This window comes from Ictalurus punctatus, chromosome 7, assembly GCF_001660625.3.
Source record: "Ictalurus punctatus breed USDA103 chromosome 7, Coco_2.0, whole genome shotgun sequence".
NCBI lineage: Eukaryota > Metazoa > Chordata > Actinopteri > Siluriformes > Ictaluridae > Ictalurus > Ictalurus punctatus.
This window is the reverse complement of record NC_030422.2, coordinates 9,488,118-9,550,099: the sequence shown is the minus strand read 5'-3', so window position 1 is coordinate 9,550,099 and position 61,982 is coordinate 9,488,118. Positions and strand designations below refer to the sequence as shown.

General features: G+C 40.4%; 5 protein-coding genes across 17 annotated transcripts in view; 4 read left to right on the top strand and 1 right to left on the bottom strand.

The window, feature by feature from the left end:
• zgc:110158 (LisH and SSDP domain-containing protein) overlaps positions 1–12,955 on the top strand; it is a 60,215-nt gene extending 47,260 nt beyond the window's left edge. For 2 of the 6 annotated variants that reach the window (XM_017472241.3, XM_017472244.3), the window contains 11 exons: positions 1,073–1,156; positions 3,062–3,121; positions 4,887–4,953; positions 5,087–5,154; positions 5,284–5,348; positions 5,486–5,531; positions 6,420–6,455; positions 6,864–6,918; positions 7,402–7,472; positions 7,721–7,799; positions 7,911–9,128. In XM_017472241.3, coding sequence (XP_017327730.2) covers positions 1,073–1,156; positions 3,062–3,121; positions 4,887–4,953; positions 5,087–5,154; positions 5,284–5,348; positions 5,486–5,531; positions 6,420–6,455; positions 6,864–6,918; positions 7,402–7,472; positions 7,721–7,799; positions 7,911–8,080 — 801 coding nt within the window. In that variant the 3' untranslated portion in view covers positions 8,081–9,128. Of the gene's footprint in view, positions 1–1,072; positions 1,157–3,061; positions 3,122–4,886; positions 4,954–5,086; positions 5,155–5,283; positions 5,349–5,485; positions 5,532–6,419; positions 6,456–6,863; positions 6,919–7,401; positions 7,473–7,720; positions 7,800–7,910; positions 9,129–9,254; positions 9,357–9,452 lie in introns of those variants that run through there. The other 4 variants (XM_017472243.3, XM_047156671.2, XM_017472242.3 and 1 more) reach the window with 3 other exon arrangements.
• A 2,883-nt stretch (positions 12,956–15,838) lies between these two features.
• Positions 15,839–20,720, top strand: znf622 (zinc finger protein 622). 2 transcript variants are annotated; one of them, XM_017472239.2, is made up of 7 exons: positions 15,839–15,963; positions 16,456–17,043; positions 17,196–17,435; positions 17,795–17,957; positions 18,053–18,168; positions 18,276–18,419; positions 20,128–20,720. In XM_017472239.2, exons 2-7 carry the CDS (start codon positions 16,461–16,463, stop codon positions 20,259–20,261), a joined length of 1,380 nt encoding a protein of 459 aa, XP_017327728.1. In that variant the 5' UTR covers positions 15,839–15,963; positions 16,456–16,460; the 3' UTR covers positions 20,262–20,720. The 2 variants fall into 2 exon arrangements, with proteins under 2 accessions (XP_017327728.1, XP_017327727.1); XM_017472238.2 differs by having other exon boundaries at positions 15,840–15,963; positions 17,193–17,435.
• A 645-nt stretch (positions 20,721–21,365) lies between these two features.
• d2hgdh (D-2-hydroxyglutarate dehydrogenase) lies at positions 21,366–27,355 on the top strand. 5 transcript variants are annotated; one of them, XM_017472347.3, is made up of 11 exons: positions 21,366–21,518; positions 22,391–22,495; positions 22,830–22,997; positions 23,276–23,333; positions 24,501–24,640; positions 24,876–25,081; positions 25,191–25,359; positions 25,561–25,704; positions 25,925–26,067; positions 26,257–26,422; positions 26,500–27,355. In XM_017472347.3, the coding sequence occupies exons 2-11, from the start codon at positions 22,393–22,395 to the stop codon at positions 26,760–26,762; spliced, it is 1,560 nt and encodes a 519-aa protein (XP_017327836.1). In that variant the 5' UTR covers positions 21,366–21,518; positions 22,391–22,392; the 3' UTR covers positions 26,763–27,355. The 5 variants fall into 5 exon arrangements, with proteins under 5 accessions (XP_017327836.1, XP_047012626.1, XP_047012625.1 ...); XM_047156670.2 differs by lacking the exon at positions 21,366–21,518 and adding an exon at positions 21,590–22,013 and having other exon boundaries at positions 24,888–25,081; XM_047156669.2 differs by lacking the exon at positions 21,366–21,518 and adding an exon at positions 21,597–22,013.
• Positions 27,260–36,987, bottom strand: acvr1l (activin A receptor, type 1 like). The gene is made up of 11 exons (XM_017472349.3): positions 36,898–36,987; positions 36,214–36,293; positions 35,354–35,433; positions 34,818–35,069; positions 34,196–34,407; positions 33,910–34,009; positions 32,223–32,369; positions 31,746–32,021; positions 31,400–31,597; positions 29,866–29,996; positions 27,260–29,298 (listed from the first exon to the last, which is right to left on the bottom strand). Exons 3-11 carry the CDS (start codon positions 35,418–35,420, stop codon positions 29,164–29,166), a joined length of 1,518 nt encoding a protein of 505 aa, XP_017327838.1. The 5' UTR covers positions 35,421–35,433; positions 36,214–36,293; positions 36,898–36,987; the 3' UTR covers positions 27,260–29,163.
• otomp (otolith matrix protein) lies at positions 35,942–48,758 on the top strand. Of its 3 annotated transcripts, XM_053681322.1 has the most exons (10): positions 35,942–36,020; positions 36,870–37,042; positions 41,302–41,438; positions 41,807–41,909; positions 42,423–42,608; positions 43,195–43,369; positions 43,498–43,565; positions 45,010–45,194; positions 46,228–46,399; positions 47,667–48,758. In XM_053681322.1, the coding sequence occupies exons 3-10, from the start codon at positions 41,424–41,426 to the stop codon at positions 47,675–47,677; spliced, it is 915 nt and encodes a 304-aa protein (XP_053537297.1). In that variant the 5' UTR covers positions 35,942–36,020; positions 36,870–37,042; positions 41,302–41,423; the 3' UTR covers positions 47,678–48,758. The 3 variants fall into 3 exon arrangements, with proteins under 3 accessions (XP_053537297.1, XP_053537296.1, XP_053537295.1); XM_053681321.1 differs by lacking the exon at positions 35,942–36,020 and having other exon boundaries at positions 36,282–37,042; XM_053681320.1 differs by lacking the exons at positions 35,942–36,020; positions 36,870–37,042 and adding an exon at positions 38,650–38,877.
• Positions 48,759–61,982: the final 13,224 nt, after the last annotated feature.

Here is a 61,982-nt window from a genome sequence, read left to right as displayed (position 1 = left end):
GTTCGGGTTAAGGGTTGTGATGGCAGCTCGAAGTGTGATGTTGACTTTTATTATTTATTTATTTTATTTATTTATTTATAATAAATGTGCTTGATATTTAATTTTTTTTTTTTTTTTTTTTTTTTTTTTTTCTTCTTCCCCATCCCCAATAAAAATGAAGATTTCATGATACTCGCTAGGTTTCTGGCGATCGCGCCAACCCGAGCCGTTTGATTTGCCGCTACCTTGTGTCATCATCCTGTGCATCTCTTTTTCCTTAATCAGTTCTGTGGCTCATTTTCTTCTTTTCGCCTGCTACCTGAAGGATGGCTGCACCAAAAAAAAAAAAAAAAAAAAAAAAAAACCTCAGGCAAAAAAAAAAAAAAAAAAAAAAAAAAAAAAGGGTCCTCATTTTCTTTCTTGACAACAGTGCCCCCAAGTGACTCAGCCTAGCCATTGCGGCGTGTGCATGCAGATACGGTGGGTTTACGAACACGGACGTTGCCGAGCGTCTCCGCAGGTGTGAGAAGAGTGTATGAAAGTGGATTCGGAGCCCAGACTGTCGGTGATGGCGAGTTCTCTCTGGCTGTGGGGGATTCCTGGAAGGCCATATGCTTCTCATTGAGATATCCAACAGGACGTTCGGTTCGGTGTTCACTTCTGCGCTTTAGAGCCGTAGTGTTCAGTTTGGAGGAAAGACCACGTCAAGAAACGCCTGCGTCGTCCGTTGTACATTCATCCTTAGTAACCGCCTGGTCAAGTTCGCGGCGTGTTTTTAAAATTGGGTTTTGTTTTTGCTAGTTTGTTTACGTCTTATGGGATCGCCGAACTTGAGTACCCCTTGCTGTTCACCCTTCCACGCCCGCTCCGGGTTCAAATCCGAAGATAGATACAGAAACGTTGTACTTTGTTGACTACGAACGTCCGTCAAACTCTTGCAAGTTACGATGTAACTTCATTACAGCAGATTCTACCTCGTAGTGCGAGAGAGAGAGAGAGAGTGTGTGTGTTTGTGTGTGTGTCGGCGGAGCAGCAGCAGGCCTCGGCAGCACGCCCCCCGTTTCATGTCTCACCTGCCTCTTCTCTCTTAAAGGGCCCTCCCGGGTCGCAGCCGTCTCCCCACGCACAGCCTCCCCCACACAACCCCAGCAACCCCATGATGGGACCCCACGGCCAGGTAAGACACACGCGCACACACACTTTCCCTCTCTCCTTCTCTTGCTCTCTGTCTCCCTCTCACTTTCTCTCTCTCTCTCACACACACACCTTTTCACACACACTCTATTGAACCGTCCCTATGAAGGCACATGAAACGAATTCATTGATTAATCGCAAATCCCACACCGCCCCTAAAACCCGAGCGCTTACCAATCAAAACGTTGTCGGATGAGCAAGTTTTATTATTATTGTTGTTGTTATCGTTATTTTATTTTGCGCCACTCGGCTTTCGACCTCTCTTCGCTCCTCTTCCTCCCTCCGTCTCCGCGTGCGTTTCGCGTTGCTCCTCCGGCGGCCCACACCTTACCAGCGTCTCCATGCCCAGAGTCCGCGCCCCCTAGAGCGGGATGAATTATTCACGGTCCTCCCCGCTGCTGGAAAGGCTTCTCCGCTCCCACCCACCATCAATAGTGCATTAATATTGCACAGCCCGGTGCTGTAGAATGCCCACACACACACACACACACACACTCTCACTCACTCAAGTCTCTAAAGGAACAGTCAGACGAGAAGTCAGATCTTTTTTTAGAATTGCGCTGGAGCTGGAGAGAAACGTCTGCCAGTTAGTATGATGTCACTCGAATGGCAAAAAAAAAAGAAAATAAATCAGATTTCCATAAAACTAGTTTGGATTAGAGAGTTTCAGGACGCAGTGGAGGGGCGTGTGTCGTGGGCTGTTTTGTTTGTTTGTTTGTTTTTGTTTGTTTGTACCACTGCAGTTCTTAAAAAATGTAAACGTTGCACCATTACAATAAGGGCGTATTAATTCGAACGACTTGAATTGAAACTTTCACCGATTATATTACAGATGTTCCTTTCTGTCACGATGGCTTACAGAGGGATTTTTAAAAATTCTTTTAATCTTTAAGAGCCCCCCCCCCCCCCCCCCCCAGCCCACACACACACACACACACACACACACAAATCCTAATTGTCTCTTAGCATCATCGCTTTTGCTGTGATTTTGCTGCGTCGGCATCATGCTAATTGGTGGGCGTCAGCTTTCACGGCTTGTCAAAACTTGTCTTGGATAATTGGCTGCACACGAGTGGAAAATATCGATTTGTTTTGTTTTGTTTTGTTTTGTTTTGGTTGAACACTTTTTTTTTTTTTTTTCTGTTCTTCCCCCCCTTTAAGAAGCGTAGCTGCTTGTGCTTGTACAATGGTGCGGGGAAGTGGGGGGGTGGAGGACGGAAAAAACAGCTGTAGAAATTTCCAAATCAACACACACACATAAATACACGGTTACACATCCTCACTTTGTCCTGCCTGACTCTTGTCACTGGTACACACACACACACACACACACACACACACACACACGTTCCAGCCTGTATGGCTGTCTTTCTCTCTACATTTTGACCTCATCGAGCCTGGAGCTCTTAGCCAGAGTCCCGGACCACACTCCTGTTCTGTCTCTTGTCCAGCCGGTTTCGGATATCGGAACGAGCCTGTTGTGGTCGTGGTGTGCGGTCTGATTACGACCCGTCTGTATATAAAATCTCAACATGGTGTGGTCAATATCAGACTGAAAAGTGTGTGTGTGTGTGTGTGGTGAGTGAGTGAATTTGGAACGTGAGAGAGAGCAGCAGTCAGAAGGCTGGATGTCTTATTTATATGTCGCATTTGGTGCCATCCCCATTGTCGCTCAGTGCATCTGCCTGCCCGCATTCCACCTGCTCCAGCTGGCCTCGCTGCCGCCATTCATTTAGCCGCACCTTTTTTATTTTGCTCCCTGTCGCCGTAGACAGCCGCTCTGTACTAACGACGAGGGGGAAAAAAAAAACAATAAGAGCAACAACAACAAAAAAAAAAAAACACAACAACCCATGCTCTCTGTTTTGTTTTCTGTGTTTGTCCATAGCCTTTCATGTCTCCACGGTACCCGGGTGGACCTCGGCCGTCCCTCCGCATGCCAAACCAGGTAATGGACTGCACCAGTTCTGTTTGCACGTGTAGACGATATTGATAAAGAAAACTCGCTCCCCAATGCGATGCTCAAGGGAACCAGTGATGAAATATTCTCAAACGGACAATAACGGGGTCTCGAGGCCGGCGTTTACGTAGTTACGTATCCAGAACAGAAAGTCAATAAGAGTTAACAAACTTTTATTTTATTATTATTATTATTATTATTATTATTATTATTATAATAATTTCCATTCAGTTAAACCTTCTTGTCAGTGGCTTGGCAGGTTGATTTTTTTTGATTGTTTGTTTGTTTTTGTTTTTTTTGGTGCGCTTGACAGACATAACATAGAGAAATAATGAACAGAAGTATTAAAGCTTTACAGGATGTCAGTCTCGCAGAATGTCAGCTCAATATTTCAACCCGTCATCGGTTAAAATTCAAACTTTGTGAATAATTGACAGGTAATCTCACCGCGTTTACTAAACACGGAAATAAGCGTGCTGCCAGTGTAAAAAACAAAACAAAGCAAAGTGTTGCGTATCGGTCTCAAATAAGCTTAAATCCCATGCGAAACGCAAGGTTTCCTGATGGCTTTCTCTGTTGTAGCAGGGTAATGGAGTTGTGCTGAACATTATACTGATTATACATGATGCTGAACAAGGGCGGCTTGGTGGTTAAGGCGCTGGGTTACTGATCGGAAGGTCGGGGGTTCAAGCCCCAGCACTGCCAAGCTGCCACTGTTGGGCCCTTGAGCAAGGCCCTTAACCCGCTCTGCTCCAGGGGCGCTGTATCATGGCTGACCCTGCGCTCTGACCCCAACTTCCTGACACACTGGGGTATGCGAAGAAAACAGTTTCACTGTGCATGTGTATATGTGATTAATAAAGACTCATTTTCATTAGCATTATTGGATATTGGTATTAGTGTTCTCTCTCTTTTGTCCCAAGACCTGTGTATCAGACCATCCACGAGAGTAGAAACATCCTGATACACACGTCCCAGCATGCACACCAAGATATAGATTTGGTCTCTGGATTCGATCGTAATCTTAAAACGCACCGCCTTTTGGCGATGTGTTTTTTTCTCACCGATTTTGTGAGAAACCGAATAGGACTAATAAATACATATCGTGTTGCAAGCCAGACCTCAGACATATCGCTACTAGAGAGCCTGATGGATTTCAGGCCAATAAACTTCAGAAAAAGCAACCTATTAACCCCCCCCCCCCCCCCCCCCCCCCCCCCCATTCGTTTTCAGACCAGTCACTTGCTCCAAATGAGAACAAAAAATCTTTGCGTTCTGATAGAAATGAGTGTGGAGAGAGCGTATTCTGAAGCTTTGTGGCCAGAAAAATGTACAACAAACACGAGGCACTCCGTGACCAGTGGGTGGGCGGTGCTTCCGAGACTGAGACTCAACGGATCCGTCGTCCAATAAGAATACCACAACTCGTATAAAGTCAGATTTACCCCTACAGCAGGTCCGCTTGTTAGACGTCAAGGCACGGGTCTTGTTGGTCCCATAGATCTTCCACATTCTTGAGAGTACGAGATGTTTGTTTGTTTGTTTGTTTGTCTTATTAATGACCGCACGTGATGGAACTACGACACCGTGTGCTTTGTATCATGTGACCACGAGTCGTCTTGGTTTACTGTGATAAGTCAAAGCAGGTTTTACGTGAATTCACAACAGCCCCACGTTCACACTCGGCTCGTCTTTTGGGTTTTCACTGTTCCGTATTTCCCTTTTTGATATGTTTGGGTTTTTTTGTCCTCAGCCTCCTGTCGGGGTTCCTGGGTCACAGCCACTCTTGCCAAACAATCTGGACCCAACCAGACCACAAGGTATTAGTCTAGACGAGCCACACACAAAGCCAGAACCCACAAAATGATCAGCGTGTTGATTTTGTTTTGAATCAGATTAAAGCATACTTAGTTTTTTTTTTTTTTTTTTTCCCTCACCCCCCCGGTCATTCAGGACACCCTAGCATGGGTGGCCCGATGAGAATGAATCCACCTAGAGGGATGGGCAGCATGGGTCCTCAGGTATGTCTTGAATACCCCATTACGCTATCAGATATGAAAGCTTTTAACTCACGGCGACTCTTCTGTTGCTCAAGTGATCGCTGCAAGTTTCTGTCTCTTAATAAAGATTAAACTTTCACCTTTTCGTAGAACTACGGTGCAATGAGGCCACCTCCAAACTCTCTGGGTGGGCCAGGCATGCCAGGAATGAACATGTGAGTAGCAACCGCAAGCCTCCATCATCGTCATCAGCGTCATCGCTTTGGGCAAAACACATGTCAGACAAGCTAGTTTATGGTGTGGGTCGCTTTAGTCTTTTCTCCTCCCACTCATCTGTCTGTTGTTCTCTCAGGGGTCCAGGAGGACGGGGTCCCTGGCCGAATCCCAACACTAACTCGGTAAGTCTGACCATCCCCCACAATGCATTTGTATTTATGTAGCACCCTTTTTATGACGGGAGGTGATTCACTTTGTCTAATGAGCCAAAGCGATGGATGCAAGTTAAACAAATTTGAATGTGATTTGCTTCAACTCTAGTTAAAAAATTTAACGCGATTCACTTTGAGTGAACCACAGTGATACTCTTCATCTTGTATACCAAAGTAATTCACTTCAAGTCCAGTAAAACAAAGTTCACAGTGATTCACTTCAAGTGAACCAAAGTGATTCACTTCATCAAGTCCAGTAAAACAAAGTTCAAAAACGATTCTCGTCAAGTGAACCAAAGTGATTCACTTCATCATGTATACCAATCATTCACTTCAAGTCTAATAAAACAGTGTGCAAATTGATCCACGTCATCAGGTGCACCAAACTGATGGTCAGTCGAGCTAAACAAGATAATTTGTGTCATCAAGCGACCCAAAGTGCACCATTTCAGGTGAATCAAAGTGACTCGTGTCATCAAACCATCCAAAGCGATTCATGTGTTCATGCAAACTAAAAATGATAGACGTCGTCGGGTGATCCAGAGTGATTCACATGATCAGGTGAATTAAGGCGGTCATGTCAAGTGATTCGTGTCTTTAAGGGAAACAAAATGGTCCATGTCATAAAGTGAAGCAAAGTGATTCATGTCATGTAGTGAACCAAAGTGACTAATGTCGTGAAGCGAAGCAAAGCGATTCACTTAATGAGTCAGTCACTTAAAAGTGGTTCACTCTGTCAAGTCTAGTAATATAAAGCTAAAGTGATTCGTTTCATCAAGTCTAGTAAAACAAACCAAATGTAATTATTTTTTAAAGATTCCACCCATCTGTGGTTTTCCTCCCTTTTTTCCCTCACAGATAGCGTACTCCTCCTCATCTCCGGGCAACTACGTGGTAAGTAACAGACACACGCCACCATCGTGGGCCTGTAGTGCCAACTCTGTCCCTCTCCACACGAACACTAGTTAATGATTTCCTCTGGAAGCAAAAAGTATGCCTAAGCACATATTTAACTCTCTAAACATATTGATTTTTAAAAATAATCTTTTTTAAAAAAAAAAAAATCTTTTCTCGAGCAATTACTATATTCTTCTGTTTAGCTCCGGGCCTTGTATTTGGACAAGCAGAATATGTGGGCATTAATCATACTGCCATAATGTCTCCCCTGTGTCTACTGCAACTTTGTTTAAAATTTCTCCTCCGGCATTTCTGGAGCTGAGAATAGCGTTATATGGCGTTCCTAAAAATGAGATCCGTGTGTGTGTGTTTGCGTGTGTGTGTGTGCGTGCTCATCTTCCTCAGGGTCCTCCAGGGGGAGGTGGTCCTCCAGGAACTCCCATCATGCCAAGTCCAGGAGGTGTGTAAAAATCAACAGTTATACACACATTCACACACTCCTGCGATCAGCGGAATCTGATCATCTCCCAGTCGCACCGAATGATGCTCGGTGCTTCCCGCTCGCCCTCTGTCTCGGCAGCCAATGTCAGTGCAAGGTTGCTGCATTGCCTTTGTAGCTCAGCACAGAGAGTGGGGGAAAAACACACACACACTCACAGTGTACAACATTTCCTCCCATCCCCCATTCAGAGTGATGTAATCCTAACCCACTGCCTGGGATCGGACATTATGGCCATCTTCACTGCCTTGTGAATGTTTAAAGAAGCACAGCGGGCATCAAGCTGCGCTTTGGCTGAGCTTCATATCGATCAGTTATTATATAAGCGAGACTATATTGGGTGGGATTGACCTGTGGGATGAGTTCATAAATGCGATAGATTTTTTAAAAATGTATTTATTTTTTTCCCTCAAAACTGATCTTTGACTTGTCTTTCTTGCGCAGATTCGACGAACTCGAGCGAAAACATATACACAATGATGAACCCCATCGGCCCCGGAGGCAACAGACCCAACGTGAGTGCTCTCGCTGAAACTGTGGACTGAGGGGTTGCTTTGGATTTAACACACGTTTAGCTTCAAGCGTTTGATCGGCTGAGCTCGATTATCCGATTGAATTTAATTGAATTTCCCTCGCACGGCAACGGCACAACGCTTTTTAAACAATTTTCCGCTAACGAAGCCGTCTTCTTGAGTGAAGCCGTTCCAGGAGTATCCCTGCAGCAGGTGGCCGGCTGCCTAAACGTACGTTTGTGTGTTCGCAGTTCCCGATGGGCCCGGGCCCTGACGGTCCGATGGGAGGGATGGGCTCCATGGAGCCTCATCATATGAACGGATCATTAGGTGAGCGTGCTACCATGGCGTCATCCAGCACATCTGACCCTCACTTGTTGTATTAAAGCTCCCCCTGTTGGTCGTCTTGTCTCATTCTGAACTTTTTTTTTTTATTTGTAGGGTCCGGTGACATGGATGGGTTGCCAAAGGTGAATAACTTTAAAAACCTTTCGTTAACACATAAATTCATACATGCTGGGCATCCGAGACAGAAACATCTTCACGACCGGTCATTATCTCGGGTATCACGACGGGGGAGACCTCCATTTTTCTTTTGTAAACGTGATTAGAGTACATTCTAAAAAAAAAAAAAAGGAAGAAAGAGTAAAGAAAGAATGAGTTGGAAAGGAGGAAGGAAGAATAATGATAATGATTTCATAAGCATTTTATTGGAGTTATGATGTTGGCAGGTCTAAATTGCTGGGAGGAAAGATGAACGAAAGGAAGAAGGCAGTGAGGAAAGAGTGAAGCAATAATAAAGAAATATAATATGTTGTTGGAGTATCTAGGCAACAAAATAGGAAGAAAGGAGGAAATGGGATGAAGGAGAAAACCCTCTCTTGAAAAAGGATCTACAAAAGAAATTTCATATATAAATTTTTTTTAATCTAAAAAGTCTATTTGGATACGCTCTAAATTGTTGGAAAGGAAGGAGGAAAGAACGGAGTTGCCTTTTTTTTTTTTTTTTTTTTTTTACATTTTTTCACATTTTTATTTTATTATTATTTTTTTTAGATAGAGTATATTGGCAATTCTGAAACGGTTGGAAGGAGGAAAGGATAAAAGAAAGACACGATGGCAACTTGAAATTAGCTTGGAGGAATGAATGAATGAATGAATGCCTTTTATCGTCACTATACACATGTACAATGAAATTAAGAGCCACTCCTTTTTCCGTGCCAACATGTACATAAAATAAACAAGAAGAATAAACAAGATAAATAAACGAGATATTGGGGCGGAGGGGGGAGGTCCTATGAGATGCACAGTTTTGAGACACTATATACATATGCTGTGGACTCAGTACATGTATGTGTTTAGAATGGTAATAGCTTTTGGGAAAAAACTATTCTTAAATCTATTAGTCCTTGTTTTGATGCACCTGTAACGTCTCCCTGAGGGCAACAGGTTGAACGGATCAAAGCCAGGGTGAGAGCTGTCCTTAATAATGGTTTTAGCCTCTGCTGAGGAAAGATGAACAAACTGAGGATGAAAGAAAGAAAAACGTTAAATAAGAGTATACTCGCAACTCTAAACTGGCCGAAAGAAAGAAAGAAGGATGCAGGAAGGAAGAAACTTGATGGATGTTACTGAAGGGAGTATATTGGAGTAAACCGGTATAAACCGGATGTTAACGCTCCAGGTGTAAACGAGTGAGTGATGCACCACCACGACTCTTGACCAGGACGATGTGCTGCATGTCTCTGAAAAACGTCTCGGGCTTTTCTCTCCCCCTCCTCATAGAACTCGCCCAGCAACATGGCAGGCATGAATAACCCGCCGGGCACACCGCGAGACGACGGCGAGATGGGCGGCAACTTCCTCAACCCGTTCCAAAGCGAAAGTGTGAGTAGCTGAAGACGCATAACACACAGATCCTGTAATAATACCACGACCGTCCTGTATCCGTCTTCTCACATATCTTTTCCCTTCTCGTTCCAGTATTCACCCAACATGACGATGAGCGTGTGATTTTCTTTTATTCTTTTTCTTTTTTTCTCCCTCCCCTTTCCTTTTTTATTATTATTATTATTATTATTATTATTATTATTATTGTTATTATTATTTCCTTTTATTTTCCTTCCATTTGTTCCTTTTGACAACACACCCCACGCCTCGTAGAACTTTGGGCCAAGCCGCGCATCTTCACGGGACGCCGCTCGAAGCACGGGACTCGCTCCAAAATGGACACCGGTGACAGGAATCAGCCCCCGAGCTACAGGAAGAGCCTGCTGACTGCCTCGCTCTGCCTTCCTGTCTGGCTCAGGACACTGAAAGAAGGGGCTTTAAGAAGGCACGCATATATATATATATATATATATATATATATATATATATATATATATATATATATATATATATACACATATACACCCCCCACCACATTCGCACTCACACACGCATAAGCGAAAGGACAGACTGATGGACAGGAACGTGAACGTGTTTTTGGCTCAGCTCTTTTTAACTCACTCCATCTTCTTCTCTTTCTTTCTTTTCTTTCTCGTTCCTTTTTAACGTGCTAGATTTCACTCTGGGGACGTGTTGACGACCCCCACCTTGTTTTTTTGTTTGTTTGTAAGTTTTTTTTGTTTTTTTTTTTGCTTCCCCATCCATTTTAACGTGTACATTTTAAAACACTCATGAAGATGTGACGGGCTATGAACGTTTTCCATTATTTCTGTGTATGTATTGTATTATTAATAATTATTGTTCTTTTTTTATTTTTATTTTGTATTAATATTGTAATGATTGATAAGGGTATTTTTTTTTTTCTTTTTTTTTTTTTCTTTCCTCAGAAGGGCACATTTGTATCTCAGTAACCATGAAATCGTCAGAGTAAGCACATATTCGTCACGATACCCAGTGGAAACTCTATGATTTATTATTGTTATTATTTTTGTGAATTAGTTGATGTTTTATTCTAATGTTGTTTGGGGGGAAAATTTCGAGCTTGGAGTAACTTAATTTTTTTTTTTTTTTTTTTTTATAACCCTACCCCCACCCCCACCACCACCACCATGGCTTTGCGTGACTTTTTAATCTCCTTTACGTAATGTAGCGATTTGAAAGAAAGCTCCACCCCCCGGGCGTCGAGCGTTTCTGATAGTAAACTTCACTCCATGACCGATCTCTTTGCTGTTGCTGTGTTATTATGCCCTCTGTCCAGACGCTCTCTGAACAATTAGAAAGCCAACAGCAGTTTGTGGCCTGTGTCATGATGTCACCGATTGAAGAAGAAGAAGAAAAAAGAAGGATCTTCACTCCTAAGGCGAAAATCCTGTTGTTTGTTTGTTTTTTGTTTTTTAATTGTGGTACTTTTTTTTTTGTTTGTTTTATTTACGTTTTGCTCACGTTTTATTTATTCTCCCCACCCTTTCCCGACCCTCCTTCATGTGTGTATGTCTTGCAACATGCAGCTTGCTTCAGGACATTGTAAACATGTAAATAATGCCAGTCTAAAGATACCTCCTGCTGAATGGACCCCTGTCCCGCCTGCATGTTCCTGAAACAGGGCGTCTCGGGAAATGGTGGTGGAGGTGGAGGTGGGTGGGGAAACGGACGTCAGACGTCGAGACACGCTGTTCTCATTTATGACGGACTGATGGAAAAGGAGCATCAGTGGCAGCGCCCTCGGCTGACCAGACACGCGTCGTCTTCAGCACCTCGAGTGCCGTTGAGGTGCCGCGTCTACGTCTGTTCCCAAGACGAGTGGAGGAAAAAATCTTGAACGCCACTTGTCGGGTTTTGTTTTGTTTTGTTTTGTTTTGTTTTGTTTTTTGTTTTGTTGGATACGAATGAAGACTACCTAGAGACAAGACACCTAAACGCAGAGTCCTATAACACGGAGGTCCATCTTTCATCTTTAACTCCCGTTGAAGCGTACTGATCAGGATTCATCAATGTTTTTGTTGTTATTGTTGTCGTTTTTAATACTTGTTGAACAGTTTTGGGCTTCATTCTAGATGTTTCCCATCATCCACCACTGCTATTTCATTTATTAATTAAGAGTTTCCAAACGCTCTAACCTGCCCCCGTACTCGAATCGCACCGCCTTGTACATGACGTCACCTCTTTATTTGATTTTTTTTTTTCTTCTTTTTTTTTTCCCCCCCCCGTCCTCTTCCCGTCCCCTTTCTCGATCATTTTGCTTCTTGTAAATACTGTAAAATGCATTTTGATATCATTGACATGTTTTTTGATATTCCAGTCCTGACAAATGAACACAGCACTGGAGGGAGGGAAAGAGGGGGGAGGAAAAAAAAAAAGGTGTAAAGGTGTGAAGAAACCCACCTTTCCAGCTGAAGCTCTGAAAACTTCTACACGATCAGTGAAAAAGCAAAGAACTCATCCTGTTGCACTGATTAATCCACAGATGAACGATGAGAGGCGGTTCTGTAGCAGTCCTAACACACTCCTGTTTCAACCTTGACCGAGTGCTCAGGATCCCTTTTTATTTATTTTTATTTTTTTATTTTTGTTTTGTTTTTTGGTTTTCACATCCCCCAGACAGACACAGACAGACAGACAGACAGACACAGACAGGCAGGGCGGCCGTACTTGTGCACTTTTCCAGAAAAATGATTGAACAAATCAGAAACGTCAAGGGACCAGAGATACAAACAGACTTTGTGATGAAGGATTTTTATCTATTTAAAATAAAATTTTAAAAAAGTTAAAAAAAAATAAAAATAAATAAAAACGCTTTAAAAAAAAACAAAAAAGAAAAAAAACGGGAGGAGGTATTTCCTTTGCATTCTGAGATATTTTCTAGGGTCAAATCCCAAATTGGACACTACTCGCGGTGTGAGGTAGCTGTTCTACCCCCGACACCCCCCCCCCCCCCCCCCCCCCCCCCCGTGTAGTGCACTTACCCAGGGAGTAGGGAGCAGTTTGGGATTCAGCCAGTGTCTTCGCCCTGTTTTCCGTACAAAGTCTGTCCCACCGGCCATCTCTGTACTACTGTTGTGACTCTGTATAATAATGTAACATTAAGGAGAAATGGAAGGGAGCTTCGTCGTTCCTCTGATTTTTTTTTTTATTTTTCTTTCCCCGTTTGTTCATTTTTTTTGGTTTGTTTTTGGTGTCCCCGTCCCCCCGAGAAACGGAACAAGCAGTATTGAGTATGAAGCAGCGACCTCCTTCGATTTTTGTTTCGGATTTCACGTTAGACTAGACTGGCTCCTTGTCTTCTAGGGACTTTTTTCTGTGTCTCGTGTAGTTAATGTTTCTTTCTATTGTAAAAATTTCTTTAGACTGAAAAGGACAAAAAAAAAATCACCAAACAAAAAAAGTCGTTTACTTAAAAAAAAATGGAGAAAAAAAATGCATCAATAATAAATGTAATTCTTTTCTTTTTTTCCATGGAGTCGTCACTTATTTTTGCTCGTGTCCCTTCGTTGTAGATACAAATTTAAGACTAATAAAAAATAACGTAATCCCTTTTACCAAGGCCTCCTTCTTCGCCTGATTTCTCTGTGTGTCCTAACTCGGAATCATTCGCCGGATTGGATAAAACCTTAAATCTTTAACTGGATGGATAAAGACTGTGTGATGGATACTGTTCTCCACATCCTTACATCGGTGCTCTCTTGCTTAACATCCGGGTTGGTGTCTTGAAAGGTGGTTCCGAGACGGACATTTATTAAAGGCGCACGGTTGAGCGCGAGCGTTCGGGTTTCATCTGCTCAGAGCTGAGTTTCCCAAAAGCCATCACAAAGTGAAGATCATCTTAACTGAGAGAGAGAGAGTTCAGTGTGATGGTCGCTCTACCATTTAAGGATGATCTTTAATGAACACGGTCGAGTTTCCCAAAAGCATTGCAGCACCAAGTCAAAATCCAGTTGATTTGCCGGAATGTTAAGGTTATTTATTTATTTATTTATTTATTTATTTATTTATTTATAAACCGAGCACTATTAATGCGTGATCTCTTCGCATCTATTGTTTTTTCCCCCTGCTACCAAGATTAGGATTTGACTTGCAATGTTGCAGATCTGCAACGTTTTAACTTCATTTTGAAATTGTCCGTCAAACATTGCAGCTGATCTCGGAATCCGATTCCAAATAAAAAGTCTGCGCTCTGCGTGTAGGATGACCGAGCTCGACTCGAAAGCCAAATGTCTGTTTCAAATATGCAAGCTGTAGGAAATTCCGTTTCGGCTTTTCACGCTTATACGTTTGAACACCTCGTGTCCCAAAGATTTGAATGTGGAAATTGGTTTTGTAAATTATTTTTTTTTCAAGAGATTGAGCATAAATTTGATTTAATATTCAGATTGGTGGAGGGGAGATCGAGAAAGAATCTAATTTACTTGGACGGTGGGAGTTAGGTGTTAATAAAATCCTCGCGTACTGAATTCTATTGTCACCGGCGTGATGCATTTGGGAAATGAGAGGTGAGTGCCATTTATTGACCAACACCACAGCATGTGTATGGAGATAACCAGTGAACACTGAGTTTAATGGTGGTTATGGAATAAGAAAAAAAATAAAAAATACAGTCGCTGCAACAGAAGATAGAGAAGAGAAAGACGTCTACGTTGCAGTGGGTATTTATTTATTGGAAACGATGTCCTGTCTTGACATTGGTGCACATGCATGTAAGAAGTTGTCCCTCCAGGATTGCGCAATAGCAGAAGTGAACGCCAAATCAAAGAAAAAACTGCAGTATGCGAAGGAGCTTGCAATTTTCGAAAATTACAAAATCGCAGGTTTGGGCCAAGACGCGTCATGTGACGTCCCCAAAACTGGCATTCTTAGATTCACGTGCGTCGATCATGAATACAGCTAACAAGTCTCATTTACCAACCGGCTTCACTGTGAAACACCGTGCAAAACTCAAAAACACTCAAAATTTCACAAACAAAGTCACAGCCAAATCAATCATTTGTACGGACTGATAAGATAGGAGTCGAGGTGAGTCTCGGAAGGCGTGAACTCCAGGGTGTCCCAAAAGTCTCTGTATATAGGTGAAATTAACACTTTTTAAATTTTATTTATTTATTTATTTATTTATTTTCGCAAAAATGTCTTCCAGAATAAGAATGTGAAGAACGTGTCATAATCATTCTCATGGCTGGATCAGGAAGCTGTCGCGATGGACTTTTAACAGGAAACACGGCGAGCACATCTCTCTTTCACTCGCACACGACACTGTTGCCAAACTTATTAACAAATTCAAAAAATCTGGAAGCGTTGTGGACCGATCGAGAAGTGGACGTCCAAGAACATCCACTGACGAGGGAACGATCGACGTGGCGCTGGCAAACATAGTCCCCCAGTGTATGGAGACTTTTGGGACACGCTTTAGAACCGTGGTTATGTTTGTAACCTTAAAATGTCCACCGTTATGGATTTGCCGGTCTGAAATGAACAGCAGCAATGTTACTCTTGACATAAAGCATTATTGAAACATTGTAACACATCTTGAGTGGAAAAACTATCAGGAAATTATTTTTTGTAAACTTTACTGTGGTGAGGCAGTGGGTAAAGTCTCCGGTTCGAACCTTAACTCGGGTTACCGTCTGCGTGGAGTTTTTCAAGTTCTACCCATGTCCTTGTCTGGTTTCCTCTGGGTTCTCCAGTTTTCTCCCACTGTGCATTATAAATATAAATTGACCTTATATGTAATGTGTGTGTGTGTGTGTGTGGTGCCCTGTCCTGTCCAGGGGTGGGGAGGTGAATTCTCTCACCTTGTGCCCAGTGTCGAATGAATATGTAAAAATAACCATAACAATAAATTACTTAAATATATATATATATATATATATATATATATATATATATATATTTTAAATACACGTAATCCCGGTTATACCTTAATTTTTGTCGGCACAGCCCAGTCTAAATAGTGTATTTTAAACCTGAAAACTTAATTCAGGTTTAAATGAATACTAGATTAATTTGTCGTGTCTGAATAAAATGTTTTGAAAGTTGTTTAGGTATTTTGTAGCGCACCTTCAGACTGTTTTGGATCGCTGGAAACAGTCAAATTTAATTATTAACATAATACTTGGACAAAATCATAATTTAAAAGTCCTTTTTAAATATATATATAACCCATGTAACCCATGTTGTGTGGCACATATTTCAACTTCAACCTATATGGTGAAGTTTCCAGGTTTCAGAAACTACTTAGGGATTCGTTACATTGATAGAGTTGATTAATATTTGTTGATTAATTAATATAAACGCTTACTCATGGGAGGAAATGTGTATATATAATATATTATATATTATATGTTTATCTTGACTGCTTTACAATACATCGAAACTCTATTTTTGGCCTGTCAGGATTTACCACAAGATGGCGACATAAGCTCAAATCGCGCGTTATTCCGGAGTTTCATTTCCGGTTCAAAGGTAACAGTTGCTTTTCTCTTGTCATGTAAGAACGTGGGTTTAACTCGAGGAAAGAAGGCTATTTCATAAACAGTGGATAACTGGAACCTAGGTGAGACGGGATTTAATCCTAAATATAAATAAATGAATATATATATTTATTGGATATGTTTATCATATACACCGTCTCTGTTGTGTTTTACTTAAAATTTCACCACATTGAACGGTTGTGGTTCCGTTTGGAAGTAATTGTGTGCTGGTATAGTAAAATAATCAACGACAGGGTGATGTGAATAGAAGTAAGATGTCCTACATATGTTCTATATAGGAACACAAAACAGGAAATATGGGCTTCTGTGTCGTGTCGTGTACTCTAACTTCAAAGATTCAAAGAAATGCAAGTGGATCCCAGTGACTCAACCCATTTTGAAAAAAAAAACAAGCTTGACAGTATGTAATGCTTAAAAAAATGACTCAAGTTGTTTAGAATTACTTTAAAAAAAAAAACGAATAAACCTCAGACTGAGCCCAGTCTGACCCTTGTTTGAGGAGATAATCACATGGGATATACAAATAAAACTGTTGCTCTTGTGTCTCTGGGCAGCCGTGATGTCTTCATACACATGTATCAGCTGCCGCGTGCAGTTCGCCGACGCTGACATGCAGCGTGCGCACTACAAGACTGACTGGCACCGCTACAACCTGAAGCGCAAGGTAGCCAACATGCCACCAGTCACCGCCGAGAACTTCCAGGAGCGTGTGCTGGCCCAGCGGGCGGCCGCCGAACAGCAGCTGGAAGACGCGCACAGCCTCTCCACCTGCACCACCTGCAACAAGAAGTTCTCCAGTGGCAACGCCTACAACAACCACCTGCAGTCGCACAAGCACCAGCAAGCTGAGAAGAAAGCCGTGGCCGTTGCCCAGGAGGCGGTGCAGCGCATGAACGAGAAGAACCTGGAGAAAGGAGCCGAGCTGGACAAGGATGCTCAGAATGAGGCGATTCAGAAAGCCATGAGGGATGGGCTGAGGCCAAAGCAGAAGCACACCCACTCGGAAACCACGCCCACAGACAGGCAATTCAGGAAGAGGCCGGATAAAGCGCCGAGGCTGGAGTGGTTTGAGCGGCAAGCCAAGATGATCGTTGCTGACGACGGAGAGGAAGAGGACGACGATGACGATGCAGCGGCTGAAGGTGAGTGATTCTTTGTTTAAAAAAAAAAAAAAAAAAAAATCCAAAACAAACAATTCAAACTACCAAATGTGGAAAGGTTCAAGGGGGTGAATACTTATGCAGCACTGTGACAGCAACGGATTCAAAATACGTACTAACAACTTTTCCAGAAGAATGGGAGGACGTTGATGACGATGATGAGATGGAGGCTGATGAAGAGGAGCAGATGGATGAGGACAGCGTGGCCACGCCCGCTCCTGCTCCAGGGTCCATCCCCGTGACCGACTGCCTGTTCTGTTCGCACCACTCGCACTCTCTGAGCAAAAACGTGGCCCACATGACCAAAGAGCACAGCTTCTTCATCCCCGACATCGAGTACCTGGTTGACCTGAGAGGACTCCTCGCATACCTGGGTGAGTCTGATTGGGCAGGTGTCAATTAATGTTCTATAACAGCACCTCTGATAGTCACAGAATGTAGTAGCGTTATCGTTACTATAGTAACAGCTTACGCAGAGGACTGTTTATGGAAGGAGTCTCCAGTGTTGGCACTTTGTAACAGTTTCTCACCACAGGAAAGTCCTCACGGTTTCATGTTAATGGGTTTCATGTTAACGGGTTAATGTTTGTTTGTTTGTTTGTTTGTTTGAAGGAATTAGACTAGTGTTCCGACTAGCCTTTATTCACTGATGTCCATATTAGCATATTTACATTCGAAGCTTTCTCCTCAGTAACTTTTTTTTTTTTTTTTCCAACCGCCCCCCCCCCCACAGGCGAGAAGGTGGGTTTCGGCAAAGTGTGTTTATGGTGTAACGAAAAAGGCAAGTCGTTCTACTCGACCGAAGCGGTGCAGGCGCACATGAGCGACAAGAGCCACTGCAAACTCTACACCGACGGAGACTCGGCACTCGAGTTTGCCGATTTCTACGACTTCAGGTAGGTCCGGTTCGCTCGTGTAGTCGAGGTGACTGCGGGTTTAACGCCACCATCCTGTGTAGTGAAGTCGTTATTTTTGCTGTTTAAATGACTAGGAGTAGCTACCCAGACGCTCACGCTGGAACCGACGTAGAAATGATGGACGGAGAGCTTCCCGATGAAAAGATGGTGGAGATTGACGATGACACTTTAGAGCTCACGTTGCCGTCCGGTAGGTACTACATCACTAATTAACACACGGATAAGAAGCTAGAGAGGTTTACTGCAGTACAGTCTGTCCCGCTTGTGTCTGATGCTGGTGTTTTTGCACTGCTGCAGGGGCGAAGATCGGTCACCGCTCACTGATGCGTTACTATAAGCAGCGTTTCGGGACACCGAGGGAGCTGGTACCGATGCACAACCAGCGCGCCGTGGGCCGAGTGCTGAAGCAGTACCGGGCTCTGGGCTGGGCCGGAGAATCTGGTGAGGAACTTTTTATTATTGTTATTATTATTAGGCGCCAAGCACTGAATTCTTCCCTCCCCCTCCCCCACCCCCTCCCCCTCCCCCTCCCCCACCCAGATATTTCTTATTCTTCTCTTAAAGCGTACCTATTATGGTTTTGAAACATGCTTAAATTTGTTTTAGAGCTCTCATACAATAGATTTAGATGCATCCGAGGTCAAAAACACTTTAATGTGCTCATAATTCAAACTGCAGCGTTACCTTTTTTCCCCCCAGTGTCACAAACGACTCGTTAAATGATCCGTTCTGAAGGATTCATTCGAAACTCCTCCTTTCAGAGAGCATTCTCTGCTTTGATTGGTCAGAATGATGTTCCAGTTTGTTGTGATTGGTTTACCCCTGTCGAAAAGGAAACGCCCACTACCATAACGAGTTTCAGCTCCGTCCAAGGAAGACCAGAGGCGGGGCTTTTTGTTACAAACCTACGTAGGTTTGTGCAGGAAGTAAAGTCTGGAATTCGAATCATGGAGAGCAAACCAGAGTTGTGAAAAGACACGAAACTTGTTCAGAAAGTCATGCAAGTTCTCAAAAGCTTTTCGATAGATCCAACTGTTCGACGAAGAGCACGCCCAAACGGACATACGGTTGTATCTCCGCAACGGTTTGGTATATTAAGACAAAACTTGGTAGCTGTCATCAAAAGCATAACCTGAGGACAACTATATAGTTTCATCACTGCGCCACCTAGTGGTCACGAGATATGAAAAATGGTTTATTTTGCTTATAACTTCTGAACACGTTGACCGAAAATCACGAGACTTGCCTCATTAGATTCGGTACAGCATACCGAGTTGAACGGTACACAGTTTTCCCATGTCGGCCTTTTTGAGTGTGTGCCATTTTGAATTGTGTAGTAAAATGCTGTATTTTACTAACACGTTGGCGTATCGTTACGAAAATCGGTAAGTGTCGTCGGCACCAAGCCCTTAAGGTACTCAAGAAGTTTGGAGAGAGTGTTAATGTAATGGAATTTCAAAAAAATTCGAATAGCTTTTGAAAAACTTTGCCTACTGTAATGAGAGTGGTCTTGATTGATTCCGTGAGTCAGGGCGAGAACAGTAATCCCAACTATGCCACAGTCGATCAAGCTTGCTGTCTAATGTTTTGAAATTCGTTGAGAACCTACTTTTTCGAGCTCCTCCTAGACCTTTGACCCGATTTTCACCAAATTCCATTCGGGTCATCTGCAGACCATGCCAGATAAAAGTTTTGTAATGGACCAAACCGTTCTCATTCAACGCATCAACAAAAATGTTGGCATGATGCCAAACTGAATCTGAGGCTGTATCTCTGCAACACTTTGGCATATACATACCAAACTTTGTGTGTGGCATTGTCACCCCACCCTGACCACACCACATCAGTGTGGTGACCGCCACCTATTGGTCAAACATGATAAGCAGTTAAATCAACAATTTATTGTATTTATGACTTTTCAACCATTTTGCTTAAAATCATATACAAATGTCTAAAATGTATCTTTTTTATTTTATTTTATTTGTCATGAACAGTTGGTCTTGATGCTCCCTGCCACGCTTGTTTAGCCTCTTTCATGCTTGGCCCCTTAATTGCTGCTTGCAGCTATATTTATTATTATTATTATTATTATTACTACTTGCTGATATGGCTCTGTATTTCTATATTATGTGTTGTATGTGTGTTTCAGGTAAAGGTTCAGTGGTCCAGCAGCAGAAGGACATGCGGTATGTACAGAGGATGAAGTCTAAGTGGATGTTGAGGACTGGAATGAGCAACAACATGACCAAGCAGGCCCACTTCAGGGCCCAAGTCATGTTCTAAACCTGGCTTAAATGATTGCTTTATTAATTTAGGACTCTAAGAGACACCGTTCCCACTCTGCATGTGGTTCTGTTTAAGGACCTCACGGACTTTACCAAATGAATAACATTGAGGACATTGATGATGTGGATACACAGATGGATAGGATGAGCTTAAAAAAAACAACAAAACACTTAATCTTGCATACTCTTGTTTAACTCTCTCTCTCTCTCTCTCTCTCTATATATATATATATATATATATATATATATATATATATATATATATATATATATATATATATATATATATATGCTAGTTAAAACCCCAGAACGAGTGAGAATTTGACAGGTTTTTATGTAAAAGATATGCTATTGTACTATAAAACACATTACAACTGACTGTAGAGAGAACTGTAATTTTTTTTCTGTACACCAGCTTATAAAATTAAATAAAATATTTTTTGTTGGATGACTTAAACTGTGTAACTGTAATTTTATCCAACTAGCTCCAGGATATAGTAATGGCACCCTGAGTTATATAAACTGGGTTCGTAGTGTAGTTTTAACACTAATTTTTTTTTTCTTAACTAGCGCAATTTTTTTTTTTTTTTTAAATGATTGGCACCGCTCCACACTAAATATCCGGTGAAGCCTCTTTTCTCCTAATTTTCTTCCATTGTGTTTTTTTTTTCTTTTTCCATCTCTCTCTCACTTTTTAACACCAAAAAAGCTTTATATAACGCTAACAAAGTCCTTACTGTGATAAAAAAAATCTTATGTGCAAAAATCGAGTTCCTGGAGTCAATAATTTGTACAGAAAAACCAGTACTTAATAATTATAATAAGTGTGTTTATTATATAAGTATAATAAGGGTGTTTTTTTTGCAAAAAAGGAAAAAAAAAGTTTCTGTTATAGGACGGTAAGTCATCTTTACTAAATGTGTATTGTTTGTGTTATACAATGTTATTGTGCATAAAGTAGGGTCAGTAACTGAACCTTTTTAAGTTGATTATTCTTTTGCAAGTATTTTTTTGGTAATATTTGTGCTATATCATTATGTCTGCTCATTTTAATGAAGGGTACCTACCATGTATTTTGAAGCCGGGCGTTTACTCCAATCCAACAGGTGGCGCTGCTCATTAGTAATAACTGACACTTAGACCACGAAGAAAAGAAAACAAGCAGTCGTGTCATTCAGGCATTTTATAGTTTACGTATCTATCACCTGTTTTATAGCGTGTCGAAATGAATGGATAATTACAGTTAAATCCTACAGTAAGTGACTCGCTTTTAATTCCTCAACAGAAACATTATTTTCCGTTGTGTTCTTCCTGGCTGTTACAGGACGGAATTAGCTAACGTTCATATTTAACTGTTTATAACCGCTGCTGTTGTATTAACTGGCATCTGTATTTAACCATGTTTTGTGCAGCTAAAAAAGCAAGCCTGCCTTCAATAAGGTCGAATTCCAAATGGCTTTGTGCGAAGACAATTATTAACCGCTGGCTACTGTGTTAAGTCCGCCATATTGGAAGGGGCAAGGTTGTAACGCAACGCAAATCTGTAACGAGCTGCGGTTTGTCCCATTTTATCAAACTGTTCTACGTTTATTGTATGATTCCGCAAAGTATGTTGTGCTGGTTTGTCTACTTTATTACTGTGACTTTATCGGAAAATGCGTTTGGCTTGTCAGCCGCCATATTGGAACGGATGAGACTCCCCCCATATTGGAAGGGGCAACGCAAGTCTGTTGAGAGATGCGATGTTCTGGTAATTATAGCTTATTAAACCGTCCTACTGTAGGTATTGTAAAACCATATCACAATAATATGTTGTTTTGTCTACTTTATCAATGTGACTCTATATGGGGGTAATGCACAGGAACCTTTGATTCCAATGTACCCCCGCCATATTGGAAAGGGCGAGATTCGCTAGTATCTCTGTGGAGATGCGGTTCTATGTCCGCCATTTTGGAAGGGACAATATTCGATTGGAGAGATTTCATATTTCAAGTCAGTGAGCTAATCCTAGAACTACACCATACATGGGGCTTTAGTGATATGATATCAGGGCACCCCCAGTGGACACACATAATGCATTAAACGATTGATCAGCTCACAATTTTTTCTTTTTCTTTACCCAAACAGCTATGGCGGTGTTTCAGAGATTTCAGCGGCTCCAGACGCTGCATGTTGCTCCCAGGAGGCTAAAACCACAAACCTGCAACGTGACTGTACACAGAACTGTCACGGGTCAGTCATTAGTGTTAAACACCACAAAACTGGACTGCAGAAAAGCGCTGTGTCTCTTCTTGCAATATTATACAAAGTGCATATGGTTACATCATCATCATCATCCATATATGTATAGATCTAAAAACTACCCATTGTTTGAATAGATAAATCTCCAAAATATCAGAAATTCCTATTGATGTTAACTTTTTGTTAATAAACTATTTACTTGTATTTTCTAATTTTAAGTCACTTTGAATAAAAGTGTCTGTTAAATGAATAAATGTAATGTAAAGGTAACTTATGGGTTTGAATGGCATGTAATAAATAATATTTGATATTGTATTCCTTTTAGAACGGATCCAGCAGCGACATGCACACGATGTTGTCCCAACTCGGCGACCTTTCTCCCGAGTCACATCTGATGACCTCAGTTTCTTCAACGACCTTCTCCCAGGAAGAACCATCACAGACCCGGACATGTTGGAGTCCTGTAATGTCGACTGGCTCAAGACTGTGAAAGGTGAACGGAAAGCTCTTCAGGTGGGCCCTTGGTAACCGTGGTTCTACGAACAACGGATAGGTTCACTGTCATTCAGGACTGGCAAAGCTTCCAGGAAAAGATAGCTATGGTAGTTACGGCAAATAAAACATCACGTGGGCACTTTGTGACTTAGTGGAAGGTCTCAGCATGCAATATGGTATCGTGTCCACAGTTACATATGTATGTGTTGATGAATGCTCAGTGCTTTTATGCAGCTCGATTGTTAAATATAATTGGTCACCTTTTTATATGTGCAGGTAGTAGTGAGGTTCTGTTACGGCCCAAGACAACAGAAGAGGTCTCTCAGATCCTCAGGTAATAAGATATTATTAGTTTATTGTTTTGTTAATGCATGCTAGCTGAAAAGATGTGACTCTCACTGTTAAGTGTATTTAGGGAGACAAGTACCCTATTGTTCTACCTTTTCTTCTTCTTTTGAATAGGGTGTCTATGGCAGCCCATTGAACCATTTGGTAAAAAGTTGTGAAATGTGGCATATGGATTGGGCAGGGTCTGAGGAACATTCTGAAAAAATTTGGGTTGAGTGCTGCCACCGCTCTAGGGCCACCATCGGGTCAAATTTGGAAGTATATTCACGGTCATAACTTTCGACATACATGTCCAAAATGTAAAAAAAAAAAAAAACAGGCATTGATGGATTCCCATAGTTGAGAGAAGTTCAACACATTTCTTCCTAATTAGATTTTCCACCGTCTATGGATTTTGTCAAAAATGTTTTTTTTCGCTACTCCTCTTAGAAATTTCGTCCAATCATCACCAAATTTAGCACAGGTCATCTTCAGAGTAAACTTCAGAAACGCTATCAAAAGACTTTTGAATACTCCAGACAGCTTGTCGGTAATGGGCCAACGAATCTGACGGTGAAGCTGCCAAACAGGAGGTGAGGCTGTATTTCAACAACCACCTTGTACACTGACACACATCATGGTAGGCATTTTCAGGACCACGACCTGAGGCGATGCAACAAATTTTGTGACCGTGCCACTTGCTGGTTAAAAGTTACAATAAAATGCCAGAAATGCTTCCATCCAAGTGCCATTTTAGCTACTCCTCCTCCAAATTTTTTCCTGATGTTTACCAAATTAGGCTCACATCATCATGAGACCTGTCTAGACTTGCAGTGAAGAGTTACGGCTCTGCTTTCCTGCAATTGCTTAGGCAACAATTGAGTGTGTCTGTGCGGCTCACCGAATCTGGTTGCTTGGCCCCCGAAAATGCTGCTTGCAGCTTTAATTACCCATACTGTATTGTTCTGTGCCAGTTTATTAGGTACATCAATGTCTATTCATTTTCATGAATAGACATTACACATGGTGGGTGTTTAAAACTTCTAAGCTGGTTAAGTCCTGACACACATTTTAGTTTTTAATATTTTCACTGAAATGGTTTGATGACTCGCCCATCTGTAAATTGTAATTTTCCTGTATAAATGACCCACTTTCTATGTGGTCTGACCCACAGGTATTGCAACAAGAGGAACCTGGCCGTGAGTCCTCAGGGTGGAAACACGGGGCTGGTGGGAGGAAGCGTTCCCGTGTTCGACGAGATCATCCTCTCCACTGCACTTATGAACCGAGTCCTCACCTTCGACAGCATCTTGGGTAAAAACCTAGTTTTGTTGCTTTAGCAGTATATCAAAAGCAGTCAATAATACAAAAAAAGAGAGAGAAAGACCTGTGATCAATAAAAGTCACAGTAAATAAACCGCTAAGGGTGATGATGATTAGCACTTTAAAGGAATTGTTAATGCTAAAAAGCATATTTCGACTTGCCAAAAAAATGGAGGCGATAAACCAAACCATACGTGTATGTTTCATACTTGTAAACGAATACAAGTTATTTTCACAGGGATTTTGACGTGTCAGGCGGGCTGCGTGTTGGAGAGCCTGTCTCAATACGTGGAAGAGCGCGACTTCATTATGCCTTTGGATCTGGGGGCAAAGGGCAGCTGCCACATCGGGGGCAACGTGTCCACCAATGCGGGCGGGCTTCGCCTACTGCGCTACGGCTCTCTCAGAGGGACAGTCCTGGGCCTGGAAGTGGTACGTGAGAGAGACTGGAACATGCACTTGCTCCATAATGCTAAAAAAAGCGACTGCTATGTTCACACAAAACCTCGTAAAACATTGTCGCACTGTATCCTGTCTCTAGGTGCTGGCTGACGGCAGGGTTTTGGACTGTCTTGCAAAATTACGAAAGGACAACACGGGCTACGATATGAAGCAGCTCTTCATCGGTTCCGAGGGAACGCTTGGGGTGGTCACTGCCGTGTCCATTCTCTGCCCTCGGAAACCCAAATCTGTAAACGTTGCCTTCTTAGGTAGTACGTTTATTCAAAATGGCGGTTGTACGTTCTCGCAATAAAAGCTGCAATTGAAACAAAATGGACATCGAACACAGCAAAGAATATGATCGTACTACCACCTTTTCAAAAAAAAAAAAAATCCTTATCCTGAAGTACCATTTATTGACCACCAGACATCGTTCTCCACCTACTATTTTGTGATTTTGGTTCCTGCAGGCTGCTCGAGCTTCCAGAACCTTCTGGAGACGTTTCAGATTTGCCGCGGGATGCTGGGAGAAATCCTCTCGGCGTTCGAGTTCCTAGATGCGTCATGCATGAGCCTTGTGGAGAAACATCTCAAGCTCACCAACCCCATCGCTGGTAACACGAGTAACACCAACATAATTGTAAAAATGTGTGCGTTTACTTATGCTTACCAGTGTAAGTGTCATCCTAACGTGATGGTCCAAAGAAGTTCCCCATTGGACAACTAGCATCTCCGATCGCTAACCGAGAATAGCTTTCTTACTTCCTGCCTTCTTTCTTTTGTTCATAATGTTAGCAAGGTTTTTAATTTAAGATTTTTACAAATATTTACCAGAGAGCCCTTATTACATCGTCATCGAGACGGCTGGATCTAATGCAGCGCACGACGAGGAGAAACTTCACGACTTCCTAGAGAAGGTCACGGCGTCTTCGCTGGTTGCGGACGGTACTGTTGCGACAGAGGAGGCTAAAATAAAGGTAGCTGATTCTCACAGTTCGAGTGGTTGTAAATGAATTTCAGTAAAGATCTCAAAGGGTCATAAAAATCAAATAGTAAGGAGCTGCTTTTGTGGAAAAATCTAATCACTTGACACCTTCTGACCAACCAGATTGAAGGATTCCAAAGCGCTGGGGTATAAGAGAAAACGCGTGTATGTGTGTCTGCAGGCGCTTTGGTCTATTAGAGAGCGGATCACCGAGGCTCTAAGGCACGACGGATACACGTACAAATACGACGTCTCTCTTCCCCTGGAGAAAATCTACGATCTGGTCACTGACATGAGAGAGCATCTGGGAAACCAAGCGAAGAACGTAGTGGGCTACGGACATGTCGGTACGATCGTGCATCTCAGTTTCTATTGACGCCATTTTCAAACCTTAAAACCGATAGTCTCTGGTGGCTTCTTTCAGGTGACGGCAACCTTCATTTGAATGTCACGTCTCCCTCTAAAGACGAAGCGCTCCTGGCAGCCATTGAGCCGTACGTGTACGAGTGGACGTGGAAGTGGCGGGGAAGCATCAGCGCCGAACACGGCCTCGGGCTCAAGAAGAGAAACTACATCTACTACAGTAAATCCCAGGAAGCCGTACGCCTCATGAGGGACTTCAAGGCCATGCTGGACCCCAAAGGGATTCTCAACCCGTATAAGACACTTCCTGATGACGTTCGCTGACTCGTGGAAACGTTTTCACCTTTTTAATCCTGCGCTGAAATAAAGGTATTTTATCAATCTGAGAACATGTCCTTACACGGGCCTGCTCCTTTCAGTCATTTTATAACCACTCCCTCACACCGCTTGAGTCCACCCCCCTGCTAACATGCTAATGTAACATTTTAGCACTCCTAAGTGCTTGTAACTAAGGAAAAAAAAGGACAGCGACTGCACGCTCTCATAGATCATTCTCATGTTATCATTATAAGCCATGTTTATGGTGTTACATAGCACGCTTGAACCACTTGATCTGGGGGGTGGAGCTTTGTGTACATGGATTAAAATACATTCGAATCATCTTCTGCTCCACCTACTTAACCGTTACAGACTGAATCTTGACAAAATGTGAGAAATATTACCTTTGACATGTCATACTAGCAAAATTATTATTATTATTTTTAAATATTATGAAAATCTTGAGTATTGTACCTTGATTGTCAAATTTTTTTAGTCAACTGTTTTTATTTTATTTTTTTTTGCAGTTTGCACACTGCTAAACTGGTAGATACATTTGCATCGTAGCTGTAGCACAAAATAAACCAAGCACACTTTTTTTAAATTAAAAAAAAAAAAAAAAAAAAAGGATTCAGATTTCCCCAATTGTAATAAAAGGAAGGGGGGAGGCACGTTTAAAGGCGGTTTTAAACCCAGCATGAGATTTTATTGTCACTTATGTAAATACACTGGATTGTGTCTATTTCTCATGAATGAACTTATTTCAATCCATTTAGGCAATAAAGAGAATTATTTTGGTTATTGTGGATAATTTTTTTTGCAGGTAAAATGTGCATAATGAATTAACATCCTTAAAAGAACAACTACAACATTAATTGAACTGTTTTCCGGGGGGGGGGCGAAAGACGTAAACAGGCAAAATATCCATCAGCGAGAGAGTGCGTGCCACCCAAGACAGTTCTAGAGTGTGCTAAATATTCATTTGAGACACAACTAAGGTTTGTCGATTTAAACAAAAAAAAAACAACAAACAATTCCCCCCCTCACACAGGGCCGAGTAGGGTAAGTAAGGTGGATGAAATGAGACGTGCTTTCGGAAATGTGGCGAAACCGAAGCCGGGTTAAGCCACATCATGTCCTACTCTTAGTGTTCCTATCTTTAAATACATTACATTCGGTTACAGTCACAGTTTTCTGAAGTGTAGTGGTAGTCCTACGTCTTTGCCCTGATTCTCACGACAATCCAATCTAACTCTTACATTTTCTGTCTGTTTATAAAGCTAAACTCGTAACTCTGTCTGTCCAAGTTCATAAGTTGCATCGGTAAAACTCGATTCTGCCACATAAAGCTCCGATCGAAAGACAAAGCACTGACACTTTTTGGAGACTCCTTCCTAAAAAAAAAGAGAAATAACACACTTCACTGTATCAACGTTTCAAATAACAGCACTTAAATTAACCGACACCGATCAGAATCAAGAATTCAACAAGGCTGTGGTGTAAAACAAACATTCGATGCAAGCCGTTGAAGAATTAATTACAGCGCTTTATGAGGCGTTAGAACGTGTATGCAGCACTTGTACAAATGATAAGCGCAGTCATGAATAGGGGCTACGCGTGTTTTGAAACACAGCCTGCGTACTGTTCGCAAATTCACGCTGAACCCGGGACGCTTACGTTTAAATATAAATGGAAAGGGGGGGAAAAACTTTTATGCACTGTAAAAAGGTCAAGAGGGAGCACTTGTGTTAAAAGAAAAAACATGAAATAAAAATAAAGCTGCCTAAGAGTGCAAGAGCAATTGAGCAGTGTGCGATTGTCAACTGAGAGTAAGAGAAGACAGAGAGAGAGAGAGGCTGCCACAAGATGCTCAAGCGTTCCAATGGCTTTTATCATGCAGGCACGGGGAAGAAACGATACGATGATGTCACCGCTCCAAGAGGGTGTGAAAAAGCCAGGCCGCCCAAAGAGGCTCGACTGTCAGGATGGAGAAGCGGCTTTTAATCAACTTCTTTCCAAAACGTTGCTCAAGCAGATCGACATGTATCCGGAGTTGCATTTCACGCTCCTCCATGGCGAGATTGTCTTTCCTGTTTAAAAACAAACGCATCTCAGATCTAGGATCAGCTCCCTGATAACCACTCGAGCAAAGGATGGGAGTGAAATCAGTTAAAACCCAGTACAGACAACTTCTCTTGAATGTTTCCTCTTGGATCTCAAAGGAAAAAAACACAGCGAACAAAAAAAGCCCCCACAAAGGCTTGGCTTTTATTCGCAGGAAGCTGGATCAGGAGCGTGAAAGCACCGGGCTCCACAGAACGAACAGGAAAAATGTTTGATGCGTGAGGGAGCTGATCTCAAATCGGGTTCGGAATTTTAAAAAAAATCATCACTCCAAAGGCCGGCCTCAGCAGTCCGGTTTTCCCTTCTCTAACGAGCTGAGGATTTTATCCAGGGTCTTTTTAATGCGCAGCGCAGTCAGTCGGGCCGACGGGTTCTGGTACCAGCACTCCTTCATCAGCTTCACCAGGGCCGAGAGAGTCTTGTGGAGGGGTAACAAAAAAACAAATACACGCACAAGTCAGGAGCTACGTCGCAAATTTGTAACCCTTGCCGTAGTACAAAAGAAAAAAAAAAATCAGTGGAGTCGCATCTGATCCGAGGCGAAGGTCGAGGGAGCGGAGTGTGTTTAACGTGTTCGCGGTTAGACTTTTAAGGAGCTGTCGGATTCCATCCGGCTCCACATTCTTTTTTTTTTTTGTTCTGCGGCAAGGGCTATCACAACAAAAGGGTACCTAGTGAATAGAAAGAATTGTGTACAGGTATAATTAACCCTGTGATTTCGCAATTCTATGCAAATTAGGTACGATTCGGTAAATCCAAATGAATGACTTGAATTTTGTCTCAATCCTACGGCGTTTCTTCAGTTCCCGTATACGGTTTGATGCACAAAATGAAAACACGACAAGCAATACCCGTGGTTTCATCTTCGCCTCTCGTTAAACGTTTACAGACATGATAAAGAGAAATAAAGCCTTTAAGGATGTAGCAGAGATCGTGCGTGCCGCTAGTACGGTTTGATTGCGTGACCGACTAAGCTGGTACGTACCGGATCAGAGAACCAGCGATTGGGGATGAAGGGTCTTTGCTGCTCCACACACACCACTTTGCGCATGTCCTCAAAGCTGGGGTCATTGGGTACCAGGTCATAGAATGGAGGCTTGTAGTCCTCTACAATCCCTGCAGCCAACCACCAGCAAGCACAAAGATACATTTATTTCTTCTTTCAATTTTTTTTTCCTTTTACATCAAAATGTCTGTAGTGGTCTTGGAAGGCCATTCCAGTGTCAGAGTATGTTCTGGACAGAAAACCCTAGTTTTGACCAAAATCAGATTTCTGGCTGTTTTTGGGGGTCTGTTTTTTTGCTGTAGCCCTGCAGAAGCAAACTGGTCTGACTCCACCACCTGGACGTTTGGTTCTACAGTGAAGGGTACTTGCAGAATTCTCTGTCAATTTTGACAGATTTCTGGCAGGTTTTTTTTTTTGGTGATAAGTTACCAAAATGGAGTAGTCTTTATATCCAGGGGGTGGAGCTGAATCTGGATCTTGCTCCTCCTATAAGCCTAACCCTTACAATGCTGTACAACTAGAGCTGCACCGATGTATAAAGGCAATTGTTCACACTGTCGGCCATTGGCCAATAGTTTAGAAACATCTGATGATGAGGGCCGATTATATCCTGTCAATCAAAAGAGGGTGGGGAAACACATCGATTTCGTGCTGTATGTAAAGATGTACGCTCTGTAATCTCTGCACTGCTAAAATTTTACACCGGATGCTGCAGCAGTGAAGTGGGAGTTTCGATGTCGAGTCTAAATTTTTTTTGCCGTGCTGAATTAAAGCGCCAGTGCACTGATGAAAGATCAACAGGAAGATGAGTTGACAAAAAAGTATATAATGCACAGAAAAATACATTTGTAGAGTAGTATATTTCATATCCAGTTAATGTTAATATATAAAAAAAGTTGATATTATATATTACCAGTCACCATTACCATTAGAGTAATGTGTTTTCTGTTTATGAGACTGGTTACTGTGAAACAACTTGTTGAAATGGAGAGAATAAAGTTTTTATTTGCATTTTTCGTTCAGAATTGTGGAATTAATTATTATTGATTTAAAAGAAGGCATAAAAGGCAGAACTATCGGTATCAATATCAGTATTGGCCGATATCACTCTGAATAATCGGTTTTCGATATCGGCTGAAAAATTTACTATCGGTGCAACTCTATGTACAACAGGACATAACAACCCCCAACCGAAAAAAAACTCTACACTTATCCAGCCTGTTACACACTCTGCCCCCTCGACTTTTGGCTCGAACCCGCCCGGGTCTTTAGGTTCTATAGCGAGGCGTACTTGTAGAATTCAGCCTGATGGCTTTACCCAGACTGCCACACAATTATGAACGCTTCAAGACAGTATTAGTGTATAGAATTAGTACTAATAATACAGGTAACAGTTATATAAGGACCGCAAGCAACAGGTTTAAAAAAAAAAAACCAAACAAACATTTTTGGAAACAAACATACAAACATAAAGAAAGATAGAAAGAATGTGTGTGTTTTTGATGGTGCTGACCGTTACTGTAGGTGCGTCGGGCAATCTCCCACAGCACCAAGCCAAACGCCCAGATGTCCACTCTCTTATAGGCATCAAAGCAGTCCATCTGAATTGTCTCATCTAGCACCTCGGGGGCCATGTAGCGCTTGGTGCCCACTTTGGGGTTGTTACCTACGTCGAGCTGATTGTCTGCTTGCGTGTGAGTGACTGCCAGACCTGGGGGGAAAAAAACAAAAGCACAACCAAAGTTTCAGATCATAGTAAAAAAAATAGAAGTAATATTAAACTTAATCTTGCATCAATATATACATCAATAATATTACACTTAATCTTGCATCAATATATACATGAATAATAATAATACCGAGGTCAGCAATGCAGCAGCGCATGTCCTTCTTCACCAGGATATTTTTGCTCTTGAGGTCACGGTGGGCGATGGCCGGCTTGCCCTCTGTGCCCAGGATCTCAGTGTGTAGGTGTACCAGGCCGCTGGCCACCGAGGCGGCCATGTTCAGGGCATCGGCCGCAGACACAGCGGTGCGCTGCAGGTAATCATACAGCGAGCCATGCTCGTGGTAGTGTGTGATCAACCACAGCTGAGTGCTCGAGTTGCGGGACGTCATGTCTGACGCCATGAACCCTGAGAGGAGCAGTCACAATCGGAAGACATTTAAGCTTTCGGATTGGATTCTGCCTTAATTGTAAGTTACACATTCGCAAATTCTTTACGGTACGGAGACCAACACTGTTGAACTTGCGTATACATATACTTTTCATTCACCCAATACAGCAACTGATGGATAGATACAGGGGGAAAAAAATGTGTAGGAGTATGGCTCACCTAATATATTTTCGTGCCGTAACAGAACCGTATTGTAGATTTCTGTTTCCCGAAACCACGACTTCTCGTCCCTGGAGGAGAAAATTTTCACAGCTACGTTCTCTCCCTGCCACTGTCCTCTCCACACCTCTCCATATCGTCCTTTCCCTGGTGGAGGAACGCATCTGTATGGATCCATATCTCCGGACAAGATGTTCAACACAATTTCAATTCATTTCAACCCTAGAACGCACATTCTGCATCGGAAATATAGTTTTTCCCGGTTGCGTCTGCTGCAGGAGCGGCTGAAGAGAAGGGTCTGCTGTCCTTATACGGTACGAAAGCGGCCTCTAGAGGTGAAATGAAGACTATCGCTGACCAAATTTTGTTGTGTTATTTGAAGTGTTTTTTGATGCGTTTTGGATGTCTCTGTTTTTTATTTGGAGAGTTACCTTTTTTGGTTCGGTTTGTATGTGTATCTTTTTATTTCCTTTAATATTTATTAACAGTTAATATACATTACCGGTCAAACGTTTAGACACACTCATTCCTTATTTTTATTTTTGTACATTTTAAAATAATAATAAAGTCATCAAAACTCTGGATAAACACAAACGGAACGATGGGAATTATTTTGTGATAAAAAAAAAAATCCAAAATAATTTAATTTGCACACAAAGTTCCCTTTCAACTCTGGCTAGTCATATTAGCTGATGTTAGAGTTTGACCGATAGTGGATTTCACCACTGGATTTTAGTATCTTCAAAGTAGACACCCTTTTCGCCTAGAATTTCCAGAAATGTGTTCTTGGCATTTTTCTGGATCAATTTCTTGAGGAATCCCCCGAGATGCTTTTTAAACAGTATTAAAGGCGTTCCCACTTACACTGGATTTGTATCAGCTGCTTTCCTGAATATTTCGCTCCGAGTCATCCATTTAGAAAGATTTTTTTTGTAAATAAAATGTTAGTTTTCTAATGAAAGAAATGAATACATTGGCACAACTGATATTTTTGTCTACAGCACCGATTTCACATTTAATCATACACCTTCAGATCAAAAGGTTTTTAAGATCATGAGAAACATTTCAGTGGAGTGTCCACAAACTTTTGTGTGTATTAATTTATATTCATTTAAATACGTACAGTACATTTTCATGGTACGGTCAGTACTGTTTATTTTTGTAGTAAAGTCCAGCAATATTTTAATTTTTCATTCAGTATCACCTGTAAAAACTATCAGTTGATCAACCTGTTATTGGCAGGTAGGTACCGCCTAACTTGGTTATCGGTATCGGTGAAATCCACTATCGGTCAACTTCTAACATCAGCTAATACGAGTAGCCAGATTTGAAAGGGAACTTTGTGTGCAAGGCTATGTTGACACTCAGTCGTTTAGAGTCCTAAAACCATTTTAATCCTATTTAAAATTCACACGTGGTAACATGCATATATCCGGTTCGCTACACTAGAATCAGACACCCTAATGTGCAAACCAGCTCAAAACATACTCTGATATACCCATTCTTGTGGTGCTTCCCGTTTCCAAGAAGGCTGACGCATTTGAAATCGAGCTACTGCATGACATTTCCTTAAAAGTACTAAACTGCTCGAGGAGGAGGGGGTTCTGTTTGTCTAAGATGGATTTCAGACCAGCTGGAAAAGTGGCTTTGACTAGGTAAATAAGGCATGTTCTCTCGGTGGTCTTACCAACGCACTCCACCAGGCTGATCTGGCGCGCTACTGTCCTCTGCACCAGGAACGGCAGGCCTGAGCCGCTGCCTGACGTGCAGGAATGATCCAGCAGGTCCTGTGGGACAGAAAATTCATCCGATGAATTAAAGCAACACAGTATAATGAATACAAACCCCATAAAGGAGTTTTAGCTAACAACACTATTAGGAGTATCACACTCTGGCGTGTCTGGCTGCCTCTGCCTAGAGGTTAACACTTAACAAAATTATTATTATTATTATAGCACCGTCAGAGTGTGTACCGCCAGGGTGCTGTCGCCCACGTTGGAGGCGATGAGGCCGTCGATGGCGCCCTGCTCCGTGTCGAACTCGTGCAGTCGCTCCAGTTGGCGCGGGTGCAGGCGCCGGCACACGGGCACGGCCAGCATGGCGAGCAGCACCAACACACCGAAAGGAACCAGGACCAATAGTACCAGAGTCTCCACACTGTACCGCATGGGTTCTCCTTCTGGATCTGCCCCAGGAAGAGAAAGAATACAGTCATGCCTTTATTATTCTATCAAATTCAATCATTTAAAAAAAAAAAAAAAAAAAAAAAAAATTTTATATATATATAAGTTTCTCCAGCCATAATTATTAAACAATGAGGAAGTACGTAATCATTCAAAGCTTCAACTCAAATGAATGTCGAAACTATTTCAAGAAAAACTATTAATTTTCCCTTAAAAAAAAACATTTTTGACACCTTGATTGTGTGTGACTGGATGTTCCTCCTCCTGTGTCGTTTAAAAAAAATATACATATCACCAACAACATCCTAACACACCACCAAATTCATTCTTCCCCCACCTCCTTTTTCCCCTTTCACGTCACCGTTTCCTACATCGCCTTGTTATAAGTGCGTGACGTCTACACCTTCCTTACTTCTGAGTAACAGCTGAATCAGAGAGTCCACCGAGACGTTGGCGTTGCACATGGGCCGAGCACAGCATTCTACCGCGTGGCTGGCTGAAGGAGAAGTCAAGCAGGTCAGGCTCCTGCTTTCGGGACCGATCAGGCAGCCGCGGTGGAACGAGGGCACGCCGTCTCTGACGGTCACGGAGGAATAGCACTCGTCGCCTTTACACTGCTGTGCCATGCAGTCTCTGCCCACACACACACACTCGATGGAGCCATCTACACACACACACATACACACACATACAGGAAACCAGAATGATGTGAATAATTCTCTACAAACCCCTTCCTGAGAACCTGTGTCTGTATTTTCCCCAGGAGCTAGGTCACATCAAAAAGGTCTCCAAAACAGACCAAAATCAAGAACTAAAATAAATATTGCTCTTCTTTGGATGAATGCGCCCTGCCAAATCTACAACGTGAGGAAAACCACCACTGCCACCAACCAGCAGTCCAAAACGCGGTCTTTACACAGACAGCAAGCAATGTGGAAATGTTTGTACCTTCGGCTAACGTCCGCAGCACCTGGAGCAGCACGAGAAAAAGGACTCGGGTGCAGCGATGACCCATTTGGTTCACTGCACTGAAAAAGAGAGAGAGAGAGACGCGAAGTTAGAGATGATCCGAATTAAGACACTATCTTTAGCCTCTTTCGATTTACGCTGCCATTGGAGCCCAGACCGACCGAGAAATGTCCTCGTAGACGTCTCACACCTGATGTAAACATGTGATGTTTACACCAAATTATATCATCATTATATAACCAGACCGGCTAAGCTTTATGCGTTTTGCTTGGGAGCGCGGCAGTTTAACGCCGGAACGCACGCTAGTTTGAACCCCCCCCCAAAAAATATAACATTTTAAAAATCCTGATCCAGCTTTCGCAAGTGCCTCAGTTCCCGACTTTGTCAGGTCTGGACTTCCAAATGACGAATCTTGGTCTAGCATGTCACTGGGGTTAAAAAAAAAAAAAAAAGACAATAATTTCAGAATTAAAGGTAAGATCGGTGGAGAGAAAACAAGGTCTCTTAAGGTTAATTCATTGGAGCTGAATAAGATTGAGCCTGCCCCCATTTCCACAAAGCTCCACCCACAATACTTACAGCAGCTCATCTAGAGTTATGGTTAGCGAGTTCGGTCACGACATTCGAGCGCAATCCAGATTGTTTGGTAATGTAAACGCAGCTTTTCACTTCCAGGATCAGCATCTTCACCGTCATTCAGATGCATTTTTTTTTTTTTTTAAATTTTGCTCTTTAATGTGATTTTTTAAAAAAGCTTTCCTAGAAATAAAATTATATAGTTATAATGTGAACTTAAACAATAATAATAATAATAATAATAATAATAAATATTTACTTACTTGTACAAATCCTGAGGTGATTCTTAACACTGTCTTTAAACCCTTGCATAGCCAGTCATCTCTCTAGAGTAGACATCTTCCTGAAAACCAGGAAAGAAAGAAAAAAAAACAGGTTTGAGCTGTGTGACTTTATTTTGTCCTCATTTACATTTCAACACTGCTCGTGTTTACTTGGCTAAGGCTGACTAGCTAGCTGTCTATGCTAACAATGTTATGCTAGCTTAGCTGCCTTAAAAACAAACCACGTATATTGTAGTAGTTATGCTTTGCCAGCTGAAACAGTTAAAAATATAAAAATATCATACTACGATATAAACATTTTATATCACTTAGCATTAGCAAAGAAAAACTAAAACCGAGATAAAACAATAAATCCAGTTCGAGCAACGTTAATTAAACCCGTTCCAAATCACTCCCTGCGCACTACGTAGTGCACTACACACTCGTTGTTTCTTCCCTATTTAGTTCACTTATACTCTAAGAAAGTGGTCATTTGGGATCCAGCCACCGTTGCGCCCTAGATAGCAGCTAGGCAACTGCACATTTCGCAGAAACGTACGCGCTTCACGAAACCTCAACTTGCGAAATAAATGTACTCGGAGTTAAAACGCAAATTTTGTGGTCTTTATGTTGTTGTTGTTGTTGTTTTTTAATAGAAAAAATTTGCTGTTACAAGGCTCTTACTTGGCTGTTGGAAACACAGCAGATGGAGCGCCACCCAACCAGTATAAAGCACAGGCTCCCCTACTGACCAGCCGCGGAACTGCAACTTCCCCATTCGCGATGAGCTGTTCATGAACGAGTCGCTTGTTGGAGTCGACTCTTATAGGTGATCATTGAGTGTCGACTCGCATACAGGGACCGTGTTCTTTGACAGAGTCGGTTCTTTGAGCCGAATCTTTTGGGTGGTCTTTGAGAGTCGACTCTCTTGAAGAGTAATTTATACACTAGGAGTTATTAGAACAATTTAAAATAAATGAAATATATATATATATATATATATATATATATATATATATATATATATACATAATTTATTTTATTTATATATATATATATATTTCATTTGTTTTAAATTGTTCTAATAACTCCTAGTGTATAAATTACTCTTCATTACTCTCTCTCTCTCTCTCTCTCTCTCTCTCTATATATATATATATATATATATATATATATGTGTATATATATATATATATATATATATATATATATATATATATATATATATATATATATATATATATATATATGTATGTATGTATGTATGTATGTGTGTATGTGTGTGTGTGTGTATATATGTGTATATATATATATATATATATATATATATATATATATATATATATATATATATATATATATATATATATATATATATAAATGTGGGCATGGGAAATAATCAGTGATTATTTGTGACGTGATTATTTTCCTATGAAAGCATGACCAAGAGTTGTATTCCACTTATACCACAGCAATTTGCCAATAATTACAATTGATCAATTTATTAAACCACAAAGTTTAGAAAATTTGTGTTTTTTGTTTTGTCTTGTTTTGTTTCAGTCTGCAATGTGTAATTACAGCTGAATGTTCTGCTGTATGTATTTATTAACATAATTTAGATGTAATGCTAGGATCATTTGTTGAAATAGACATGCAGTTAGTGTAGTGGAGGTTGCACTAACATTAACACAAGGTATTAATAAAATACAGCTGGAACTAACTGCACTGAAAAATTAGCTGCTTTATGTTTCAGATATGAGTTGGTGTTGACATAGTCAATTGCTCTACATGCTGGCTAAGTTTTATAAAAACATTTTTTTTTAAAGGTTCAGTGATTAATTAGATGCCCAGCATAAGTAATGGTCAAAAAAACTGCATACATTCTAAAAAAAATCTGTCAGGATAAGAAAAAGAAGTGGCGTACTGTTGAAGATATAATATAATATAATATAATATAATATAATATAATATAATATACTCCCCCCGTTTCCCAGTGGTTAAACCCAGCAAAAAAGCAATCTCCTACGACTCGTGTCTCTTTTAATAACTTATTGATTATAAGGTAGGCAACAAGGGAATTAGGAAGTAGATCTGGTATCAAGTGGCCTACATGCCTCTTCAAGCAGCCTTGTTGCATGGACAAAAGAATCTGCTGTGCCTCTCCTCTCTATCGGTACTCTCAATCAAACCTGGCTCACTCCAGAGCCAGACTTTTAATCCCCAGAAGGCTTTAGTGACCATCCACAAAAAGCCATTGTTCCTAGCTTAATTATAACCCCTGCTATGACCTGACTGGGGGAGGTGAAGTGTGCAAAAATGCTGCATGCCTTCGGCTCTCAGAGGATCGAAAGAGAAACACTAGACTTCTAAGTGGAAAATGACCACCCAGTGTTAGCTAATGGAACAGCTCACCTCTTGTCCAGCTACTGCTTCAGCTTTCTGGGTGCTGGGAGAAAGTGGCAATGTGAGCCTTCAGAGCTTTCTCTCCCACTCTTTCTCTCTCTCGCTCTCTCTCTCTCAAAAAAAGCTATGTTACTTCCCACAATACTTCTGCGAGCATTTGAGAGACTCTACTGCTCAAAGGCAAGATGGAGCAAACAGCAGGACGCTTGGTTTTGGCTTTTCTCCTGGTTGCAATAGTCAGTGGGGCCACCATCCAAAGCAGTGAGTAGTCAGTAAATCAGTGCAAATAAGTGTGCATGTCACTTTGGTAAAGATACTTTCATTTTATAGTACGGTAACTACATAATTATTTAACCCCTTAAATAACTGCTAAAAATAATTTTTATGTAATTGTTATGTAATTTGGAACCTATAGGTATGTACCAGTGCTACGAAGCTTATTGGATAAACATGTAGCACAAGGAAGTTCTTCCATGTTGATGAGAGAATGGCCAGACTGGTTCGAGCTGACTTGAATAACCATTCTTTACAACCGTAATGAGCAGCAAAGTATCTCAGAACATACAGCACATTGAACCTTGAGGCAGATGGGCTACATCAGGGTCCACTCCTGTCATCCAAGAACATGAATATAAGGCTACAGCGGGAACAGGCTCACTGAAACCGGACAGAAAAAAAGACCAGGCAAAGTTTTTCCCCCCGATCTTTAACTGTCCGTGAGCTCGTGCCCACTGTAGCCTCAGATTCTTTGTTAGATTAAATCACTGTTTTGAATTCATGCTTCAGTAGATTTACACGCAAACCAGTTTACACACCTGTACAAGTATTAGAGATGATCCATTATTTGAGATGAGCATGGTTTTAGGCATAGTTAGGCCTGGCATTATCTTTATTTTCTTTCAGGTGAATTTTGAATAATAATGTAAAATTACAAGAACACATTTTAACTTTACTTATACCCTCCCTTATGGAAGCAGTTTGGTTATACTTACCATATTTATCTTACTTTTAAGCATTATTACCTGGAATTGTTCGTATTTGTTTTTTTTTTTTATATATACTTACTCATTCAATTTGGAAAGTATTATTTAACTAAGTACTATATTATTACTTATTAAGTGCTCAGTAATTTACCCTGCAGTTTTTACACAAATTACCAACAACTACCAACCTGACACAAACTATATTTTACAATATAAAGTACTGCAAAATTAATGACTCTTTTCTTTCACACAAAAGTTGAATAATTATATAATGCTAAAATGTCCTTTACTCACAGAATCAGTGTGGCTGTATACTTACTACTACTTACAAATATTTCACTTAGATATTCAACATACAATGTTTTCACCAAATATTATTTACTCAGTACTGCATTATATTACCTATTAAATTCAGTAGTAATTGCATTGAGGTGCCAAATACTGTTTTCCAAAACCTTGCAGTTTTCAGACAAATGATGAAAATCAAATATAGAATGCAAATGTAAAATATGTACCAACAATTATTTACTCAGTAAGTACTTTACTGATGCCTTAATATTTTACAGTAAGGTGCTACAATGTTATTATAAAGTGCTGCAAAAAAAAAAGTAGCAGTTTCTTTTCATTCGAGAGTTGAATAATTATATAATGCTCTAATCACATATTTGAACTTTACTTACACACTCTAGTACAGAAGCAGTTTAGTAGTACTTATTACCTTTATGTTGAAGTACACTTAATACTTTTTTATATTAGTTATTTTTGTACGTGCAAAATATGCACCAAGTTCTACATTATTACCTATGAAATTCTCAGTTATCACTGTATTGTATCTCCAAGTAATGCTAAGACTGACAGTTTTGTATATAATGTGCTTTTACTATGTGCTTTAAAATTACTAATATATTTTGCAGCATGGTAAGTACAAAGTGCTGCAAAAAAGAGACTATCATTATTTTCTTAGTGTGATCGCTGAATAATTATATAACACTACAATTATTTATTTTTTTTTTTTTTTAGATCAGCAGTACTACTTACTAATACTTACTATGTTACGTCTGAGGATAATGAGTTGAATGATACCTGGTGTTTTTTAATGTTGCTTATTGTTTACTTAAATATTCAAATTGCAAAGAATGCACCAAGTATTATTTACTAAGTACTCCATTACTACCTGTTAAATTCAGTGGATCTAAGTACTGTTGTACAAAACCTTGAAGTTTTCTCACAAATTACCCACATGTACACCATGGACCAGAAATTGCTTACTTAGTAAATACTATATTTTACAGTATGGTAAGTATAAAGTGCAGCGAAAATGGATAGTGATGATCAATATTTCCTTTCGGGTGAATTTTTAAATATTTATATAACATTATAACCACATGTTTTACATTTTCTTACATATTCCCTTATGGAAGCAGTTTGGCTATTTGCCTTTTTTATTATTTTTTTTTAAATAAAAAGTATACACAGAGTATTATTTACTAAGTACTTCATTATTACCTATTAAATTATTGCAAGATTATTGCTACATAATAAGCAATTAAGTGCTGGCAAAAAAGAAATTTATTTACATTTGTATTTGAATATGGTAAGTTTATTTATTTTTTTCGTCCTTCGGCTTGGGAGTAGATTTCTCTTCACACTGATAACATAAAGGTGTATAGAGTGTAAAGTTGCTTGGCTTCTTTCTGCGCAGTCACTTGGTGTGCAGTTTCCGAGATTGAAGAGCAGAAGTGTTTGGACCTGGCTGGCAACATCACGTTACGGAACGTCCGCGGGAAACTGCAGTGTGTGCGCGGTCAGAGTGCTACGGACTGCATGCAGAGGATTAAGGTGGGAACGTGAAACGTTATGTTGGCGTTATAGGAAAAAGATTAAGGACGGGGTGGTTCGATGTGGCTTGATATGAGGTGGACTTACCATTATCGCCCTGAAGTTGATTATTTTCCTGTAACAGCACGCACCACAGCAATTTGTGAAAGATTATGATTTATGATTAAGGTTTAGAACATTGATTTAAGAACATCATACTGTTTTTTTTTTTTTTTATCCATTTATAGTTGCTTTCAATGTTGTGGAACGTCTAGTGTGAATGAAAGTAATTTTCACATCATGAATCCATTTTTTTCCTCATCTTCACTATTAAAATGATACGACAGGATGGAAAACAAACGCTGCTTTTTCTTTTTTTCTGTAAACAGAACGGCACGGCCGATGCTGCCTCCATGTTTCCTGACGAGATCTACACCGCCGGCATTTGTTACGGGTTAGACGTCGCGGTAGGAGAATCACACAATGGAATGGGTTAGCACTGTTTCATATTTGCTAATGCGTAGTCAAGTGCAAAAGTTTGCACACCCCCTAGAGCAACCTTAACAAAGCATTTTTTGAGTATTGGGTTCTTGAGCTTATTCTTCACTACCACAAGTAGCAAAATAGAGTTCACATAGAATAGAACAATTCCAAATTCAAAAAGTTTGCATCCCCACTCTGAAAGTGATAAATGTTCTTCAAGAACTTAGTAGTTAGTTAGTAGCTCCTCACTTTGCCTTAAATAACTACATTACGTCGAACTAGCTTTTTGAACTTCTTTCCATCCTACATCCTCAGATGAAGCCTGGAGACTGGGAGACTATATATCAAAATATTTTTTTAGTTGATTGTACCTTAGGTTTTGGATTTTAAGCTGATTTATTATTATTATTATTATTATTATGAAAATAGTTTTGTGTATTTATAGATTATTTATTTGTTTGTCACAAAAGATGATTTTCTAGCTAAATTGTAAAATAGAGCTACATTATCTCTCTCTCTCAGATGGTGTTAATTACTACGTAGTGGCATTGGCGCGCAAGTCCTCGGGTGACCTGTCCCTGCTGGAGATGCACGAGCGCAGTTCATGCCACCCGGGAATCCGCACCACCGTGGGCTGGACGGTGCCAATCGGCTTCCTGGTCAACACGTCGCAGATCAGCGTGGACGAGCAGTGCAACTTCCCTCATGGTGAGTGGTGCACCATTAAACAATTGTTTAAAATACCAGTTTCAGTCTAAAATTGTATGTTAGTCCAACAAGAACAACATTTCAGGAAATCCTTCTGTAGTTAGCTTCTAATTAACAATAGGAATGAACATTCAACATTTCATGAATGGAGGGCATCTAGAAGATTGCTTGAGATTTAAAAAAAAAAAAAAAAAAAAAGATTTTGTGGAAAATTAGTTCAAAATAAACGTGATTGCATGTGTTTCCTCTCAAGTGGTCATGGTATATAAAAGAAATTGTACATTGTATTTGTACATCATAATGACACATAAACTTGTGAAGCTTTTCACAAGGACATACTCATTCAAAGTTGCTAATGCGTTTGTTATTTTTCTTTATTGGGAAAAAATAATTTGAAAAACTGAAAGAGACAAAAGGTTCCTGTGTGGTAAATGCGGCTAGGATTAGGATTATGTGTAAGTGTAGGTGTAGCATTACTGAGCTCCACTAACACGCAAGTCAAATTTGATACACTACAAAGGTAGGGTTACTGTGTACTGGATGTGTGAGTGTGTGTTTAGAGACTTTAACACATCTTCTCCCACAGCGGTGGGAGATTTCTTTGGCTATAGCTGTGTCCCAGGGGCCAAAGATCCAGAGCATGACCCCAAAGGCAACAATCCCAGAAACCTTTGCGAGGCCTGCATAGGTGATGAGAACGACCGGCACATCTGCGCCAACAATCCTCGTGAACGGCACTACGGGGAGGCAGGAGCTCTCAGGTACAGTGTGTGTTTCTGTTTTTTTTGTTTGCAATTTGCAAACACCAACATGTCCTGACTATGTAGGAAGTTCTACCGGCAAAAAGTCTGGCTCATATTAGTGATATATAGCGTCCTGTTATTCGCAGATGTGTGGCCGAGAACCTCGGGGACGTGGCCTTTGTGAAACACACCACTGTCTTTGACAACCTCAATGGTATGCTGATTTGTTTAACACTTCTTTCGCTCCAAATACAATAAAGGGGGTTCCTATTGCAACATCATCCAGTTTAAGACAAATCCCAAAGAACTCTTGATTGTCATTACGTTTGAGTCCAGTCTGGCTTTATTATGTGGAACATATTCCATGATTGGGGTATTGTGCTATTTAGCCTGCGTAACTCTTAAAACATAAAAAGGAAATAATTTTCAACATTGAATCCAAGAAAATATGTCTTTAAGCATTCAAGGTTTCTTTTACTGTAAATGGCTGCAGTTTGTTCTTAAATGAGTAAAAGGGTGTTTTTTTTTTTTTTAGCATGTAATTAACTAACATCCACATTAAGGAATTTCTAATGATTTACTTAATTAATTAATAATTTTATTAAGCCTATGATTTTTGTAATGGGGATGTACTTCATCAAAGAATTACAGAACTTGCTTTTCTTCTTCCCATGATCTTCAGGAAAGTTGGATGATGCAACACCCTGTTGAACATGTGACTAATATATTCCAAATATTTCACAGGGATGGATGTGTTTAGGTAACAATGTTGAGGGAATGTTATGGGACTAATATGGACATTGTTCATAAACTGTAATGTACACAAAATGGCGTCCCAATCATGGAATCCACTTATAACTAACAGGCTGTAGGTATGTCTAACTGTTATTAATCTATGCCTAGCAAGCTGTTAGTTAACGTGAATGGATTACATGTGTATTTTAAAATTTTTTTGGTTTATCTATTTACACTATAATTAAAAAAAGTTTAATAGAATGAGTAGAAGTGTTTGTTGTTTGGGATACCTCCTAAATACATGACAGTGCTTGGCAAGGAATACGTAACCATGCAAAAATTCAACCTTCAACCTGATGTGAACCAGCAGGGGGCAGTATTTCATAACATTGTAGGTCTTGGTGCTGAGGAAAAATGAGTCCAGGTGTCTCGCTAATGAGCCTCACTAAACCATGCCTGTCTATTTCAAGCATCATCCATGCTGCGAATTCTGATCTGACTCATGTCTTGGAGCAGATCGGTGATCTCATTCTCGCATGGGAATTCAGTGTTTACAAGGTAGATTTGTCATGCAAACCATAATCCACATATTTCAGGCTTCTGGGAAGACAAAGTAATAATAATGTTTTATCAGTGGCACTGTTGACTTCTTCAGTCTGATTGGTCAGTTTGGTCAAGGTGTTGCTTTTTTTATTCACCAGAGCTAAGCCTAATAATATTAATAACAAGCATATAACCGTTGCTATGGTGGCGTTTCTCTAAGGAGACGTTTATACAGTATAACATGGATGGAAGGAGTCTCCAGTGTCAGCATAGCACGTCAACCCAAGTTGCTTTACAGGATACACAACAAACAGGATACACACAACTTATTTATCGCTAAAATAAGATCTGATGATCCAAGGCTTGTATCCATGTGTAAGGTAAGAACCAGGAATCATGGGCTCTGGACATAGAGATGGAAGACCTGAAGCTGCTGTGCCCAGATGGAGGTGAGGCGCCTCCCTCTGAACACGAGCGATGCCACCTGGCCGTGGTCCCCGCCAACGCTGTAGTGGTGCGCCTGGAGGACAAATGCCGCGTTTACAAGTTCCTGGAACGTGTTCAGGTCAGTGCGTTGTGCCAGCTGGCACACAGTCTTAGTCAGTGAGAGGAAAAGTACTGGTATTCTTCCATGGAAAAAATTCAGAAGGAGAATTAAATGCTTGGTTATCTTTAATGCTCAAATGCAAAAAAATAAAAATTAAAATAAATCATGATCCATCCAACCAAGCGATGAAAGACACAGTAATCTGCTGTCTAAAGGGTGATAATAGATGTATACTAAATGGATGTATTTAAATAATTCAAATGACATTCAAAAAATACGCATGCAGTCCTGCGATGAACTGTATTCTCATTCGTATTCGAATAATTACAACTAGTACTATATATACAAATATTCTAAACAATATACTAAACTGCTATTAGATGTTTATTTCAATGCTTACCATCTTCTCATTCACATTAATATCATCCTGTTTTATTTTTCCTTGTCTCTTGCGTACATTTTACATTGTATTACATTTGAGAGCATCTTTAGTCCGGCGTTTTCTATCCCTGATTTTTCCCCCACTCACGTTTAAAGATGGTGTTCTAGACAGTAATAAGAAACCCCTTGGAATCTTCTACTTAAGAAAAAGCTGGCAAACATGGAAGCACATTTACATTTATGGCATTTGGAAGACAACTTTATCCAGAGCAACTTATATTTATCTCATTTATACATCTGAACAGTTGAGGGTTAACAGCCTTGTTCAAGGGCCCAACAGTGACAGTTTGGCAGTGCTGGGGATTGAACTCATGACATTCTGACCTGTAGCCCAATGTCTTAACCACTGAGCTACACATAGGCTAGGTAATGTGCATAAACTAAATGGTGCATAACCTGACTCTGAATATGTGTAACTTTCCATGCATAAACATTGATGTGTTTTTTTCTTCTAACGAGTCAACTCTGAATATGATTTAAAATAAGTTGTTAGAAAGTGCAAAACCCACTTTGTACAATTCATATAGAATTGTTAGGTTATTTATTTAGTTGAATGTGTTATTTTGCTCAGCGCTTTTAGTCAATCCCTGGTTTGTGCCCTTTCCTCTAGAATGCGTTCGCCAATGCCACGCACGGTTTCTCGCTCTTTAGCTCGGTGGGGTACGGACAACCTGACGTCATGTTCAGCGACTCGACTTTGAAGCTGATGAGGGTGATGGGAACTTACCAGTCCTGGCTGGGACACAGTTACACCACCATGCTTCAGGCGTTCGAGTGTGAAGGTAAACTCATGGTTTGAATAGTAAATACGTAGATATGCATTGTGTGTGGCCTAGACAACATGTGTTTGATAATGATGCAAAGGTAATGCACTACCATGTCTCACATGTTGTACTGTCAGGATGTAGCATAAAGTAGGAGCGTTGTGCTAGGGGAATAGATGATTCAAAGGACCCTGAATAGACAGGTCATCCAAGGGTGAACTAGAGATCAAATATTGTTAGACGGCCCAAAATTCATCTACCACATTTGAGCCAATTGACATCCTGAAAAATGTAATGCTATAATTGGATAAAAAAAAATTCAATTACTAATCTCCCATTCCTATAACTTCATCCAACTAAACACTGATGATTACTGTGACAAATGATGTAAGTAATGGCACCATTAATAAACTCGCCACCACCATCTGGAGTAAGATTTATTAGAAATAAAACAGTTGTACATATACCATCCATTCAGCCCTTTTCAGTCTTCACACATACACCATCTATTACTGCAGCGCAGTCGAGTTCTTGAATTTGATTGGTCAGAAGCAGGTTGGACAGTACTTCCAGTTGCCAAGTTAATATTAATACACCCATTCAAATATGCTATAGTTTCTACAGTAACAGGTCATTCACAGGGACTTGTATGAAGGACGCTCCACATAATCAAAGCCTAATAAATAAATGATAAAAAAACAACAACTTTTTTTAGCAGTTAAAAAAGGTATAAATATTGCCATTGTGACGCTCATTCAACATTTATGGAAGGAGTCTCCAGTGTCAGAAATAAAGTTGTAGTTGTAGAGAAAAAAAAACAGAGGCTGATGAGAGAGAGAGAGAGAGAGAGAGAGAGAGAGAGAGAGAGATAGATAGATTGTTTATAGCTACTAATGTAAATCTTAATTCTTGGAAGTTCCGCTACCTTAAACGTAACTGTAAATGGATTTATAAAAAAGTACAATATGATGCCCTTTAATAAATAAACAAACATAATCTTCGGCAAAATACTGTGGTATAAGTGGAAAAAGACACTTCAGGGCTTGCAGATAAAAAATATGGCCGTGTGTCTTTGTATCAGGTTGTTGTTGATTATTTTCCTGTAACAGCATGCCCCCAAAATGTTTTATTCCTTAATTAATATGCATTTATGATATAATTATAGAATTTATTTCAATTCCAGAGCTACATTCCTTACATACAAAATTAAATATCCCCCCCCCCCCCCCCCAAAAAAAAAAAAAAAAAAAAACCACTGCATTGACCTTCTCATTCTCATCCACAGGCTTGTGCTGATGGGATTAAGAGACTTTCTCTCTCTCTCTCTCTCTCTCTCTCTCTCTCTCTCTATCTCTCTCTCTATCTCTCTCTCTCTCTCCCTCCCTCCTTCCTCTCTCAGATATTCCTATCCCTACCTACTAGGCCAAGTTCTCGTTCATGCTTTTCCTCCTCTGCTCTTTCCTCTGTCCTCCTCTGTCCTCCTCTCCTCTTTCTTCCTCTCCTCTTTCCTCTCCTCTCTCCTCTGTCCTCCTCTCCTCTTTCTTCCTCTCCTCTTTCCTCTCCTCTTTCCTCTGTCCTCCTCTCCTCTTTCCTCTGTCCTCTTTCTTCTGTCCTCCTCTCCTCTTTCCTCCTCTCCTCTCTCCTCTGTCCTCCTCTCCTCTTTCCTCCTCTCCTCTTTCCTCCTCTCCTGTTTCCTCTGTCCTCTTTTCCTCTGTCCTCCTGTACTCCTCTCCTCGTTCCTCTGTCCTAATCTCCTCTTTCCTCCTCTCCTCCTTCCTCGCAACTTGCTATACACATCCCACTACATACGCTATCCGATCTGCGATCTCACCGAGGACGAAGGCCGACGAGGTTGCCTCATGCTGTGAAGGGATTCATTCTATTGAGCCTATACTGTGTTAAATCCATGCAATTTGATACATATCCTTGGTTAATTGGGGGTCCGCTTAGTGGCGCGTGCCACCATTAGCCCAGGTTGTTTGTACACCAGCAACAGCTAAAAAGAGTGTTTTAGTTGGTAATAATGAAGAACTTTATTGAAGATTTAAAATGTCATTTGAGCCTGTATTACATGTTTGACGGTCTAATAGCAACAGCCACCTGAGCTTAGCGTTCAAGGCTTGTTCATCTTGCATAGACAATCTTCTAGAGAATCTTTTCACCAAATCTCTTACCAAACTTCACTCTGGAAAATGTTCTCCTGGTCACGCATACTCATCCCAATTTAGAAGGATCTCAACACAGGTGCTCATACAATGCTGTCTTCAGGACTTGAACAATATTTCATGTAAATAGTCTTTTGTTTCTTTAATTTGTAGGACAGATTTACACGAATATCCTATTATCAATAAAACAAAAATATGTGAAAAAGTGAAAAGCCCTGTTTACTCTTTTGCACATCCATTTATACATTTGTTTTCATGTGCGAGTTTTATGTAGGAGCGGGAATGCGGCAGTAATAAATCTCTGGCACAGCTGAGCGTAGCTTATTCATGAGACGCTTTGCCGTGACAACACAAATGTATTATAAATGATAATGACATCTAATATAGGGTCCTAATGGATTGGTTTCAGCATGGCAACACAGCTAATGAACATTAGCGATTTTGATTCCGGGTTAATTAAGCGTTTGTTGGGCACATGCAGCCTAATGACCTTGATGTCGACAGCACGCACATCTAATTATCATTCGACCATGTACTTTCTTGAGTGGCCTATTTTTCACAGTTTAGCGTCAATTATGTGCCATTGTGCGACGTTTCGGGACATTGTAATTAACCTTTTGCCCTCTGAGATGTCAGAATCGCATTGTTTTTTAAATGAAAGGCCATGTTAAACACTGGATTCAGTTATGCATTGCGAAAGCTAATCAGAGGACGTCAGACTATTTTGAACAAAAAGTGGATGTAAACAGATATCCTTAATTCCTTAAGGCTTCATTAATCTGAGCATTTGCCTCTAATAAGACTGTAGACTGATATATGCTGATAAATTTTAAATTCTGATTGCGAAGGTGTGGTTTCGTTTTCTATAACAGAGACTTCACGGCAAGACAAAGGAACAGGACTAAGAACAGGTGCCCACATTAGTGAGCAGACCAATGACAAGGCAAGGACAAAGGGCAAGGAGATAGAAGCAAAAAAACAAAACAAACGCTCACATTAAGTCAATTCTTAGAGTTAAATAATCTTTCGATGAGCCATATAACTGATTTATTAGCTTATCTGAGTACAATTAAAGGAATAGATGGCTTTTTATTAGCAAACATAATGAGATCTACTCACTCTATATAATATCTATCTACCTGTATCACTGGCTAATTACGATCACGTTTTGGTCTTTGGGATAATAATATAATTCTTAGAATCCTCTTTTAGACACCACACAGACACACACATACAGAAAAAGCCTGCCGTATGACCTATAAGAGCTGCCTCGGTCCACTGAGCCAGCTGGCACTGGCACAAGTAAAGGGATTGAGGTCCCAGCAGAACCTGCTATCCTGCGATATAATCTTTCGTCGTCTGATCCGGCACAGGTTTTTAGACGGCACAAAAACCCTGATTCGAGCCCCTTTCAGTCCCTGCGATCACGTTGCACTGACTTATCGGGGTCATGGTAGGTCAAACTAGCACAATACATGAATACAGAGAAGGGTGTAGGCACTCAAGTATGGAACGAAGCACTCTGGGATTGAGCAGTCCCTCTGGAACCATCCAAAGCTCATATGACCCACGTCTGGGAGGCTTGTGTTCAGGATTTTTTCCCAACTTCTTTTCTGGCTATACTAGACAGCGCTGTGTTTCGTACATTGGAGAATCAGGATAGCCATGATTCAAGTACGAAATTGTGCATGCTACAAGTGCTCTTACTATGAGTGTACAAACTCATTCTGTCAGGTAAAATCCATGACAAACGTTTGCCATCATCAGTAAACAGTCCATTAGATGTGCTTAATGTGCACACTAGTCATCTTCATATGACACAGCAAATTATGGCCCTGATTTACTAAGGCATACTTTAGATAATTTAACATATTTATTATTTAGACTTTGACTTAATAAACAGTATGGAAACTGGCTGCTGCAAAGTTAACACTTGCCCCATGGTAGTACTAATTTACGCATGCAAGCTCGGTCCTCAAAGTGACTTTTAGGCTTCACGTCCCAGATGAACGTACAAAAGGAGGCAAAATGTGCCATTTTGTTCAGGTAAAAGATTGCAGATCATCTGTAGACTGTTAGTTTTTACGTACACATGTACTTTTAATAAATCATGTCTATGAGTATTATGTACCCATCCCATCAAACTACCTTGAGGTATATAACCAAACTATTGTCCTACCTGAAGTGTGTTGAGGAATTTAATGAATGCGCTGCATATTCAAGATGTTCACAATAGTGCAATAAGTAGTGAACAGGCTGCAATTTATGAAATTGTAACCTTATGATAATGTAACCGAGAAACTAGGGAAGGTCGCTGCTATTAGCAGACATACATATACAAGGCAACAGGGAATAGGACAGAAATAAAGATGTTAAGAGATACCATATGCCTCTAGCTCACTAAGGCATTCAAGTGAATTATTTTGTTTCTGTGTCTACAGAACATATGGCACTTGTCATGATTTCCTGTGCACTTTCAGGTTGGACAGCAGAGACAGAGCCATTGTAATGATAGCATCTTTGACAGCAGTGTGACAGGAGCTGCTGCTGAGGCTCTGATAGACAGCAGAAGCAAGCTCACACCAGAACTCATGTATCACAAATACACAGATGTCAGCTGACATCACCAATGATGGTGGATTGTTACAGGACAGCAATACATAACATCTAATGCTTTCTGTTAAATGCAAGATTTCCAACAGTTCATCAACTCAATTTACAAATGGTCATAAAACAGCTTTAAAGAAATTCAGATGTAGGTCCTTAATGAGCAAGTCAACGGTGTCAGTGTTGAGGAAAAACTCCCTGACACAACATAAGGAAGAAACCTGGAGAATCGGAAGGGAAACCGTCCTGTTCTGGGTGACACCAGATAGTCGGATTATAAATCATTAAAGTATACAGGTGTAGACGATTAAGGACATACAATACTAAGGGTGTTGAAAGCATGTTCAGTATGAGCAGATTGTGATTAAGATTAATGGGGTGAAAACAGCACAATCTTTATTATTACAGCAGCAGTTTATAGGTTCAAACTTACAGTATCCAGGTGAGATGATCCACTAATGCAAGGCTGAGATTTGGGCATGAAAAGCTATTAAAACTATTTAGGATTCACTTAGAGGGCATGATTCTGAGGAACATAATTTTCATACATAATTTTCTGTAATAAAATATTTGCAGTATCATTAGGGAATTGACAAAATCCAGAAATAATCAATGGCGTAAATATTTTACCTGCAAATGCCTTGTGGCGTGAAAAAGGAACGTCACTACCAAAATGAGTCCAAACTGCAACATATATATATAGAAAGCTGTTGCACAGGAGTAGTAACTCAGTGACAATGACAGAGAATGCAAGCATAGCAGAGTGACAAGCTATCCATCTAGACTCCAAGATCTCATTATTCCATGTCTCTCTCCGATAGCATAGAAGCAAGAGGCTTAATTCTGATCCGTGCTCATGTAACACAGTTGAAACCCCACAAAGCCAAGACAAAGCTCTATGTGGATGAGACGTGAATCCAACTTGGTCTTAGAATGAGAGAGTCTAGTTTCGAGATGTTTTCTGTAATGACTTGGACTTGTCTCATAGTTATTGGTATTACTACTTGGACTTTGTCTCGGGCATTTCTCTTGGGCATCTCGCCACATATAGTCTTGGTCTCAACTGAGAGTAATAGGCGTCATGTTCGTTTTCACATGCAATAATTCCTTCTCCATCCATCCATCCATCCATCCATCTATCCATGCTTGGCGCTTGGAGCCTATCCCAGGGATCTCGGGGCACAAGGCAAACAACACCTTGGACCAGGTGCCAACCCATTTCAGGGCATAATCGCATACACATTCACACGCTACAGATAATTTGAAATGCCAATCAACCTACAATGCAAATCTTTGGGCTGGGGGAGGAAACCCCTGAAGCATAGAACATGCAAACTCCAAGCACACAGGGCAGAGGCAGGACTTAAACCCCCAGCCCCGAAGATGTGAGGCAAATGTACTAACCGCTAAGCCACCGTGCCCTAGTATCGAATGCTGACTTGCTTTCTTTTGGACTCGATCTCTTCTTGGCCACAACCCCCCTTAAGTCAAAGTCTTGACATGACCCCTTCTAGTCATGGTCTTGGACTTGACAATGGCAGTCTTGAATACAGCCCCACAGAGATGACCTCATCATGCAGAGAGCTTTTCAGTGTCTCCAGATCCAGTGCCGGTCCACTTCCCAAGAAATGCCAGCAAGTAAGGCAAAGGAGAGGAGAGTGCGTACACTGAATTCAAGAACTGGCAGAGGTTTACAGCAAGCAAGACACCACCAAACTCCCACCATACTGACCCTGACATTGTGCCTTAGACATTCTGCCAGGGGAACACTCACATCTACCTTTTATCCATTAAAGAGATTGCTGCTTCTACATGGAGAAAAAGGGACGGAGGACTCTATCTATTACCAAAGACTAAACCAGGTGACAAAGAAACACATCATCAAATTGCACAGAAACAATTGCACTGAGCAAAAATTTTCACTAAAGTCAACCTGAGGAACTTTGTACATACCAAGGAGCGAAACATGTAGAAGAATTCTGAATATCTGGTGATGCCATGTGGCTTGGTGAACACCCCATCTATAATTCTAGTCCTTTGTCAATTATGTGCTCTGAGACATCAAGTAGGGGTTTACACTGATGTCATCTTGGTGTATATAGGGTGCTAATAATTATGTATGACACTATTATCTCTGTGTTAGGAAATATATTACAGTATAATTTAACCGAGACCCAAGTGCAACATCCCAAACCAAAAATAAGTGTCATCATTCATCTAGTTAAGACAAGATTGAGGAGAGCAAATTGGACACTGTGCTGGCAGGGGATGAATAAATATAGGACACTATCTCCACTCGATGATGTAGATTTGTTTTGAATAAAAGTGACAAACCATGTCATGAATAGTGCTATGTCATATAAAAATAAGTTAGGATACAAAACTCCTTTCAAACCTATTATCCACTCAGAGAGATGCCAATTGGTAGATGACAACATATCGAAGTCATTCCATCCATCAAATTTTGTCCATGCAAGAGATGGGATTTTTTGGGGGCTGATAGCTGTGGTAGGCAGCACACTGTTGTCAGACAGACACCTACACATACACTCCTGCTATCAACATAGACAAGATAATGATTTGAATTTTACAGAAATTACCAGGTCTTACCCTTGTTTCAATGGATAATCTCACCTGGATACAGCTTCTAAGGCAGTTGCCTAATTCAGAGAAACATCAAACTTTCCCTGAATATAAATATTACACTACAGTGCTAATGTGAGACATTGCTGAGCCCTGGCATTTATATTTGAGCTCCTGCGGTCCCATGTGCTGTCCAGAGCTGGAAGTCCTCGAGCAAGCATCTGGCCATGCTCTTAATGAGAAAGTAGATACAGGGCTTTTTCTCATTAAGAAGGGAATGTTCTCTTTGGAGCATTTCAAGTCACAATAGCAAGCTTTACACACATACGTGCGCTGTGTTCATCATCCCAGATTACTGAGAGGTGTGTGTGTGACTGGGGACTGGTCCAAACTGGGTGATTGACAGAAGTAATGACACCATTTTCCATACACTGAGATAACAAAGACCTAATGGAACATACAGCTTGTCTGAATGTACGTATTAGACATGTATGATAGATATATGCACGTGTAATGAAGACACTCTAATCGTTGAGAGTTACAGAAAGATTGCTAATCCTGTGCGACTGAAGGATACTGTAAATACTACAGAAGTCCTTCAGCAACATAACTTAACAGACACAATGTCCCATCTGAATAGTACATATGGTGATGTTTTCATCATGAGTGAAGCTCAACAATGTTAGAGAGCCTGGGAGTAGAGTTTTTGCTTCTCTGAATCGAGAGGAGCCAGTTAAGGTACTTTGGGCAATCTACATGGATGCCCCTAGTCAGCTAGTCAGCTCCCGGTGGAAATAATTCAAGCACAGAACGATGGGAAGACGCAGGACCCACTGGAGTAATTATATCTCACAGTTGGCTTGGGATCTCTTGTCTGGGGATCCCTTAGGAGGAGCTGGATGTTTTGAAAACTAGAGAAAGACTGGGTTGACTTTTTCAGCCTGTTGCCTGGTTGCTGTAACCCCAATCAGGTAAAGCTATAAAAAAAAATATAGATCCATACCAGTCATAAAATGGTTATTATTCCAATAGTCCACTTTTTTAAGCTTCTGTTGAAATATGTAACACCAAATATCACAAGTAGAGAAACAGAATCATGCCTGAATAAGATATATATATATATATATATATATATATATATATATATATATATATATATATATATATATATATATATATATATATATATATATATATATATATATAATGGTTCAAGTCGTCGAACAGGAGTACTCAAGGTAGTGAATGGTTTTTCACTAGATGGCACTAGTTTGCCATACTTCCTCTAGAGCTCCCACCAAGCCTGGCAGTCTCACTTCATTGGTTGCTAGCTTATCTCACACACACATAGAGACACACACATACAGTACACACTAGACGGTAATACTTAAGAGGCTGAAGTCCTTGGTGTGGCTTAGTGGGATCTTAAAGCTCTTACATGGTCACATGCATTTGTTGATGTATCACCACATCTAATTAAAAAAAACTTACAGCCTACTGCTTTTCTGTTCATTAGTCCTGGTGTCCTTACAAGAAATAAGAAGGACGCTAGAGATGCATGATGTGTAAATGTATATATGAATATATGATATTGCCTGAGGAGACAAAGAAACATTTATGGGATTGGAGAAGAGATTTGGACAGGTGGATAGAGAGAGAGAGAGAGAGAGAGAGAAAGAGAGAGAGAGAGAGAGAGAGAGTGCAAGCCAGGACATTAAGGCCCACATATGGTGTGTGATTTAATCTGAAATAAGGTTGCAGTTTTTTTTTGGTGGAAATATTTCTGTGTATGTGATAGCTGGCAAACAAAGTGTGAGACTGTGAGTCCTTAAAGCTGGGACAGAACCAAATAGACAGGCCTGAACTAGTCCCAGTGTTGATGACTGTCTGTCTCTCTCTCTCTCTCTCTCTCTCTCTTTCTCTCTCTCTGTGTGTGTGTGTGTGTGTGTGTGTGTGTGTCTCTCTCTCTCTCTCTCTCTCTCTCTCACACACACACACACACACACACACTCACTGTAATTGATTTAACAATTACATAGCTATAAATTACATGAACATGCATTTGTTCAGTTCAGTCAGAAGATTAATTCACCATGTGTGCTTGTTTGCATCTTCAAATATACGACATGCTCAGGGCAAATGATACAATGAATCAGACTTTGAGGCACATCATCACACACCATGGATTAAATCATTAACAATGGAAATTTCCACTGTTATTCATCTCGGATGGACCTGATTACCATATTTCATATCCCATTCCTTCGTGCGAATGCCTAAATGGTCGGGGTCCTTTATGCAATCCCAAATATTTACTAATCATTAGGGAAACCTATGGTTGCCTCAGCATGAATTGAATAATAATTCAGTTTGAAGACATGTTTTTGATTTGCAGATATCATTTTCTGCAAAACTGTAGTCAAATGATTTTTTAAAAATTGTGACATTAAAATACTTACCGTAATGATAGACCTCATTAGCGTTAAAAATAATCCTCAATAAAGACAAGGTTTCCAAACAAACCTGATCATCGTGCTATTCTGATACAAGAAAGCGAACATAAATACGTAGTGATTGATAACCGTTAACAGTTTGCAGCTGCCTTATTATGTTTTGTTGCTTTGCTACATTATTAAAATGCCATTGTCGCATGAAAGCCCAAGCAGAAATGTACAAATACAAGAGATGGATCATTTCAGCCAGTGCTGTATTGGATTTCTGAGAGGCAGATTTTGTTTGAAGTAAATAGTACATTGAGAAAAACAGACCATGGATGTTAGTGTTTATTTGTTTATGCTGGATCGTGTTTCTGATTGGATCGTGTTGCTGATCGTGTTTCTGATTATGCACTATTACACTATTAGTAGACATATTCTGCACATTATATATATATATGCGCACTAAATATATGTAAGAATTTATAATAAAATTCTATAAAAATATAAACATCACAACAGTCCCTTACCTTGCCAACACAGCTCACCATCTCCTGAATTCCTGTTATTTGGTCATTTCCTGTTTCATGTCTACTACTTCTAAACCACATCATGCAGCTGTTAAACGCGAAGTCTTGCCCTTCCTACCTGAGCTGTATTTTGCATTAACCATGTGACCTGTTTGACTTCTCTTTTGGATTCCCCTCGTTGGTTTGACGTTTAACACCATTGTTGTTTTTAACCTCCGCCTGCTTAACGATTGCGTAAGTTTTACTACATGGATCCTAACAACTCGGCTGAGCCTGCTTTGTTACAATAAAGTAAATATCCAAAATGAAAATGATGCATTCTTATTTAAGGTTTAAAAAAAAATTGTAGTTCAATATCTGAAAATTACGGAATTGTCCGATTAAACCTTATAATTAATTTGTAAGGGTTTGATATGTAAATCAAACACAGACACCATTAAGCTTTCTATAGCTGTTTTAGCACTTCTCGGTTACAATGTAATTTAAAAGCCGTGAAAGGTTCACCAAAGGCTGATGCTTTATTTGATGGGGACTCAGTATGTAATTATGATGTAAGCATGGTGAGTGATTAGTTAATTACTGTGCATTATTATGTTGGCTGATCAGCTAACTGCAGCATTTTGGTGTACCCAGAAAATCAACTTAAGCAGGTCTAAATACAAATAAGGTAGACTACTGTAACGCTTTGTTTGCTGGAGTAAAATGTAATTTACTGTTAGCCAGTTCATAGTTGCATCAGTAATCCAGACCTCAGGAGGTGTGTAGCCATACAATCTTTCTTAATGGCACTCCAGGAAACTCAGTCAATGCATATTTTAGAATTAATGAAGCACAAACTAACTTACTGTAACTACATTCATCAGTCCTATTTCAGTTGTTTTCCATCTACTACACTTTATTAATTTACTACATTGGAATTGATTGGCCTTCCTGGATAAGAGAAAGCAAACAATGGGACCCAGCTAAAAAGTATGGTAAAAGCACTTATTTAAAATAGCAGCTGTAAATAGCAGCTTTATTTACCCTCCTCCATGCTGTTTGCACGTATGGGACACTTAGAGTCAAATGTACTAGTTTGCACACCCTTAGGACAGAATCAGGGGCAGTTCAACAGGGGCTGGGTGGGTGTTGTGCTTGGCCCCCTTAAAATGTCAATGAGTTGACTGAGTTTGTGTAAATTTACATAATTGAACCTTGATTTACTTTAGTGAGCCCATTTATTTATTATTTAAATGACATACATTAAAAAATACATTTTTGTGAAAGTCAGTCATTTGATATTACTGACCTGAAAGAAATAATCAAAACAAACTTTCACTACCCTGTCAATTTTACTCTTTTATTGAGTTTTATGGGCATCACTAAATCAGTAGTAATCCGTGTTTCTGCTCTGTAATTTACGGCTGATTGGTATTTATCAACATACGCATGTGAGCACAAAGAAAACCAGCTTTACTGAAACATTTGTAAATATGAATAGGACATTACTTTACTAAAAGATTGATAAATGAGATCGGTTGTCTGTTAAGCTGCAAATAAGGAACAGTCAGAAGAAGACGATTCCAGCTAATAGGCTACCTAACCCTCAAGATACCTTGGTAGCTGCTCAGGCTGTTGTACAACCTAACTCCCCTCTCGCTTGCTGGTTTCATTACAGATGACCTTGTAGTGGGCTAGGAGCTGCAGCCTGCCAGAGTAAGAAGACAAACAGCCTGGAAGGGTTTCATTTACCACTTTGTTTTCAGAGAAGCTTCAGCACACTCCAGGCTTCCCCTCTGAGTATTTCACTCCTCTGAAAGTTATTACGTTAATTCATCCATCATCGCAGAAGCCTTGATCCTAGATCGTGCTCTTGTCCAGCACCCATCTTTGCTGCTCATGTCCTGACCTCTTCTTGGCCTTGCTTCTCCCTTGAGATGTCTGATTTTAGCTTGACCTGGAACCTAATGAAAGATATTCTATCAAAGGCTTAGAAGGAGTACTTTAGAAAAGCACTGACAATGAAAGACTGAATACTGTACTTGTTTCCGGTAAGAGATCTCGTCAATGTCTGTTCTGTAGTATTTATTTGTTCTCTTATTTGGCAATACTTTGACGATTTGTTGTATATGGCACCAGTAGGAGTGCATTTACAGTAAAAGGGCCTACAGCAAGGCTTTATCAAACTTTTAAGTTCACAAAATTCAACTCAGAGACCTCTAAATTTGTCAAGTCTCACTACCCCCTTCAACTGGTCCCATTAGCCACCAAATAACTCTGGGGTTGGTTCTGAAGCTGGATCTTCAGAGTAGGGCTGTAGTCAAGTCTGCTAATTGCCAAGTCCATGACAAGTCCAAGACCAGGACTAGCCGAGATTGAATCAACACAAAGTCTTAAGGGGGTCAAGTCAAGATTGAGACTGAAAACCCTACAATCATTTTTGGTGCCTTTACTTCAACTAGTTGGCTTCATTTGTGCATCGTGTCAATAATTAGGCTATTTAGAAGAAGCAATTACTTCTTGTTAAACTTTGTGTATAAGAAAAGAAAAGACATCACAAACATTATTTTTTTTTACAAACTCTTGGTCGAGACCAAGACCATATATAACAAGACAACCCTAAGCCAATACAGAAAATGGCTCAGGGCTAAATTTGAGTCCTATAGCTCTACTTGGTGATGCCATGTAACCTGGCTAATGTGCCATCCAATCTGATGTTCTTCAGTTTTACGTCCAATCTAATTGTGACATATGCCAAACACACCTACTCCTAGAAGCTCCAGCAGATAGCCCAGTTGGGATGCTTTTGGGGGGTTTGCACGGAATGTGCCTTTGTAAACCCTAACCATGTACCCAAACTTTCTCTCCCTGTCTCTTGCATAGATCAGCTAGATGCCTTCTAGTCCGTTGCTCATTCAATAATGCAACAGTTATTGGCTTGCATGGTTCAGAATGTGCTATAAATCTGGTATTTATGGTTTCATCATGTACATTTTTCTATGGTTTGAGTAATAGAAACATGGAATATTTTCCCAAGATTTAAGAGCAGTTAAGACATGATGAATATGTTATGATTTTAACTAGCCCAATGGCATTTGGACCTAAGAAAATATAGAGCTGATGTCAATTTCCATGAATCTGATTGCTACATCTCTCTCTCTCTCTCTCTCTCTCTCTCTCTCTCTCTCGTTCAAAAAGCTCAGTTGCTGATTAAGAGGCAGAATGCTTATTTATCTGGTTGCTCTGATTCAGGAGCAGATTGCTGGACCTCAGTTGAACTCTGTTAAACCATGTATAATTGCTTGATGCATGTCACCTATTGTTTGGCCCATCATTTTCTTTTCCTTTTTTTTTTTTTTTTTTTTTTTTTGCATTTCCCCCATTTACATGCACAAGGACTCGATTTGTGCTGCAGTCACATTACCAAAACCCATTACCACTTGGGCTTTGGGAAAGGACACACACTGACACACTCATCACCACTCATCATTGCTCAGCCTGACAGCACTCACTACCAAGAGAACAAATCTGAATCATTTTTTAATCATGTGCTGATACTTCAAAGCACACGTATATGTAAGGATGTGTAGAAATGTAGAAAAAAAAACCATATACCGTATACAAATTCAATGTAGTATTTAATAAAATGCAAAAATGTATTTTAGTACAGAACAACCCAACTGTCATGTTTAATTTTTACTCCCCAGTACATCGGAAATTTTATTGAATTTTCATCGCAGCCATTAACCGAATTAATAAATTAATAAATAAAAGAAAAGGGACCAATCCATCTCTGGGGTACTGCTCTCAGTTGGGTATGAGTGTGTGAACCTGAGCCTATTCATGTACACACACACACACAAACACACATGAACACACAACACTTTCACTGAGCTCTGATTCTCTTAGGGAGGTCAAGGAGGGGTGAAGTGAGTGAGAGAATGTGTGTGTGTGTATGTAAAGTGTGAATGGGGTAAAGAATGAAGCTGACACTTGTCTTAAAGTGAGTGAGATTTCAAGATGGCATGTATGTGTGTGGGTGTGTTTGCCACTGGACAAAGATCTCCAGTGACTTGCAAAAATACACGGTGTTATAGAGCTTTACAATGACTTGCTCCCTCTAAATAACCGGCTAGATAGTTGCTTTAGCTTAGAGGTGAACATCATGATCTTTTAGCTTTTAACATACTATGTAGTTGAATATTGTTTTTTGTGGATAGGCATCCAGTACAAGATGATGTGGAAAACCACGCCAGTGGCGCTCTAGCTCATTATTTAGTTATAATTTTAGGATGGGGAAAAAAAGGTAAAACATGCTATGATATGATATAAAAAGTGACTTTGGTTATATACAAAATGGCAACAATACAATGAGCAACTGTACAAAGTTGGACGTTTCTCTCGGGGTACACTGAAAGAGAAAGATACAACATGTTACATTCATTTCCAATGGTGTTCTGTGACGGGGTAGAACATTTGACACAGCTGTTTAGTGCAGGTTCTGAATATTGATGAAACTGAAATCCTCTAGCCTCATTATTTTATTTTTCCAAGGCTGAAGGCTCAGCGATGGCAGAGATGAAAACCTGAGGGCCAAATTTCTGTACTTGACCTGGACATGATCCCTCACAGGTATCTGAATTCACATCTTCCTTCTCCTGGCCTTGAAGCAAAACTCATCATCCTTTCTCTCATACAAATCAGAGTCTGTTATTATATTGTGAACACACACAGGACTGGCTGGTAAAAATGGGCCCTCTCTCCATCTGAAAGACAAAATATGTAAAAAAAAACCAAAAAAAAAACCCAAATAAAATAAATAATAATTAAAAGGCTCAATTTTTGGCATCAATGTTGTCTTATTTTCTGTTAACAAATGGCATAAGATGGATTTTTAAATTTTTTTCTCTTTTGTGGAACCAAGAACAACAGCATCACCAACAATTCTAAGTAAAAAAAATACAATGAATGGTATAAAGTACAGTCTGGAGTTGATTTCTTTCTAGCCCAGGCTGTAGATTCACACAGCCTATTATTGACAATCATGTGAAATGTGTGTATTCTGGCAAAAAAATTAAAAAACAAACATTTTTTATAGTCTGCTTTCAGGACCCATTCATAATATGTTATCAGCAACATTTTGAAAAATTAAATGAAGGGACAAATGGCAAAGCTCTTGGCCGAACACTTTATTGTTGCCCTATTTTAAAATCAGAAGACCTGTAAATGTAAAAACAGTGAGCAACACTACCCTAAGGCAGACATTTAGCTACAAGTCTTCGACTTGATCGACAAAACTCTT

Bases quoted from the DNA above. Each gene is read 5' to 3' on its own strand.
- znf622 (XM_017472238.2), top strand. From the start codon at position 16,461: ATGTCTTCATACACATGTATCAGCTGCCGCGTGCAGTTCGCCGACGCT. The intron at 17,044-17,192 runs GTGAGTGATTCT...CAACTTTTCCAG, and splicing joins TGACGATGCAGCGGCTGAAG to AAGAATGGGAGGACGTTGAT. The intron at 17,958-18,052 runs GTAGGTCCGGTT...TTAAATGACTAG, and splicing joins GCCGATTTCTACGACTTCAG to GAGTAGCTACCCAGACGCTC.
- d2hgdh (XM_047156669.2), top strand. The intron at 24,641-24,875 runs GTAAAAACCTAG...AACGAATACAAG, and splicing joins CACCTTCGACAGCATCTTGG to TTATTTTCACAGGGATTTTG. The intron at 26,068-26,256 runs GTAGCTGATTCT...GTGTGTCTGCAG, and splicing joins CAGAGGAGGCTAAAATAAAG to GCGCTTTGGTCTATTAGAGA.
- acvr1l (XM_017472349.3), bottom strand. From the start codon at position 35,420: ATGGGTCATCGCTGCACCCGAGTCCTTTTTCTCGTGCTGCTCCAGGTG. The intron at 34,408-34,817 runs GTAAGGAAGGTG...TTCCTGGGGCAG, and splicing joins GATTCAGCTGTTACTCAGAA to ATCCAGAAGGAGAACCCATG. The intron at 34,010-34,195 runs GTACACACTCTG...TCTGTCCCACAG, and splicing joins TGGGCGACAGCACCCTGGCG to GACCTGCTGGATCATTCCTG.
- otomp (XM_053681320.1), top strand. From the start codon at position 38,802: ATGGAGCAAACAGCAGGACGCTTGGTTTTGGCTTTTCTCCTGGTTGCA. The intron at 38,878-41,301 runs GTGAGTAGTCAG...CTTTCTGCGCAG, and splicing joins TGGGGCCACCATCCAAAGCA to TCACTTGGTGTGCAGTTTCC. The intron at 41,439-41,806 runs GTGGGAACGTGA...TTCTGTAAACAG, and splicing joins ACTGCATGCAGAGGATTAAG to AACGGCACGGCCGATGCTGC.